This window comes from Quercus robur, chromosome 2 (assembly GCF_932294415.1).
Source record: "Quercus robur chromosome 2, dhQueRobu3.1, whole genome shotgun sequence".
In the NCBI taxonomy this organism is placed as follows: Eukaryota; Viridiplantae; Streptophyta; class Magnoliopsida; order Fagales; family Fagaceae; genus Quercus; species Quercus robur.
This window is the reverse complement of record NC_065535.1, coordinates 74,165,685-74,226,632: the sequence shown is the minus strand read 5'-3', so window position 1 is coordinate 74,226,632 and position 60,948 is coordinate 74,165,685. Positions and strand designations below refer to the sequence as shown.

Below are 60,948 nucleotides of genomic sequence, written 5' to 3'. Positions count from 1 at the left end.
ACCTAATAATAAAGAGCAATCATATATAAATATAAATCTTATCATATCTATGAAAAAAATAAATAATAAATAAAATGGAAAAAAAAAAAAAAAAAAATCTCAAGCTAAACGTTCCCTGCACACTTATTTATATTATTTGGATTGTTGGTAAAGTTCATTACCCCTTCGAAATACATTGTCCATGAATGTATAAACTTATTTGAAAAGTCGATCTAAGGCTTGCAACATGATTAGATTGTTGAATAAGTTCTTGTTCCCAGATGTTGAAATTTTTGAGTAAGGGCTGCGTTTGACCATGGAATTCCAAGATTGAGAAAGTTATGGGATTTGCAGTAAGATCTTTGAATTATTTACTAGTTAAACACCTTTTCTGAGACAAAGTATAGCTGCTACTTGCTAGTCCTTTAACTAGAAAATGATATCCCATGTGATTCTTAGCCCTTCTATTGATTCCTACAGCTCTGAAAACTTGGTATAATTACCAATCCAACTAAGTTGTTATAACTAAAAGTCATTCACTTCCCTATTAACAATGCGGAATGGCTGATGTGTATAAATCTATAAATTGGAGCTGTATCATTTGCAAGAGATCTCTATAGGTACATGCATGTCTAAGTCTTATTTTGCAATTCTAGGAGCTGGATTATAAACAACCTTCCATAAGTGTGAAGGTTTTGCTACCAAACTCTTCATCTGGGGTCTCCTTGAAGGCCATTTTGTACCAAAAGGTGGAGGCTCTCACTGAACTTAAGAATAGAAGCAACGTAATTGGGCTCAATTCTCAAAGACATTCTTGCACTCTCCGGCCCTCGGCTATTAGGTAAGACCAACTTCATCAGGAATCAAGCTTGTAGCTTTATCAAATTCAAGCTCGAAGACAGAAAAATTTGAACTCTTAATCCTTAAAATACAGTCTAATAAGATACAAGATTGAATTCACCACACTATAATTGTCTGTGTTATAAGTGCACTTAGAATACCTTTTTACGCTTATTAGTATGTTTAAAAATTGTTGAAAAATCATGAAATTGGATTGGCTATGAATGGATCAGGAAATGTAGTTTTTTATTTATAAATTGCATAAAAATCAGAACTCAAAACTAGTTTAATTGAACTTTCGATTATAAAATAAAGTAATTAAAATTAAAATTGATATAATTTTATCCTAAAAAATTCAGAAGAAGATTGTATTAGATATACAGCTCGTCAAATAAACTATAAAATATCTTGATGCGTGTAGATTGAGAACATGATTTTGATTATTTTAAGAATATCCCACATGCTTAGGATAATAAGATGCTTTTGGTAGGGTCCAAGTTTGATGTGATACATGGCAGTTCAAACCAAAAACAAATTAAATTCTATAATTTTAGTGTCTATTTGGCATAATTAATTTTACCAACTTATTTTACTATTCAGTTTATTTTTACTACTATTCATGGGTCTCATTACACTTTACTTTTTGGTACTATTCATAAGTCCCACTGTACTATTTCAGCTAATCTTTATCTTTATCTACAGTACTTTCAGTAAAAAGTTTTCAGTTTCAGTAAAATAAACGAATCCCAAACGGACCCTTAGGATGATAATTAGGATCTTTTTTTTTTTTTTTTTTTGATGTGAAATTAGGATCTTCTTATTTTACTGAAACTGAAAACTTTTTTGCTGAAAGTACTGTAAATAAAGATAAAAGTTAACTGAAATATTACAGTGGGGTTTATGAATAGTACCAAAAAGTACAGTGAGACCTATGAATAATAACAAAAATAAGCTGAATTGTAAAATAAGTTGGCAAAAATAATTTTTGCCAAACGAACACTTAGTATTAAAGTTCTATAATTTCATTAGTTTCAAATTCATCAATTATTTGAAATCCCTAATCAAATTCAAGAAGTTTAGTATTAAAATTGATACTTTTTCAAACATCTAGGTTAAATTCAAAACAAAGAAATTATAAAATTGATACTTTGGGTAAACTACGAATTTGGTCTTTATTGTTTACACCATATTTTAATTTAGTCTATGACCTTTCAATTATGTCAATTTAATGCCTAATCTTTTAGTGTCATGTCAATATAGTCTTTGTTGTTATTTCTTAGATGAAAATTTCTGATGTGACTAATAGCCAAAATAAAAAATTAGTTTCTTTTATGCAGTAATAAATTAATTTTATATTTTGGTCGTTAACCATGTTAGCAGTTTCCATTTAAAGAGTTAACGATAATGACTAAATTAACTCGACAATGTAAGGTTGAGACTAAATTGACAAAATTAAAAAATTATGAACCAAATAAAATATTGTGTAAAGGATAATGACTAAACAAGTATATATATATATATATATTGGGCTAAATGACTAAATACGTCATTTATCCAAAAAAAAAAAAACAAACTGAAGCTTGAGGCCCAAGGCCCAGAAAAGGTTGGTGACGCGGTCTCGGACCGAGTGGTTGATGTAATATCTAGACCGATATAACAATGAGTGGCTGTGGGTGTGGCGGGCACAGCTTAAAAAAAAAAAAAGAAACCATAAATAAAATTAAACAAATACTAATCCCCAAATCTAAATTAAAAGCAAAAGATTAAGAAATTAAAAATCCACCCAAAAATATAAATATAAATCACAAAGCGATCAGTTTTAATCTCTCTTATTTATTATTAAACTCACAGAAACAGGGAGAGCTGTGTTAGTCCAGTTATGGCGATGATGACTACTACTACTACTCTTCAAGTTCAAGCTCAAGCTTCTTCTTCCTTCGCCATTCGCATTCCTCCCTCCTCATTCACTTCTCCTCTCACTCGCTCCCCTCACCGCTTTGTCGTTCGAGCCGCAGGTAACCCAAAAACAATACAAAAAATCAACATTTTCTTTATTTTCTTCTTCGTTGTTTAACTTTTTAAGTAATTTTGTTTCAAACATTAGTTTCTGGAAGCTTCGACAGTGTGTGTGTGTGTGTCTGTGTGAGATATGCTGTAATTGAATTTAACTGTTGAAGTTATAGTTCTACCTGTAATCATATGAAAAAAAAAATAAAATAAAATAAAATAATAAATAATAAATAAATAAAACCTCAAATGGGAGAGTAGGGTCTAAATTCAGAATCTATGCAAAATATTAAGTAGGAAAACAATTGATTTGGGCAAAAAATGTTTTCCTTTGATTTGACAAATAAAATAAAATATCTTTTTTTTTTTAATTTTAATTTTAATTTTAAATTTGATTTGATTTGAATTGGTTGTTCTTTCAGTGGACCCTTCGGAGAAGTCTATTGAGATAATGAGGAAGTTCTCCGAGCAGTATGCTCGTAAATCGGGAACATACTTCTGTGTGGACAAGGGAGTGACTTCTGTTGTTATCAAGGTACATATTGGCAGTGGATTGTATTTGCCACAGTATTTTGATGATGAATATTGAATTCATGTATTTATTTTCCCTTTTGCATATTGGAATTCTTCGCTTAAATATAATATTTGACATTCCTCATCAGTATATAATACTCCCTCCGTCCCACTTTGTTTGTCCTGTTTGAAAAGTCAAACTTTTTAAAAAAACATCATTTATTATCTTGTCTACCTTTTAAAAATGTATAAGTTTCCAAAACTACCCTTAAATAAATTTGTCAAAAAATTGAATTAGTAAATTAATAGGGGTATAATAGGAACATTAGTATATTAATGAATTTTATTTTTAGAAACAGGACAATATTTTGGGACATCCCAAAATGGAATAGAGGACAAACAAAATGGGACGGAGGGAGTAACAATAATAATAATTTGTTTGAGAGTCTTGGGGTAATGAGATATATTAAGTGGGGAACTTGGGTAGGTATTTTAACCGGGAAGCACAAACACTTCATTTTAAAGTGTCGAACCCATGTCGTAATGGTAGTGTTTTGTTGGTTAGTAAACATTTGTTTATTTTCTAATTTGACACCCCATAAGCACAGTTGTATGGTCTTGATAACATACTGCTCTAGTGCTTATGAGTTTCTCCCCAATGCAGTTTGTGAGTTTCACCCCATTGCAGCTACATTCTTCCTTCATATTTATTTTTTTAAGCACCAGAAATGTTCCATGCTGGGGCAAAAATATTCTAAAATGAAACTGTGACAGCATCCTACAACACTATGATACTTATTTCAGCTTTGTAACTGCACCCCTGTGTTATATGACATGGCATGGTTTTGGGCATGGAATCATCTTGCGCCAGTGTGGGTTGAGTGTCAAATTCAGCCAATCAGAACATGATTTAAGGGCTTTGCAATTTTGAATTATAGTGCGAACTGCAATAAGATTTACTTTATACTTTAGATTAAAGCATATTACATCTGATGAATAGCATCAAAAATTTATGAGAGAAGGATTTTCCTTAGCTTTGTGAATTCTGATATCCTGTTGGTCATTAACATTTGTTTTCTAGTTACCTTACCACTGGCCATTGAGTGTCAAATCTGTTTTTTCTTTAATGTTCAATTTTGTCTTCTGAGCTTTAGAATAGAGGTTCTGTCTTTCTGTCCTACCTAATTAAATCTCAGGGCAGAGCCAAGACTAAGGTATAATATTCTCTCGTGTAAAATAAGCAAGATGATTACACCTGGATGTCTATCATGTCAAGTTGCTTTATTACTGTGCATATTTATTTTTATGAACGTAGTGCACTTATGCACATAACCGAGGTTCTTTATAGTAAGAACTGGTTATCAGGCTGAGTTGATCTTTAAGAAGTGAGGCACCAAATGTCTACCAAGGTCCAAAAATGGATAGCCTCTCATATACCCATTTGGTTTCAAACCTTTATCCAAGAATTCTTTTATATATTGTGTTCTGTCTTTTAGACTTATGCAAATGAGGGCATTGTATTCTATTTTCTCCTCCCTGGGCCAACTTACCTCCAATATCCCGTCAATTGGTAATAAGTCTTTTTGTTGTTCCAAACTTTTTATCGTAGCAAGGGAACAATTGTAACCAATTATATTAATTCTACTAACCTCTTAATATAAGTAAGAAATTTTATTAGAAGTATAGAAAAAGCATATCCAAGTACATAGGTTGTGTACTTGGAAGGCAACACAAATCGACTAAACTTACAAAAATCAAGAAACTTTAGTAAATTATAGATTGGATGACCACATAAAGCGGCCATCCTATCATAGAAGGCATGTAATAAGATCATATTAAGATCCATTGTGGCTCGTTCTATTCCTTCAAATGTATGGCTATTGCTTTCTATCCAAATGGTCCACATTAAGCACAAGCCACAAGTGGATCACATTCCAAACATTACCATTCCAATGTCTAGACTCTAGAAAGCCTCCCTTCCAACAATCCAACAAATCAATTACCCCACTAGGCATGATCCACTGCACCCCAAATAAACATAGCACTAGAGACCGTAATTCTCTTGCAATATCGCAATTTAGAAGCAATGTTCAAATGATTCTCCATCTTCTTGCACATACAGTATGATTCCACAAGTATGTTTCTTCTTTGATAGTTGTCTATCATTAGAATTTTCCCTAAGGCTGCTGTCCATGTAAGAAACAAGCTACTTAACCCTCCAAATACCTTTTTGTGGAAAAGACTGCACACCTCCAGCATATAGCACTCTATATATGGATTTTACCTTGAATAATCTGCTTCTTGATGGCATTCAAGAGATCCAGCCTTCAGTAACCTTTGTGGAATAAATGTATTTATCATTCTGCTACCCAGGTAAGAAAATGAATGAAATTCCTAAACCAAGGAGAAAAAGAGATAATGTTAACCAATTACTTTCAATCCTAGAAAGTAAATGATTAGGTCTTAGGCCCAACTGCTAGCAGGCTCCATCCATGAGGTCAATAGTGGGGCCGTCTTCTTCTTGCATTGTGGTCCATAAGCATGCGTGATTGTAACCTTGTATCTTGTGTCTGCACCACATTGGTAAGAGGGTTCTAAAACATAGCTTGTTCTAGTATTTTGCTTGGATGACTGGTTGCAACTTCTTATGGCCCATCCCTGAATATGTTCTCTAATTATTTGGTGTAACATATTCATGTTAGAGCACTGAATTATTTTTTGCTTGTCGGTAAGGGTGATCCTCCCATTCTTGGGAGTTTAGTGTGTTTGCCTTCTGTTTTAAATTGGTTTCCCTTATAATCTGAAGGCCCTTCACATTCCAACTTGTGAATTCTATCAAATAATTTTGAATGATAAGGTAGGCATGGTGACTTCTTAAACACACAAGCATAACATCATTGGTGAGATGGATTGGGGGGATATGGTCAGTTGTTCCTTTGTGTCTCATGTGGTGTCTATAGAGAGAATGGGATCCTGGTGCTTTGATTAAGGGTCAGGAAGTCAGCATGATGAAGTTGAAATACTTACTTCTAAAATCCTTATATGAGGGGACTATTTCCTTTTTTCCTTTCTATTGAGGGGCTTCTAGAATTTTCAGACTCCTTGAGCTTCTCTTAGCTGCTGCCGTTTGTTTTTCACTCTGTTTATTTGTTTTTATTTTTCGTTTCTTTTTGTGCTTCCTAATTTTGTATACAGTCTGAGTTTTGTAGCACTATCTAAGTTTTTGCAATGAAATTATTTACTTATCAACATCATATCTATCACTGAAATGATGTTCTATTTCAAATTTAGCTGTTTGTACCATTCAATGTAAATTTTGTGCAAAATCTAGAAATTGACTTTCTCTCAAAAGATCAGAAAGATACAAGTAATAGACATGGATGCACTGTTGCAAACTGTTCTCATGGATAGTGAAACCAGATCTTTCTTAAATTTAGGGATGCACTTGATAAGAATGCAGATGATTAAATATGAAAAATGTCATTTCCAATCTGATTTTTAAATGTTGAACTCATTTTGTTGTTGGTTACTTTTCTTTATTTCAGTCTTTCCATTGCATCTACCTTTATTTGTTGAAAACCATTTAGTAGTAACATATTTAAAAGAAACTTATCTTCAAATTTGAACAGGGATTGGCTGACCATAAAGATTCATTGGGTGCACCACTATGCCCTTGTCGGTAAATATTTTCTCTTTGACCCTTGTTTTTAACCAGATATTTTTCTGTATGTGCTATACTTCCAGTGGATCTCTAACTGGTTTTTAAGGTCAATATTAATTTATATTCATTCATTTCATAATCAAAGTATGCACCTATTCTGTTTCAGACATTATGATGACAAACCTGCCGAGGTTGGTCAGGGGTTTTGGAACTGTCCATGTGTTCCTATGAGAGAAAGGTAAATATATATTTATTATTTCAAGATGATATGCAACAAATTGACAGATGCATGCATTTGAATGTTGTAGTTGGATTTTATCATAGTTGTAATCCTTATAAGCTTAAGATTGTTGGTACTCAAGTTGATGAACTTAAAGGTAAATGTCCTGTGTTTTCAAGGATGATTGCTTGTTGTTGCTAAGCTTCTATCAAGGAAATCAAAATCATGCTTTGCAATGTCTTGACCATGCTTGTTATGAAATATAAGCACTTAATGGCTATGTAGGATTTATGTTGATATATTTTAGTCTTTTCATCATTGGAATTATGAAATTGAATTAGTTTCTTGGTTCAGTCATAAGTCAAACTTGAACTTTTAGTCAGTGATGGCAGAAAAATTTCTCCCTTTGTCTCTCAATAATAGTCTATACTTCCTGTTTTTTGGCTGTATCTAAGTAATAGTTCATTGTCAAAAAGGTGCAGAATAATTTTTTACACTCCCTATAAATAATTGCCTTTTTCAATTGTATTTATTACCAACAAAAAAAAAATGATAGCCTTTTCACTTTCAAAATAAATGTAAGGGATAATGTTGGAAAATTAAAATACTGGGGTAGGTAAGAGGGTTTTTTTATTACTTTTCCTTAAAAGTTATATATTTTTAAGTTGGAATATTATTTTGAGATAGAGGGACCATTTAGTTTTGGTAAATGATGATATACTTCCAAGAGAAGTAGAAATCTTTTTTGTGTTTTCTTTTTTAACTAATATAAAGCATATTATAGGATTTAAAATTTAAGAAAAGAGATTGATATTGTATGTGTATATAAATACGCACGCACTAACTTGATATAAAACCATTAGAGAGGGCATAAGATTTACAAGTACAGAAGATTCAACCTTTTTTTTTGTTTATAAGTTCAGATGATTCACCTTAGTTTGGCTCAAAGTCTCCCCTGCCTTATGGTGTGGAGTTTAGATTATTCTAGCTACAAGAATGGTTAGATTCTATAGAAATCCAATTGCATGGAGTTAGAGGTAGGTAGGTAATGCTATATAACAAAAAGTTGGCTAGGGTTGTTTCCTTTTGTGCCAAAAAAAGAAACCATTTGCACTGTTAAGAAACAGAATATGGATGCCAATTGAGCTAACAATGGAAGATAATGTCCTCCAATTATCTTACAGACCCTTAGATTAAATAGCAAGACAGTACATAGATAATATGAGTTTGGAGCAGATGTTAATTTCAGTTGAATCCTTTGCAAAAGTCCTACCAGTTTAAATTCTATTGGTATCTGTAACAGCTCATAGCCAGTGCAAGGTTGGGCACAGTAAATTAGTTGGAAGAGTTACGTGAGAGAAAGGGACAAAGTTTCAAGTAAAAAAAATTGTTGTTGTTGAAATTCTATCTAGAGGCCACAAGGATATCCATTGAGAGTATTAATTAGCTGTTCCAATTCAGGATATGGGTGGCAGCATGTATTGGGACTTTGTTAAATCTTATTGAAATGTAGATTTGCTTCAAGTAAAATTTAATACTGACTAATTTTAATGTCATTTTAATGTTATGCATGGGTGAGATATCAGTATTGCATTATGGAAGTCATACAATAATTTGTATCTTGGTTCTCTTTGTCAAAATGATAAAAGTATATTGATGGCATCAAGATTTGTTAATGTCAGAATATATATTTTGTCTAAGCCTTGGCTCATATGATGTTTATAAACATTTTGAACTCTATATTGATCTCTATAATATATTCTTCAAGAAATTGGATGATTGCTTGAAAATTTGCATTCTGTAATCTAAGGAATAGGTATTTGTTTAACTTATCCCCCCCAAAATATATATGTGTGTGTGTGTATTGTTAAAATATTATGCTATTAGAGGTAGAAGTTACTTTTTCTTGAACATGGCTTGAGAATTGTAAGCTTATCTACCCATCTAAATCTTTAAAATGTGAACTTGCAAGCAATTGCAGATCATCATTTTCTTCAATTACTAATTTTCATATTTGTAAATTTGGTCTTTCAAATTAATCATAAGATTGCCCTTGGCAGGAAGTCTAATATGTGAACTTGCAAGCAATTGCAGATCATCATTTTCTTCAATTACTTATTTAGTTATTTTTGTATGTGTAAATTTGGCCTTTCAAATTAATCTTAAGTTGCCCTTGGCAGGAAGGAATGCCACTGCATGCTCTTTCTTACTCCTGACAATGATTTTGCTGGCAAGGAACAGGTAATTGTTTACACGGTTTTTTTGTTTCACTAGATTTACTTTGATATGATACTCATTATATCAAAAGGTGGAGGATACTAAGCTCTTTTCATAGGTTGGACTTAACATGTTGAAGCTTGTTTATGATGCTGGATTGCCATCAAAATTTTCAAAAACAAGACTCCAATATTAGACAGTAGCCTCATTTTTTGACATGCATTCACTGGTGCACCTGCACTCACAGACAGACATTTTTTTTTTTTTTGCTTATTTCACCGCCATCATCATCATCATCTTGCAATAACTGCAACTAGTACTACTACTAAATTTCTTCTAATTATCATGGTTATAGTTATACATGTTCTAATTAGAATTGTTTTTCTTTGGTACAAATCCAACTTTGTTTTGCCATTGCAGACTATCGCCTTGGACGAGATCAGAGCAACAACAGCAAATATATAACATGGTTTAGTGTATCATAATTACTTGTTTAAGCAGTGAATTACCTGTATTAGGCAAAAAATAATCATCATTGTATGTATATTTGTATCCTAATCAGGATCCATATCTGGCTTTTCCTATTTCCTATTATGTACTTTTAATTTGCATAGTTCTCTATAGTTCTCAGTGCCACAAATGTGAGAGAGAACTTAAAATGGAATGCTGGGGGCCCCGAAGTGTAGACATTTAACGTCAACCCCACCAACAAGGCAATCGCTGGTTCTCTATCATGACCTCCGCAAGAAAAGAATAGTTGGGTTCATAACAAAAGATAAATGCTAATTTCTTTCTGCTCCTTGGGACACTTTCTTTACTATAGCTAGGACCTTGACTTGCATTAGGCATATCATATTCTTATCTTATTGGTATTACCACAGAAATAATGAATTATTTAGGGGGCCCTGGTGCCTGTCTGTTATACTCCACTAAAGACTTTTGTTCTATGTGAATGCAATGACAATCCTCAAAACGTATTTACGAACTTTTCTTAAATAAGAACATAGTATCAATCATTTTTGGCCATAATATATGCATGGGTATAGCACATCAATTGGATCTCTTCTCATTGGAGGGTTCTCAAAAGGAAAAGGCAACATATCATAATTGGCTAACAAAGTAGAAATTGAGCAATTAATCCAACAAATGAACAATTGACTTTGAACTATATTATGGGTAAACAGTAATGCAATGATCAAATTAGAACACAAATAACATTATGGTCTGTGGCTTAATTATTAGAGTCTTGGTGCAGAGGGGGTATGTGGTGCAATAAGCATATGTAACACCCTTGTCACATGGGGTTGGAGGCATTACAAATGTCTATTACACTATATCTTTTTTCTATGGCGTAGGTTGTAGGGTATGTCGCAAATTCGAACTCACCAAGAGCAATGACATAAATTCATTCAATTCAAGGATTATTGTATTCTAGTGCGTGCAACAACTAGATCCTTAGGTGCAGTTTAAATCAGGTTATTGTTTAATCCAAATGAGGCAGTGGCCATAAATCCTCTTTGACTCCTCAAAATTTACATTTCAAATCCACGTGTTTTGGTGTATGCAACCATTAGATCCTTAAGTGGGGCTGAAATCAAACTATGGTTTAACCCACATCAAGAGCTAGTTTAGGTTTATTTTATATTTGAAAGAAACAAAATTTAGTAACTAATTTGAGTGCCATATTTTGAATAAGGAAGTTGTACATTTTGAACCTAATGATTATTTTGAGTGCTATATATATATATACTCTTCACAATTTGACTTGGTTCTATAACAAATTTTCAATAATAATTTTGGAAAGTGCTGTAATTAAATTAATTCTATTTATATTTTAAAGAATGGTAATAAGTTTATATTGTATTATCAGTATAAGATCGTAAACACATTTGTTTAGTTTACAATGTAAATCTTATATTACAAATACAACATAAACAAATAATTTTCCTTAATAAAATATAAATAGTTCAATTCTTTTATTTTTTTTAGAAATTATTTATTAAAAAAAGATTTAAAAAAAAAAAAAAACCAAATCGGTAATTGAATACTATCAACGGGTTTTTTGGTGTAGGCGAGAATTGAACATCAGAAATCTTATTCAATCATCAGAGATTTTGCCATTTGAGTTAACTGAAACCCACAACTTAACCTTTTTGTTTTTTTGCTAATCAAAACCCACAACTTAACCTTATATTTACTAATGGAAAGAATTTTTTTTTAGCATACTAATGGAAAGAATTGAATACAACAATATGTTACATGTAAATGTTAACTAATTAACTATACCAATTTTGTTGATTTATTGATACATACATTGGAGATGCGAGAGACTCGCGACACATTACATTGACTTGTCTGATTGACCCACGTCACCATCTCGACTAACATTCTTTTTAGAACTTCTTCACAAAGAAAACTTCTTCCGTTCCCACCATTCTCTTTCGCATCTTCTTCTTCTTCTTTGCTTGGAAATATCACGGCAATTAGGGTTCCCCCAACCAAAAAAAAAATCATTGAAAATGTCAGTCACCTACTTACCTCTCTCTTAAATATCTTCAAAGCTTCCATCTTCCTCGCTCACTTCTCAGGTCTTCTACAATGTCCAAGCCACGTGTCACCATCACTCTCGGCCGCTCTGGTGGTCAGGTACACACATACATGTTCTTTTGTTTTTGGTTTTTTCTGAGTTAGTTTAATGATTTTCTGTCTGTTTGGTTGCTGGGAAAACAAGAAAGCTGACTTTTTTGCTTTTGGGGTTGGCAATTTAAGAATAATAAGTGGGTGATTTGATAAGCTAAAGCTGTGGGGTTGGTTATTTTGGTGATTATTTAACTTGGAGCTTGTTGGGTTTGTTTGAGTTGTTTGTTTTGTTGCGTGATCCTAATTCTGCATACCCACCCTTTTTTATGCCTGCTTGTGCTTGTATTTATTGACTAGTTTTCGGATTTGGGTTTTGGAGAAGGAACTGGGTTTTTATTTTTTGGTTAATTTGAGTTTAACTCATTGAATATGTGAGTTGATTTGGTGAATTTGGGACTCGGGTTAAGTAACTAATTTTGTTGGTTAAGTTGAGCTTAGCTTGTCGGACCATGTGAACTGATTGGTGAGTTTTCGGATACAGGTTTTGGGGAAGTAACTAATTTTGTTGGTTAAATGGAGATTAATTGTGTTGCTTGTGTGAATTGGTGGGCGAGTTATTGGATTTGGGTTTTAGAGAAGTAACTTGTTTTTATGATTAGATTGAGTTTAGTTCATTTGTATTTGCGTTGTGTGTGTTGTTTTGTTGATTCAATGTTTGTGTGCTTCAATTCTTTTGCAGGTAGTAAAGGGGGAAGGAAATAGATCAGGCTATGCCCACGCACATCCTAGAGCTAATGGAAGCAAATGGTCCAGGGAAGAAAGATATAGGAGTAACGCCAATGGTTTTTGGTCCCCGAACAAGCGGTGCGTGTTGTTTAGTTGCTTTGTGAATTTAAACTGATTGAGTATAATTTGCCAGTATTTTATGATGGTCTAGATTGATGGTTTTAGGGATTTCAGGTTACCATTATGCTAGGACCATATAGGCTGTTGAGACAATTAAATACCTTTCATGATTACTGAGGAAAAATAGGAGAAGCTTTATGCTTTATTCAGTTGCTGCAAAATTAGAGAGAAGAGACAGGAGTTTAAACCTTGGTTATGGCAGGGGGTGAGTTTAGTGGCTTTCTTCCCAGCTTCTTTTCCAAAAGCATCACCAGGGTCAAGGTGGTCTAGGGCAGTGTTTTCTTTGAAATTCTAATGAGTTTTAAAGTGATGAAAATTCTTTGAACATTTTGATTCCTGTCTTATTGTTCATGGAAACCTAATTTCATTTAAAACAGGGGCTCATGGATTTGTTTATGGTATTCAGAGAATTAGTTGTCCATGTTTCTGATTCAGTTGTTACAAAAAATGTTTTTAGTTTAATATTGATGGGTGTATGTCATTTACAGGCAGCAAAGTAATGGTATCAATCGGGGTCGTGGTGACATTGGAGTGCATGGTGACTACTTATCTTTTATTATATAAGCTTTTTATATCATTTCTAGTTCTTTATATGTTTCACTGCCCTAACTCTGATGCCCTGATTCATTTGAAGATTCCCGGATGAATCCAAATGATCTGCGTTTGAAACTGATAAACAAAAGAAATATGAAGCGAATTCCAAGGGTTTTTGAAGAGAGAAGAAAGATGGACCAAAGTCAAAAGTTGTCAAAAACTATTCAGCCTGCAAGGCATAACATGCAGCAGCAAAGGTCTGAATTAAAAGGACGTGCTTTTTTGTGGCGAACACCAGCCACAGAACGACCTAGATCCCCAAATAGAAATCTGAAACCTTCTAGGGGACTCTCACCACAAAGAAATTTCAATGAGCTGCACCAAGTACCATCGCTAAGGGCAGCTGATAATTCAAGAACTAGATGGTTTTTAAGCAATGATGGTGCTTCTAGGCCAACAGGACCTCTAACTGTCAAAGGTCCTGATACTTCAGAGCTAGTTATGCAGCTTACACCAATAGGTGGCATTGGGCAGAAAAGTTTTCATTCAGTATGATTTTTTCCCCCTGCTGCACTGTTTTAGCTAAATTTTAGAGGATTTGGTTTGTGTTTGTGAGGTTATCTAGATTAATGGTTGTGTATAATTGCTTTTGGTCATCTAATGTTATGTATTAATCATGCTCTGTTGAATGGAATTTTAAAAGGTGGAGGAATCTCACACTGTCCCTAGCCTGTTGCAGTCGCTTGGTTTGGGGAAATATAGCATTCATTTCCGGGCTGAAGAGGTAAGTAACCTGCATCTATCCAATCTTTTGAAAGAAAAATTTCCTGAGGATAAGTTTTTCTGTGGTGAATGTTTGACCTTTCCATATTTTGAATGGATACTATAAGCCAGTGATGTGATTTCTGAGAGAGCAAGATAGATTTTTTGTGATGGTTTATGTTTCGAGTAATAGCAATATCAGTCTGTAGCCTGTACAGAGTGGTGACTGGGATATGCATAAACAAAAATCATTTAATACTTGGTTCATCTGATCATAGGTGGACATGACTGCATTGAAGCAGATGGGTGATAAGGACCTCAAAGATATGGGGATACCAATGGTACCGTGCTTTCACTCTCTTGAAATTTGACAACTGTTTAATTTTGTTTTGCTGTGAAAAAGTTTCTTTATTGGTACCTCTCAATAATATCAAAGCATCAAATAAGCTACAGGCTTGAACCCCCTCTGTGTTGCTTATTTATGTTATCATGATTTTCTTATTCTACCTTGAGGGGCTTTTTTTTTCCCGGTTCATGTTGGATGTTCACAATTATTGCAGTCTACTTTGAGCCCGATGATACGTATGGAAATAAGTCCAGCTTGGTGTAAATACTGATTTCTGACTGCAGCTAAAAGAAACATTATCATGTAGGGGCTGATCAAAATTCTTTTAGTCTAATGTGAGCCCAATAAATTGTATGGAAATAAGTTCAGCTCAGTGTTAATACGGACTTCTGACTGCAGCTGAAAGGCCCCTTTACGGGCCAATCACCTTGAACTGACTTGTATATCATCTTCATTTCATGTATAGATGTCCAATGGAAAACAATTAATCTGTTCTCACAAAAGCTGTTTGACATGCAGGGACCGAGGAAGAAGATTCTTCTTGCTCTGTGGCCTCATTCCAGACGAGAACAACCATAGCTGCAAACTTTTATTGGCTGCACTTTGGAGTTTATTTGTTACATCTATTACTTATAGCTCGAGTAAATATAGACAAGCATGGGGAGTGTAAGTATTTTTTAGGTGGGGATATGAGTGTGTTGCTTTTCAAGAACCTGAAATCTGTCTTGGAGAAAAAAATGGAACGGTTTATATATGTAATGGGATATGGACGGTTGTGCTAGTGAAACATCTAACTATTTGTTTAATCAAGATAATTTTTATTCTCATTTTGCATATTGATTTGGAATGATTCGTTTGTGTTTGGATTATCTTTTTATTGAAACTTGGCAAAAGTATAATTGTACCTTTATGAGTGAGATTAAAAAAAAAAAGAAAACTGTACACAAGCAAATAGTTTAAAAGGCTGAAAGCTAAGAGCTAATCCAAACCAACCCGAAAGCATATTCAATCTATAGGATATTGCATAGGTGAGAAGGTCAATATGATAATATCTGCATGCTTGACTGGAAACATGGGTTCACTGGTGCAAATTTTGTTAAAATTTGTTGAGACTTTTTGGAGTATAAATTCACCCAATACAACTCCACTATGCTGTAAACATAGCAAAAAACATGAGTTCTATGCAATTGTGATATTGATTGGTGAATGTGATGCTTAATTAACTAGCTGGATTGGAGAGATGATTAAGATCATTGAAAGCACACAATCAATTACCAACATTCTGTCAGATAATCTTTATCGAAATAATTTTCCTACAATGAATTGTAAAACTAAATCTAAAACACATGTATACGATCTTTATCAATATGCTTTAACAGATGAAGGTGTACTGGGAGTAGACGCAGAACCATGTCCACTCTTGCTTCCACAATCTTTTCCATTCCTCGAAGCCATAGCAGCCAAAAACCTATCATTCCATCTTCCATTACCCTTCACCACAGTAGCCGCTGCTGCTGCCTTTTTGCACACATGGTCAGCCGGGAATCGATGCTTCAAGCACACGTTCAATTGGCAAGTCTTGCACGTACTTGTATTCGAAAAGGTCAATATTTCCTTGCACCGCCTAACAGGACACGTTGGTTTCTTCTTCTTCTTGGGGTCACAATTACCTGACTTCTCATGCTTCTCCAACATAGCCTTCTCGTCCTCACCATCTCGTCCTGTTGTCTCAATAGACATCGAACAAGTCTCACAAACAACAACCTTTCTGCTATTATGGTCGGATTTTGGACACTCGTGGGCCTTATAAGATCTATGTTCCACACAAAACACCTACATATTCACAAAAACATACACATCAACAACAACGATTCTATATATTATTTAAGACCAAACCCAAAAAAGGCCACAACTTTATAACGAAAAATCATGAAATAGAGGAAGCTATGGATGAAAAAGTGTATACCTTTTGACAACCGTCGCATTTGAAAGGTAAAAAATCGAGTTGATTGCAATCTGGGTTTTGGCAATGTTGACCCAAATCAGGAAAAGCTTCTGTTCCTCCTCCCATGCTTCCTGTGTTATTATTTGTTTCTCCTCTGAATTTTTCTTTCTGGCTGTGGAATTCTCCTTTGCTTTGTTTGTTTAAACTTTTTAAGGATGTTTGAACAAAATAAGGAGAGCGGGGCTGTTTTTATAGGTATGGAGTTGGCTTGGGTAGAAAGACAACTCCAACCTGACTTGGGATTCCAGTTGTTTACGGGATTTGAAAACCTTGGTCGGTTGGTCCAACGTGTCTACGCGGAATTAGCAGCAGCCTTAAATACGAGGGTATGCCGTGTCGTCACAGGGTGGTGTATATATATCGTAATTCGTATGGTATATATTTTTTAATCTGTATTTTTGTCTTTATATAATAGTAGAAAAATAATAGTTTAAAAAAATAAAAAAATAAAAGCTTATTTAGACCTCTAAACTTTGAGATTGTACTAAGACCCCTTTATTTTTTTAATTAACTAATTTAGTGTATCTCTAACAAATAGTTACTTTTAATTTTTACTTACTAATTTACATATTATTTCTTCATTCATTTTTTAAATTTCTTTTATTCTATCTTTTTTTCTCAAAAAATTCTCTTTTATTATTTTTCAATTTTCATTTATTCATTCCCAACAACTATATTTTTAAAATCTTCCAATGGTAATATTTTTAAAATTTTCAACTTTTTTTTTTTTATATATTAAATTCTAATCTTAATTTTAACATTTGCATTATTTATTTGTTGGTTTTTATTAAATCTATGTTAGTCTTGTACAAGTCATTTAAAAATTATATGTAATTTAAAATCGATCACATCTATGTAATTTGGAATGAATTTATTCATTAATTTTTCCTAAAAAATTCTTAATTGTTGTCTAGTTTTTATTTTTTTAATTATTAATATTCATTAACTTATTATTATCCTTTTCTATTTTTTCTTTTTTTTTTTAAAAAAAATCTAATCTTAATCTAAGAAATTATTAGTTGTAAATTATAATTAATTTTCCTTAAAAACATACTTGTCAGTTTCTTTAGTAAAAGCTTATCATTAAATTTTAATAAAATAAAAACTTAATTTAAAGGCCAAACCACGATTTAGAACTCCGTAATTTTACTTCCTCCACCATTCATTTTTCACATTCTCATCAGAGAGAGAAAATATCTCCTTCCCTTTGGCCTTTCTTCTCCAGCCGATTCTTCTTCTTCAGCCATGAGGGTATATTTTTGTGTTGATGGTAAAAACTCTTTAATCTTGCCAAAATCATTTCAGAGCATCAAGGACCATTCACGCAAAATCTTTTCAGAGAACCCATGTGGATGCTCCATGGATCATAAGTTATGAGCCGGGTCAAACTGGCCCAATCACAAAACATCGACCATTATTAAAAAAAAGAAAAAAGAAAAAAAAAAAAGATATAATTTGGAGGGCACTTTGAACACTTCAAGGCCCAATCTGTCCATATTTGTTTAGTTTAATGTGGCCCAATAAGTAACCAACACTGCTAGGAAAATAGGTGAGAGACACCTGACCTGACTCATGTCCAAAATGGCCCACAAGGCCCATATCAATATCTAGTGCCTTTAACAATATATAGCCTATCTAAAAAAAAAAAAAAAAAAAAAAATATATATATATATATATATAGCCAAAAATATTAAATTAATATTGTAGAAATAGATTGCTTCCAGGATCTTTCCAGATGCTATTTTTGGACACTTTTACTAAAGAATTAAAAAGCATAATTCAAGGTTCAGCCTAAAAAGAAAAAGAAGAAGAATAATTCCTGGTGTATGACTTGTTGTGAAGTGGGCCTCTATTGGGTTCCATGCCAGACTGCCAGCGACATACTAGATCTCAGTCTCATGCATATAAAAATTGGTAAGTCCCTTTTTATTGCTTTTACGGCCTAAAAGTGCTTAATCACACTGGCCCCTGTATTTGCTATGATTTTTTTTATATTATCACTAGCTGCACGTGAAATGTTCAGATAATTTTTATTTTTATAAGCCAAACCAAAGCAGAAAAATAATAATTTGTGTTAAAATATTATGGATTTCTTCCCAAGAATTGGAGAGAATTTGATAATTTTTTTTCAGTATTTATTTAAGAGGAATTGCCATTTTGAAGATTTTCTGAGCTTTGATTTTAGCTCTCTGTTACTGTGGACCTGGGGTACACTGGTACCGTGTTATATATATAAGGCTATAAATTGCATTTTAAGTGTGACTTTATCTTTTAGAAAAATCAATAAATCTTATGATGTGATTGATATATAATAAAAGTGGTATCGAAAATATGTCATATGAAAGAAATATTGCACTAAACACAATTTAGCAGTGAAAAATAGGATTAAAAAAAAAAACTATATCATTGCTCTTAGAAAATAAATGAAGGTTTTAGCAGAAACGATAGGTCGTTTTGAGTGCCAAAAGTGCTTATGGAATGGGACTCTCTCATGGTTCTAAAGGCTCACAGCAAAATTGAACAATTTTGTACAACACAATTTGGACTTCTCCCCAAATATAATAAGAGAATCTACCTATTTTGTCGTTTAATTTGAATGGGTGGGCCATCTGTGGAGAAACAAAATGGAATCAATCACTTTGGTAAAGAAAGGGAATTATTCTGAACCAAAAGAAAATTAGAAAACCAAAAAGAAAAAGAAAAGGAGATATAATCCAGCCTAGAACACTAGTACAATGCATATCAACTTCAAAAACTTAGTTATTAAGGATTCGATAATTAATTTAAAAAAAATGTAGTGGTATGGTATTCTTGGTGACTTACTAGTTGGAATATCTCCATGCAAAGTGGTCAGAACAAATATGAGAATAGCCCACAAAAACATAAATTATTGGACAGAAAAGTGTTCTGCGAAGTAAGAGCTCCTTTTCTGTAACTTTTGGATTAATAGTGAGCTAAAGCATAGAGGGTTGTCATCATATAATGGCACATTAAAAAGATCTTTATATCAAATGAAGGGTCGAGAGAATGACACATCAGGATTCACTCAAACCTCTGTTGAGTCACGGAGTAAACTCCTATCATGCAAGCATCTAGAAAATTTTAATCAATAAGTCTAGAGTCACAGTTATTGATTTCGCAAATATTGAAATGAAAAATTATAAATGGTAAATAATAAAGTGATATCAATTATAAATCTAAATAAAAATTAATAACAACTTAATAGCTCAAAATAGGCGTAAATAAGATTTAATAACAACTTTTTTTTTTTTTTTTTTTGAGAAGGAGAATTAATAACAACTTAGTAACTCAATTGTTATTAAATTTTTTTACAGTTGTGAAAAATATAATAGATATAATATTGCTTCTTTATATATACCTTTCTATTTTGTAGATCAGATTAGAAAAAACATGCTTGTTAATTTAGAAAGAGAAATAAAGTATTATTGGTGCAGATTAGAGTAACCTTGTTTAATTTATTTTAGCAAATAAGCCCCCCATATGAACATGAATAATGACCCTGATAAGTTCCCCAAGAGAAATCTTGAGATTCATATGAACCAAAATCGTTTATGATCCATCCAATCATCATTTTCCTGCTACTGTTTTCATAGCTTTCGATTTAGTTATAAAGACTATGATATTCCAAACTCTCCATATCGTGCTGTATCTGTTCAAAAAATTTACTCTCAATATGGTAATGAATACATTGAGGTTAGACGGTAGTTTATTTCGTTTTTTGTTTAATGTATTTTTGTTGAAAATAGAATAAAATATTCTTATATTTGAAAATTTGAGGTTTGACTAAACATAAATAAGTTAAAAGTTAGACCATGTGGTAAATGGACTAATTTACAATAGGATTTAAATTCTCTAGAGTCCCTAGTGTATTCTACAAATAAATTTCTTTAAATTTTAACCATTCTTTTATGACATGATAGAATTTAGATCTTTAAATCATAAAAGAATAATTAAGATTTAAAGAAATGTATTAATAGAGTACCTAAGAATTCTAGAAGATTTATATAGGATCAAAACAAATGGTTAAATCAAACTATGTAATTGGGTTTCAACGATAAAAACAGAAATACAGAAATGTATAATGAGTCAACATCACCTCAAATCCAAATCCAAATATATACATTAATCAAAGTGATAGTATCTCTATTCGATATTTGCCGTTAAACGTTTCTATCTTTCCGTATTATTAGCATTATTGCAGGTTTAAAGCCGGGGACTGAATTATAGCTTTGCAAGTTGAGTGAAACCTAATAACTTTGGCCTAAAAAGCAAACAGACACACATTGAGGTGGCATTCTCTTTTTTCACTTAACGTAAATACCTGAGAGACAAACCCAAGTGGATAAACAATACTATAGTACTAAAAAAAAGCAAGAATTAATCAACAATAACCCTATAGTTTCTCCAAAAAAAAAAAAAAAAAACCCCATCAAATTCTCTTTTAATTCTCTCTCTCTCTCTCTCTCTCTCTCTCTCTATATCCTAACAAACTCTCTGATCTCTCTCTCTCTTTCTATGTTTCTGTTTACTCTCAAAGAGACCTAGTCTAGTCAAAACAACCATATTCTTCAGCGTACCTTCTCTCATCTTTAGGAGATCAACACTTGGGCAAACTGCCACAATCTTAATTTGTTCTTCCAGCTCACCCTTCTCCCAAAAACCCAATGGACTTTCATTATCTGCAACATTTCTTGATATTCCGTACTACTGCTTCTTCATTTCTTCACGTAAAAAACTGAAACCTTTCGGTCTTTGTGGGATAGTAAAAAAATTAGACACAGAAAATGGAGTTTCAAGAGGGCATGATGAGGTATGTGGTTCACAAGCCCAAAGAGGTAAACTGGGGATTCGAAAAAGACACAGAGAAAGGCAGAATCAAAGAGACTCCTACTCCTACTATGTCTCCCAGGCGCAAATGGAAGTTGATGTATCTCTTCAACAGGTCCTCATCTTCACCACCTCGAAACCCAAAATCAAAAGAGCCTCCAAACGAGTTTCTCTGTCCCATCTCTGGGTCTCTCATGGCCGAACCAGTTATCGTCACCTCAGGCCACACATTGGAAAAGGCTTGCGTCTTAGCCTGTAAAGCCCTATCCTTCACTCCCACTCTCGAAGAAGACTCGTCCACGCCAGATTTCTCCTCTGTAATCCCCAACCTCGCTCTCAAAACCGCCATTCTCAACTGGTGCAAGACTCACTGTGTAGACCCACCAAAACCCATCGACCCCATCAACGCTAAAAACCTCGTCCGTGCATTAATGGAGATCGAGGTCAAAAACCCAGATACCCAGATCATAATCTCGGGGAAGAACCTGGTTCAAGGGGCTATAGAAAGCCCTACAGTGAATCTCAACGACCCCGAGTTAACTCACTCCTGCTCGAGCTCAGTCGACTCAGTTGAGACCGCCGAGTCGACCCCATCTCTCCAACTCGTGATTCACCCGAGTTACAACAACAACAACAACAACAACTCATCCTCGTCCTCCTCCTCTGATACCCTAAACCCTGGTTTCAACGAAGAAGAGGAGGAGTTGTTGGTGAAACTCAAAAGCCCACAGGTGTTTGACATCGAACGTGCCGTGATTTCGTTGAGACAGATCACACGGTCCACAGAGAGCAGTAGGGTCCGCTTATGTACCCCTCGGTTACTCTTAGCCCTCCGACCTTTGATCATGTCCAGGTACTCAACTATTCAAGTGAACACAATCGCGGCGCTGGTGAATCTGTCTTTGGAGGATATCAACAAGGTGAAGATCGTACGGTCAGGAATGGTCCCACTCTTGATTGATGTTTTGAAGGGGGGATTCCCTGAGGCGCAGGAACATGCTTCTGGTGCACTCTTCAGTTTGGCCCTTGATGATGACAACAAGACTGCAATTGGTGTGTTGGGTGCTTTAGAGCCGTTGATGCACTTGCTGAGGTCAGAGAATGAGCGGACTCAGCATGACTCGGTGATTGCGCTTTATCACCTCTCACTCATTAAGAGCAATAGGGTCAGGTTAGTGAAACTCGGGTTGGTCCCGGTTCTATTGGGTATGGTTAAGCCGGGTCATATGACGGGTCGAATAATGCTTGTGTTGGGTAACATGGCTTGGTGCCCGGATGGGCGGGCTGCAATGTTGGGTGCGGGTGCGGTTGAATGTTTGGTCAAGTTTTTGGGTGGGACCCAGTTGAACTCTGAGTCAACCAAAGAGAGTAGTTTGAGTGTATTGTATGGATTGAGTCAAGGTGGATTGAGATTTAGGGTTTTGGCAAAGGCGGTTAAGATGGAGGAGGTGTTGAGCAAGATGGTGAAAGAAGGGAGCAAGTGTGTGAGAGAGAAGGCAATGACAATATTGGAGATGATGAAAATGACAAGTAAGGAATATGAGGAGGAGGAAATGGGGGAGGAGGTGGTGAATTGGGAAGATTTGCTTGAGTTGAGTCACACTCAGTATCAATCTGAATGAGTTTTGAGTACAGTGTTTTGGTATTTTGATTTTATTAATTTTTTTTTAGTTGGGTTGTAATTATTTGGACCTTGTTACATGTTTTTATTTGTTTTTATGCTCATGCTCTCTGGTGAACAATTTTTTTTTTTTTTTTTTCACCTGAATCATAGATGGTGGTGATGGTGTAAATAAAAGTTTTCAGACATTGGTGTAAAGTTTGCTTTGGTGCTATTATTCACTTTATACCTTGATACTCATCGTTTATTGTTTTAAATCTGCACAATAAATTCTGTTAATCATTCATATTATACATCTAAATGATATTTGAAGTCTTCGTCTTGAGCGTGCTTAAAGAAAAACATTCAATTCCAGTATGATTTTGGATAAAATCTAACTATTCATTTTCTTTTCTTATCTCCAAAATTTTCTTTGGGGGGGGCATAGATGAAAGATGAAAGGCCCAAGAGGTGGCAGAGCCCATGACAACTGAAGAATGCTTTGGGCTTGAAACTTCAGGTAGCTTTCCCTACTTTCATGTTTTGCATGTGTTTTAAAATGATATTCACTCCATGATAGATATTAATTGTTTTTTTTTTTTAACACAAATGTGTGTGTTTTTTTCTCCCCCTCCTCCTCTATCTTCCCTTAAAAAAAGAAAAAAAGAAAAAAAAAGGAGGATTCCAAATTGTTTCTTGTTTGGTAATACATTGAAATCTATTTTATTAAATAAAAAAATTATTAAAAAAATAACACAATAAGTTTTTAATAGAATATGCAATAGTTTTAATTGTCGGAATGAAGATTCAAACTTTGACTCTTCTAATAAAAGAAAGCAAGACTACATTTTAGTTGACTATTAGCACTAAAAATACATTCTAATAAAAGGAAGCAAGACTACTAAAATTTTAGCAGACTATTATCACTAAAAATACAAAACTCTTCACTCAATCAATATCATTAATAAATGAGAAAAGGTCTACCCACCATAGAGTTGAGCAAACTAATGTTCATCCAAAGCAGAACATAGGTTAAAAAGTGTCGCATGATTGACGCGGCTAGGATATCCCTTAGGCTAGACCGACTTGTTATTTATTTATTTATTTTTTTGAGAAACAAACACACACACAGGAGAGAGGAAAATGAGTTCTAATACAAAAGCACACCACATTTAGACTGACTTCTTGTTAGATGCTCGATACCAAATGAAAACGCGTATGTAAAGAATGAAATAACTTAAAGTTACTCATGCCAATCACTACCTTTTTTGAATGGTTAATTTGGAGATAAAGCCATCTAATCTACTTCAACATTAATTACTGTATGACTGGACTAGACCTTTCCTTTTTTCACTTCAGCTTTGATTGAAAAGCCGAAAGGAAATGTTTCTGGCCAATTAGGTTTGGATGTTGAATGCAATGGACTCTTGGATCCGGGGTCATTTGGGAAGAGAAATTGATGGGATTGGCATCTGGGCCACTTAAGTGCTAGCTTTGCCTAACCTCAAATCATTCTTTTCTCTGTGGACTTAGAAAAAGAGCAAGGTTGGAGGCAACCTTTGTCACAAATGTAGATATGGTTTGCTGTGATTGAATCAAATATATATATATATATATATATATTTTTTTTTTTTTTGATAATTCAAATGATTTTTTACATCACAAATCAAATGATACAATAAGGATCTTCTAGTCCCAAAATCAGGGCAACAGGCATGAAACAAAGTACAACGCAAGTTCTAAACAGAACAAGATGAAACATATACACCCAAACCAATAGAACAAACAAAACTCCCTTGATACAAATCATCTACAATTTCGCATGGTTAAAACCAAAGACAGTTTTAGAGCTACTGAACCAGCTTCGAGCCTACTAAACCAGTAGCATCATAGCTACTGAGTCATCTTTTGAAGATACTTCCAACCCTATCCTCAATTAGAATCCGGGCTGTCCTAACTCCTAAGTATTCCTCACGTAGTGCATAGCACATTAGCACTTAACTAAGAACGAAAGTAACAACACTTTCACTTAAGTTTATTACTAACATTATTTTTATTATGTACTACTAATAATTAGTCATATCAACAGTTCTATAAAAAAAAAATATATATATATATATATATTTATATATATATATATGAAGAAAATAATTGGTCTCCTAGATTTATTGATAATAAGTGCTTAAACTTGCATGCCTGCCTGTTGCTTCGGATAGTTGGCCATAAAGCATGGTGATAGACTTTTCTAATGTTAGCGGTTTTTGAGGCCTAATTTGATGAATCCATTAGCCTTGAAATCCATAGCATATTTGTTTAGATGCTTTTATTGCAATCAAAGGTAAGACAAGATGCTGGAAGATTTATGTACACGTTTATAAAACTTTAAATCAAATTCTCGGTCATGATCAATTCTAGGTATCAAAAATTGTCTATCGTTTCTTTTAGTTCTTGTGTCAACTTATTGTATTTGATCAAAAAGGAGTTTCATCTTCATTTGAGAAATAACTGAGTTCCAAGTCCAATATAACCAGAAATTGCGTTTCCATTCTAGACTTATTTTATAAAGAACCAATAAAAGAAATAGTTAAAACTTAGAAGGCTTCATTTTCAGTCTTGTGTTTCACTTTTTAGTACACGCAGATTAGAGTAGAACAACTTCACTATAAAAATGGGAGGAGAAAAACATTTTCAGTGTGTTATCTTATGATGGGGACGTTTTCAACACATAAAGCAGACGGGCTCTTTAAGGTCTTCGGCTTTAAGGTAATGAGGGACCCTTGATAAGCCGACGGCACTTACCAGGTGACCAACGACGAGGCTTGACTGTCTCATACAAAGGAGAGGAAATAAAGTGACGACGGGCCGCAAGACTGACGGGTTGGGTAGGCCGACGGTCCCAGCATGGCAATGCATGGTCTCCACGGGTGCTCATATATGGAAATGTCTTGCGCATCATGTACCAAGGCTTCATTGCATATCTTTCTCATATGAAAAGACACCCTATGATCACGGAAACCATAATGCCAAATACCCTCCGCAAGGAAAGGTCCCTACTTTCGAGGGATCTCAATTCACTACTCACCACTATATAAGCACTAGACCTCCTCTTTCTGCAGATACGCAGAAAATCCCTAACTCTCTCACTATAGAGTTCTTAGAGATTTCTCATTCACTAACTTGACATTCGGAGAGTTTTTAGCCGGTACCACACCAGTGCCTTCTATTTGGTCCATCTGTTCTTGTTCCACAAGTACCTACTAGAGCGTCTTGGAGCCTACAACTCACTAACGATTTCAACACATCATCAGCTTAATCTTCCAACGTTGACAAAGAAGGCAAATATGTGTCTTTGCCTGATTGCCTGTTTTTCAAAAATTGGAGATAATGTGATGCAGGGCATTTAAGTAGTTGTTTTACATTTGTAGCTGAAAAGAGAACTAGTAGAAATTATTGCTTGTGTCCAAACAGCGGGTTAGAGCTTGTTATTGTAATAGCAGTCACTTAGATCCATTTGTACTCAGTTAGTTAATACATTAGTTGATTAGATTGCCAATTACCAGTCAGATTAAGTCTTTAATCGAGCCAATCCAGTGGCTGCCAGTGTAGTGTAGCTTCTATAAATAGCTGATTAGGCTCTTATTTGTATTCAGTTTGTATATGCGATTGAAAGAAGCCTTGGGAGCTTTTATTTGAGAACTTTGTGTTCTTTGCAAATGTGTCTAACCACCTATCAATGTGTTCTAAGAAACTCACTTTCCATCTAATTCTAAATCATATTACAACACATCATTTTTCCCTGCATCATGATGACTTCCAGAAAACTTAAGTAAAAAAGAAACAGACATTTAGATTGTCTGCTTTTGATGTAATTTCATTTTAAAAAAAACCACATAAGGTTCTTGTTGAAGTCTAATGTAGGAGAAAGAGTCACTTTCTCTATAATAATTTCAATTAGAAGAACATTGTCAAGTAGTATCTCACAAATTCGCCAAAGTTCTAGAGATTTGAGCCTGTGACAAATATTTGAAGGCCAACAAAATTGCGAAGAAGAGAATTTGAAAAATGGAGTTGTTTCACTCTGATAAGGAATAGCATTATGTGATACATGTTGGATGCGATATTTTCTTATCCCAAAAGCTTAAGCTCATGGATTTGGACCTAATGATACTACATCAACCACACTCTTATCACTTCCAGCGAGATGTGAATATTTTGACTAATTAATGAGTATACCTAGCATTGGCTGATTCCAGCCAATATTTTACCTGGTATGCACAGAAAATGAGGTTTTCTTATACTAGGTTTTTTGTAGTTCAGAAATACCTCTAAACCTTTACGTTTTAACAGGGAAAAAATTTGAGGACAATCCGATAAAAATATATTTTCAACTCCACTTAAAATGCCTACAAAGTTAGTGTAGTAATATATTTTGATTCTAAAAAGTTAGTGTAGTAATAAAACATAGTTATTAGAGTTTGAAACCCAACTCAAGCGAACTCATACAAGCAACAAAGTTGATTATACTATTATAAGCACTGTAAAAGGGAAGAGATGCTTTGTCTCTTCTTTGTGTCTTCTCAAGAGTCAAGGTGACTGCTTGGAAACGCGACGGATTAAACTAGTTTAGTAATTACACATTTACACTTATCGATTGAATGAAATCAGGATTATAATAATGAAGCATAGTAAAAGGGGAAGATGCTTTTTGATTTTCTGAATGGAAGATAATGATAAATTGTTACTGACTGAGTTGAATTTTGTCTCTTTGACTCTGTCTTCTCAAGATTTTGGCGTTTCTGCAGATACTTCAAATCATTAGTTAATATGCTGTATTACAGCTTCTCCACCCCTCAGAACTCAGAAGCCTATATTCATAATCAATTATCTACCAGTCATGTGGATCAATTATTGAAATGAAGCTTGACCAATTGATGAGTTTGGGACAGAGTATTAAAATCCCTGACCCCCCTCATTTTCCTTCTCACCTGAGATACTACTAAGGTCCTTATCATTGCAAGCAGTCTCAACGTGCAACTTACCAATATACAGCACATCTTCTATGCCTCGGACCTAATCCTGACTTTTGACTCAAACCAAAAGAAAAAGAAAAGGAAAAAAAAATCCAATCTTTTGGCCCTTCAACACATTTGAATTCCTTGGTATGTTTGAGACTTTGAATATAATGACACTGTTAATTTTTTGTTTTCAAGGGCAAAAGGTTCTACCAACTCCACCAATTTAACTAATTAGTCCTTTTATCATATTTATCTTAGGTTTCTGTGTTTACAAAATATAGACTATATTCACTACCAGTTTCAATTTCATCAATAAAAAAAGTCTGTAATTAATGAGTACAATAAAATATATTAAAACTTCTAAAACTAATGCATCAAAAGTTACAAACATAGAAACCGAAATAAGATCCATGAGACAGACAAGGAAAAGAGATCCTATGTTCTTAAATTTCAAATTATTATTTTATTACAATTTGTTTAGGAAATAGTAAAAAAAACAAAACCTCTGCCCAGATCACCACTTGTATTGTAGGCCTAAAAAATGACAAAAGAAGCTGTAACCGAGAAAAGAAAATACTAACAAATAAGTATGTATATTTAATTTAAACTTAAAATTATGACAATAGGACATTGATACAAAAACATGTATACATATTACCAGATCCTCAGCGAAATCCTCATCACCCTGTTTATGATCCTCAATCAATTCACCACAGATCACAGTCACAACAACAACAACAATAATTAAAAAAAAAAAAAAAAAACCCAAACCCCCCACCAAAAGAAAGTTTCAATTTTCCAAAATGTTCCACCTCAGTTAAACGCATCACACCTGTGCCTAATCTCTCCTTGCCTCTCAGTCTGGACCTTATACACACTCAGCTTCTCCATAACCTTAGCAAAAGCCTGAAAGAACTTGTTCTGATCTGCCGCATACATTTCAACAAACTGCTTGGTATTTGGGTCATTGTACAACCCATGATCTGACCTCAACAATCCTAACCCTTTTGGCAGATTCTGAAAGTACATGTTGTCGAACTTGTTTGGAGTCATAATGTCATTGAACACTGACAAAGTTGGATTCTTTGTAAAATCCTTACACGCTTGTTGCAACCCTTGAGCGAATCTCGGATTATATTCCCTATCGTACTGTGAAAGCTTACTAAAATTGTAAATCCCAGAACTGAATTCCTTACAATGAGAGAACCCAATTGTGTGTGCGCCACTCAAAGCCACCATTTCTTGGATCGAAAAGCCATTAGATTTGAAAATGTTGATAATCTGAGACATGGGCATCGTGGGTCTTGGGAGTTTACCTTCGACATAGTTAGATTTCGAGACCAACCCATCTCTTCGACCCAAGAGAACGTTGTAGTAGGGACCGCCGACCATAGTTACGAGGTCACGAGTGGCTACAGCCAAGATGTCGGCGCAAGAGACGGTGTTCGGACAGGCTAGCTCCAACGCGGTCTTGGCGCGTACGATCACGTCGAAGGCGTCTCCGGGGAGAGAGAGGTTGATATCGGCGTCGCGCTCGGCGGAGTTGAAGGGCGTGGAGGAGATGAGAATGGAGGCATCGCAGCCGTTTGTTAAGCAGTCGTGGAAGAAGAGGCGGAGCGTGGCGGCGGCGGTGCTGGGGCTTGTGATTTGCTTGTTGGTTATGGTGTCTCGGATGGTTTGCTCGAATGCTGGGCATTTTTGCTTGTAGTAGTCTAAAGAGAGTTGGGAATGCGAGGGTGTGAAGAAGAGTGAGAGAGATGTTAGAAAGAGAATCTGAAGAAATGCCATTTTGTGATTGTGTTTTTGACACCCCTTTTGGTTTTTCTATCTAAAAAAGAAGCTAATAAATCAGCTATTGCTAGAGTGGAAAGTGAGCTGTGTGTGGACTGGAGTAGTGAACTAGGGGAGTGGGGTAGATGGGAGGGTTTTACTAATGAGTAATGACTAGGTGTCTAGATTTTTTCTTACAGAAAAAAGTTTATGGAATACAACCCTTCTTACACCCAAATCTAAACTAATCTTAAATCTTAATTGATAAATAAGTTGACACAACATGATCGTTCACTCATATGAATGTGCTGAAGTCTAATCACTAGCTGACACTTAAATATTATGTGAATTTATGTGTAAGAAGTGGTGTGTTAGCTCAACTGATAAAGAGATTTGAGTTCATTTATATTTATGTCTTAACTTGCTAATAAAAAGAAATCATTATAAAATAAATTTACTAAGTTTAAACTTTATTATATAGGTTTTGCTAATATATGTTCTTAGAGTATATATTAATAAATTATTTTAAAAATTTATTTATGAAAAAATAAAATATTTTATAACTTTTTTTCAATTTTTCATAAAATATTTTAAAAAATAAATGATCTTAAGAATATACTTTAATTGGATTCTTATAATAATAAAAAAAATAAGTAAATAAATAAAAAGAGTGCACGCGTTGGTCTGCGTAGCACAAATCACGGGATGCGTGCTGTAAGGGTAGAGGTGGTCCACGAATCCACGGTGATTTAATTGTTTGAGATGAGATTTGGTGGATTTTGAGTTGGAAATGCAGGGACTCGGAGCAAGACACGCATAAGTTGATTCTTGCTTGGTTACTTTCAAAAGACTAAAATGGTGTTAGTGAGGGTAAGAAATGACCGTAATGCTGAGAGAGATGATGTGGTATTGGTGGATCTTGGAGGGTATATGAATTTGGAGCCGTAGGGGATTTAAATGAAAAGCATTGGGGGCCCACTGCTTCATTAAATATAGCTGGCTGTGCCACTATTTCGTCCCTATGAGACGCGCAAATTATACAAACAAAAGCGCTTTCGTTCCCATGTTTTGCTTTACATTTTAATTATTTTTATCCCTTTATTACGCGGCTGCTTTAGATGGAGGGGGGATTTACGATTTAGGGAACTATGCCTAGGGGAACTCAAGTTACTCAACTTCTTGGCCGGTTACCCTGTTTTATATTAATATTCAATGCATAAAAAGATATTAACTTAATGCTGGATATTGCTTATTTTACTGAAAACTGAAAATAATAAAAAAAATAATTTTAAATTACTGTTCACACAAAGGTTACGGTAGATAAGCCTGAATGCACCGTTCATGTCCCATGAACAGTGCAAGAGGCGCTAGACTTAAAAAAAAAAAAAAAAAAACAAAACAAAAAAACAAAAACGCAAAAGAGTGAAAACACAAACGCAAACGTGAACAAACCAAATGGACACTTAATAAATGAAATTCATGTGATGTTATAAGTTTCACTTCATCAAAGTGATCTTAGTTTCATCCATTTTGTCTATGAGAAGTGCTGGGTTAATAAAATTGTCACGAAAAATTTTAGGTAGGAAGTTGTTACAAGTTTTTAATTTGAATTCACTATTTAAATTACTTTATTACCCACAAGTAACAGCTCTCATAATAATCTGTCATTTATGATTTGTTGTGAAAGTGTTTTAAAAATATTGTGGACTTAACTTTTTTTTTTGTGTATTGAATTAACATTTTACGTCTACAACAAAACTTATATTTTTGAAACAAATGTAAGAAGTTATTAACCAAATATGCAATTTAACCAAAACTTAATATAATAGTATTGCTCTCTCTCTCTCAATAAATGAATGATCTGCTCTTACCTTATTTAAGATATTGTCATTTGACCACTGCACACCTTTGGTGCGATGGTCATTCCATAGATATAAGTGTTTGTGAGGTGTAGGGGCAAGGGCTGGGGTTCAAGTATTCAGGAGGGAGTTTCACACATATACACTTAGATTATGCTATAGTAGAATTTCTATCTTGTAAAAAGAAGAAGAAGATATGCACTTATATACACACAGATACGCTTAGAGTTCAAATCTCTAAAATGAAGTATTACACATATACACTTAAATTATATTAAAATAGAATTTATATCTTGTATTGATTAAAAAAAAAAAAAAAATCATTTGTAGGCCGAATACAATTATATCCTTTTAGGTGATACAACTTATGTTTTTGGTATTAATTGTCTTGAAAGTCGCCATCATTTGTTTTTCAGTTGCTCTTTAATTAGAAGAATTTGGGGTTCTGATTATGAGGTTTATGCTTGATGTAAACCTGTAACCAATTGGGATGAGATAGTTGATTTGGGTTTAAATAACTGCCTCGGTAAGAGTTATGAGGGGAGTTCTATGTATAGTGGCTTGGGAAACCGCTCTTTATCATCTTTGCTCCAAAGGAACAATCATATTCATGGAGGTCGGCTTAAAACATAGGAAAGCTTAATACAACTCAATAAATGAGAAGTTAATTAGAACTCGTGATGGTGACATAGTTCGTTTTAAGAATTAATTCTATCTTAGACATGGCCCATTGTTGTTCAAGGGGAATCCTTGAATCTAGTTTTGTTAAAACTCAATGTATCATTGGTATTTAGTTGGTGCATTACCTAGTTTTTTTTTTTTTTTTGATAGGTGAATTAGTGAATTACCTAGTTGCATTGTGGTTTCAGGTCTTGATCTTTATGCATTTCTTCCAAGTTCCAACTGTATTAATTGTGACCTCTTTGCTCTTGCGGGATCTAGATAATTAACGCTAGCTGTTTTTTTTTTTTTCTGCAGTATGTTGTTGTAATCTAGTTTTGTTGTATTTCTTGTATCTATTCTTTATATCAATGGAACTTAGTTCATTGCTATATGGACAATAATTGTTAATATACTTTTCTTTTCTTTTTTTCACATATATGTCTTTTTATTTTATAATATTGATATAGCATGATAGAGATATAATATTCATCACTTTTACTATTTGTAGATATATGGTAGATTCCCTTTGCATAGTAGTAAATAGGGAAAAAAAATATTTTAAATTAAATTAGAACAAATGGTTGATTGATCATTGATGTACGAATACAGAATATGGCACATGAACCAAAATCATATTCCAACCTGAAATAAATAAAATTATTACCTTTTCTCATCTCTATGAATTTTTAGCTTAATGAATGGTAGCGGTGACTTTGGCGCATAATTCGTATAAGTCACATGATACATCATGCTGATTGCTGAAGGGTGCCAGCTTTAGGACATTATTGTTTAATTGGGTCTCATTCGATTCTGTTTACATGGAATAACGGTGATCTTGCTGTGGTGATGAATGCATCTCCCTGCATATGTTCATTTTAAAAAATAAAATAAAATAAAATAAAACAGAAGATGTAGAAGAATAAGAAGCTTCTGGCTGCGAATTATCTGCCAGGCTTGTTCATCGGTAGAAATGGTTATGAACAACTGGTTTAGAAAAAAAAAATTCTCCAATTTTATTATGTTCCTAATTTATAAAATTATTGGTATTTATTTTTAGTTTTGCAACCTATGTAATGAACTATATGATTTATTTAAATAATTTAATAAGTCATGTGATTATATATTCATAAATGACTTCATGAATCGTGACATAATAAGTTAGAGAAATTTTTTTTCAAATAAGTTTAGAGGTAAATTTTATTGGAACTTAAATAAAATGTATTATAGACTTCTCGAAAGATCATGACATAATGTGTTAGAGATTTTTTTTTTTTTTTTTTCAAATCAGTTTAGAGATAATTTTTATCGGAACTTAAATAAAATGTATTATAGACTCTTCCAAAGTCCAAACTAGTTTGAAGGTGACAACCTTTGTTTTTTTTTTTTTATAATAAAGGATAGCAGACTATACCAATGAGCTTTAAGGCTCTCTATAGACATTATATATATATTGTAGGGGGAAAGGACCCAAGAGTGTATATTGGACCGTGGGTCTTGTCCGAGGACATTTGGCAATCCGAGGACAGGTAGGCTTTAACGGAAAGGTACCAATCGGTGAGTTGTGGAAGGATTCTGGCCATAAAGGTTCGGTAAGGTTGTTCGAGGAGAAATGCCTCCTCAGTTAAGCAGAGCAGGGGTCAGAAGGTTTGGTCTGCCATCAGGAGCTACGCTTCGAATGATTCTACTAGTAAGGATTGACATCAGGAGGGAATAGGACAAAGGGAAGCTAAGAAATATATAAGAGAAAGCTGCTACCATCGCATTAAAAGCTCTGTAGCTAACTCTCTGGCCGCATTAATGTAGAGGTGATACCTGAACAGTGATATTCAGTCTTATAGTTATTTCCAAAAACTTTAAAAAGGTGTTGATGGGATAAGGATAAAAGCCAGCAGCTTGATCTACACGTGGAGGGTTGAGATGAAGCAAACAAGGTAATATAGAGAAGAAAGACCCTGACTACAAAAGGGGGCGAAGAATCTGTAGAAAGACAAAAGACAGTAGCATCAAGAACTGTAATTATAATCAAGTCCAAGAGAAATATATTCAAGAACTACTCTTCTCGGACTTTGTTGAGGAAGGATTCTTCGCATAAAACATATTTTCTTTGTTTTACTTCAACCTTTAATCCATTGTGAGCGTTGTCCAACTCGTTAAAACCTAGTTTTTAGTCCACTCTCTACAAATTCTTTGAATTGGGCTCTTTGGGCTGTAATCCTTTTACCTTTTGGGTCTAGGATCCAAAAACTGCCCTTACACACACACACACACACACACATATATATATATATATATATTCAAGTGTAATTTTAATCATATGACCTATCTAATAGTCATGAAATACTTTTTTTTCTTTTAATAAGAAGGAAAGAAATTATACGAACCATATCGGAGGATAAAAGAAGGGCAATCTCTTACTTTGCTTGAACCCATTATATATAGCAATAAAGCTTCATGTACAAAAGAAAGGCAGTGAATGTATTCTCATATTTTATCTATTTCATCCTTACCCCTTTTAGCCAAAAGATCTACACACTCATTTGCCTCATGGTAAATGTGCTACAATTAAATTTATACATGTAGATGATTTAATAAGTCATATAATTTAATATACGTGGATGGTCTTATAGTTTTCTTTTCTTTTTGCAAATTATAATTTAATCCTTAAACTTTAACAATGATTTTAATATTTTATTGAGAGAACATGATTGAAATTGATGGGGTTCATTCCATAATAATTATTCTTTATTATTAAACTAATATATCAATTGGTTTATTTTTTGTGTAGACATGATTTGTACATAAATTTCTTATTCAAGAATATAAAACTTTATCAACTGAACTAACTGGAACTCATTCGATAATTTCAAATTTAATCCTATAAATTACTAATATAATTTGTTACAAACTTACAATGTTCGCTTCCTAGTGGCATTCACAACAGTACCATCATGGTGAGAATATGCCACTTCATACATCTCACCTCTCTCTAGTTGCATGCCTTTCTTTTTTGCCTACAACATGGTTAGTACATTTGACATATTAAAGCGAGGGTGTCGATTCAATGGCGTCAAATCACATTTATTCCTACTTTAGAATGCAAAATAATATAAGCTTTGTTATTTTAAGCATGTTATTAATATATATATATATATATATATATATAATATTGTTCTTACAATGCTATCCGTCGTTTGGGCCATGCTTCTGGATCCCAGCGTATGCAGCTCCATCTGCTTCCGACGTCGCTCTTTGTTATCTTTCGACAACTCCTACAAACATTTCAAGAAAGTCACTACCAATTGCATAATTATTTTTTTTTTAATTTGTATTTGAAAATATTCATAAAATTCTCAAACAGAAATTCATTTTGAGTATAATTTTGATTGACTGCCTACCTTCAAATCTCCCTTAAGAACTCCCAAGTGACGATTGTCTTGGAGTTATAACTTTGATTATTGCCATACATCCACTTAGGAATTAGTTTCCTAATAGCAAAATAAGACAATTGGGTTTATTTGAATTTGAGAAAGAAGTAGAAGAGAGGGGAAGGAAGGATGGAGAGACATAAAATATTATGATTTGTAAGGCATAGTAATTGATTGATACTAGGGAAGTTTGCTTTTATGTACTAGTTGAAGAGTGGTGTCACTTTTACTAAGTAGTTTTTTGGTTGTTAATTATGAGTGACTTTATGAGTGAATTGAATAAGTTGGATAGGGCAACATGAGAGTGCCCACTTGAAGGAAATAAGTTTGAAAGATGTAGCTTATTTAATTGAACTTATTTAAGGGTTCTGCTAATATAGAATGTGATATCTAAAACATGTTTCTCATATAACTTAATGTATTGCTTGGGTCTTTTTAGGAGAGTTAGAGTTAAGGTTTGAACATTTTCTCCACACTTTTTACCATACTAGTCTAAGTACCTTACTGTAATTCAAGGCTGTTTTTGGTGCCAGACCTACACATTATTTGGTCTGGACTGTGTGGTAAAAAGACTTATTTTACTTTGTGGGGAGCTACTCTGGCTTGCCTTTTATGGACCATTTGGAGGGAAATAAATTTGAGAGTTTTTGAAGGAACAGAATGTTCGAATGCTTAACTAAAATCTCAAATTTTGAGTGTGTTTTAATTGCTAATGTGGCACTTGGTAGTAATACTAGTGATATTGTGTCATTTAGCTACCAACTCTGTTGTTTAGTACATTAATCCATTTTGTGTTTCTTAATTTGTAGGATGGTGATGGTGATTTTGCAGTGGATATCTAGTCTCCCGATGCTCAACGCTTATCATTTGATTATACACAGTAGGCGATACTTTGGGCACCTATTTTGGAGTAGTTACTGTGACATTTTGATATTTATAATAAAGTTTCAAATTTTGATATATATATATGGCGAAAACCACATTTTCGTCCCTACATTTTCACGCAATTCCACTTTGGTCCCTAACTTTTTTTTCCACCGCTTTTAGTCTCTATCCTGGAAAACGCGTTTCGTTTTTGTCCCTGTCGTTACATCAGAGACAGAAATTGCATTGATGGCAAACGGAGTGCACCGTTGGTACACTTAAAGCTGATGCGGCCATTAAAAAAAAAAATTTATTTGGCATTAAAAAATGCCACATTAGCACCTAAATTTAAAAAACTAAAATTAAAAACATAATTAAAAATCAAAAACTACGTGAATCAAGATCTAAGATCTAAGTGTACCAAGTTTTGTACAAGTGCTAAGTTCACGAGCAAGGTAGGAATTAACTATGGTCAATTGGGAAACAATCTACCATCACCATCAAAGTCAGTGGAGCTTATCAAATCTCTCAAAGCCAAGCTTGTGAAAATCTACGACACAAACCCAAAAATCCTTAACTCCCTTAAACACACAAACATCAAAGTCTCAATCATGTTACCCAATGAACTCATCTCCAACATCTCCTCCAACCAAACCTTGTCCAATCTTTGGGTCCGATTCAATGTCCAACCCTTTTACCCACACACCAAGATCCAATACCTCCTCATCAGCAACGAAATCATCAGCTCCACCGTCCCTAGAACCCAGATGTTTCTCAAAAAAAAAAAAAAAAAAAAACCCAGATTTAAATATAAGAACAATATTTTCCTTTTCAGTCTTTCATCCTCTCTTTTTCATTAAAACCCCATGGTTGAAGATCCATGGCCAAAACCCAACTTGACTGAGATATGATCTTCTCTCTCTCTAAACCTAGATGGTCATTGTGGTTTGATCTTACTAGCTCATGATTGTGTTTTGGTGTATTTTATTGATGAGGATTGGCTTTGAGTTTTGGTATTTTTGGTATTTTGTTTTTGATCTGACCGTGTTTTGGGTTTTGTTAGTTGATTGTGTTAGAGTATCTGAGTTTGATCATGGTTTTGTATATGTTTTTACTTGTTTGGATGCTAAGAAAATGCAAGAAAAGAGACGAAAATCTTGAATTTCTTATTTTCTGGGCAACTATGTTCTTGGGGGAAGAACATGAAGAACAATTATTATTTAAATAATTAAATAATAACTACTGATGTAACGATAGGGACAAAAATGAGACGCTTTTTCCAAAATAGGGACTAGAAGCGGTGGAAAAAAAGTTAGATACCAAAGTGGGAATCGCGTGAAAATATAGGGACGAAAATGTGGTTTTCGCCTATTTATATATACACATCATAGTTGGAAACTTTATTATAACATTCTAGACAATTAGAATGTATTCTTTTGTCCAGGACATTCTATATAGTTAGAATGTATTCTTTTGTATAGGACATTCTACATAATTGTGTAGAATGTATTATTTTGTTCATAACATTCTAGACACTTGGAATGTATTATTTTGTGTATAACATTCTAGACATTTGGGATGTAATTGTTGATATGATGTAATTAAATATATTTAGTTTCTTTATTTAATGTGGTATTGTATTTGCTATTGGAAAATATGAATTGTGGTTTATTATAGTTACTATAAAATAGGTATTGGAAAATATGTATTGTAGATATATTACAGGTGCTAAAGAAATTTAAAAAATAAAAATAAAAAAAAGACCTATTCCGGCGCTTTGAAAACCGTTGGAATAGGGTATGAGCATATGCCCTATACCAGCGCTTTGGGCATATGCCCTATACCAGTGCTTTTGAAAGCGCTGGCATAGGCAGAACCTATTCTGGTGGTTTAAAAGCGGTGGTATAGGTATTTTAAATTATATTCATTCAAGACCTATATCAGCACTTTTGAGAACGCTAGTATAGGTATTGCCTATGCCAGCACTTTCAAAAGTGCTGGTATAGGCATTTTTAATTATATTCATTGCAGACCTATACCAACGCTTTTGAGAACGCTGGAATAGATACTGCCTGTGTCAATGCTTTCAAAAGCGTTGGTATAGGTTATATTCATATTTCCGTTAGGACTGTCCCAACACAAATAAAAACACTAGAATAGGGTTTGAAAGTGCCGAGACCTATCCCGGTGCTTTTGAAAAGCGCTGGTATAGGTTTGACAACGCTATACCGATTGTCATTGCGCGGCGGTTTGAAGTGCCGGGAAAAAAAATGCCGGGATAGGAATTTTGACCCTATTCTAGCACTTTCTGGGGCTATCCCAGCAGTTTTGCAAATGCTGGGATAGCCCCAAATGCTGGGATAGCCCCATTTTTTTGTAGTGTGTCTTGGGCAACTAGTTTAAGATATTTATTTATTTTTTATTAAAAAATAAACTATTTTGCCCATTTTTAAATTTTAATTGGTCTTGCAATTATTTGTTTAAATACTTTTTTTGGTCCTTACTTTGTATTTTTGGGAAATTAATCTGAACTAAACAGTCAGGTTAGTTTTAAAAATATTGTAATGTGAGTCTTCATGTGATAACTCAGTATAGTCTAGCAATAATGACATCATTTTGTGGTGCACTATGTTTATATTTGATTTGAATCTCTCCTCCTCCTCCCTTACTATCTATCTATCTATCTATCTATCTATCTATATATTTATCTCTTTTGGAAAACTCTATCTATCTATTTATTTATCAAAAGGAAAAAAAATAAGTAATAGTTTTTTCTGAGAATAAAAATAAGTAATAGTTGGCCTAGTAATAATGACATTCTTTGCAATGCATCATGTTTATGGTTTAAATATATCATTCCCTCTTCAACTACCTACCTATCATATATATATATATATATATATATACACACACACAATAATTTTTATTATTATTTATATATAGATATCAATAATTATCACTTAATTAAATACCTTAATCTTTTATTTAATTAAGCTTCAGCAGAAAATACTACAATATATTCCAATGGCAGATGTTGGAAAGAACTGAACCCAAGTTCATTATCATTTAATATGCTAATTACAAAACTTACAGGATTTAGTGCTCACCGCTCATTGAGTACCGTTTAACCAATATATTAATGTTTCCCTAAAGTCAATACATTTGACCTAAAATTTCTCTACTATTGTACATGTAATATCAATTCATTCAACTATTCTTCTACGCTGCTTGTTATAAGAAAAACTATCTTCAATATATTAAATTTTAAATTCTAATATGTACCAATTTTTTTTTAATTCTAATAAAAAAACTAAATATATAATCTTTCCCCTTGCTAAATTGCACCTCCATACAGCTACAAAGATGGAGAATGTATTATATTTTTGTTCTTACAATAAATGAGAGAAAGAAAATTTACAATTGAAACTACTTTATCACTATTAGGCTATGTGAAGTTTAGTTGTGTTTGATTTTGAATATGACCTAACTTGATATAAAAATGCTACAATTTTTAATGTGACTTTTTTTGAGGTTTAGTCCATAAAGTGGAGGCTTGGGACATTAGGCCCAAGCTAGAGCACTCAAATTTTTTGCCAGTGTGTTAGCCCATTGTGAATTCTCTATGCAGGAGTGAAATACCATGGTTTTTAGATTAGGGTTTGGAGGGGTTGTTTTGAGAGGGAAAAATTGTAATGCCGCATCTTATATTTTTTCCCTGTGAATAGTAAAATTACTGTAACTCTGCGGACATAGATAAATTGTTGAACCACGTAAATATTATTTTGTATGATTATTTTCTTTGGCACATATTTTTCTCTATTTTTACATCTCACATATCTACTAATTTCGTGTATATTTGACACTTATTTTCTTTAAAGTTTCTCCTAAACTACAACCACATATTGTGCCAATTGTTACGTGGAATATTGTTGTTGAACATTCCATTTGGTTTCTTTACAAGTGTGCATATTCAGTCAAAAAAGTGTCGGTGAGAGCTTTACATAGAGTTCCAAACATAAAAAGATTAAACCCAAAAAGAAAAAAGAAAAAGGGGGATTTTTTCTATAGAGAACAAAAGAGAAGAGGCCTTTAGCCATGTTGTGAACGACAACAGCAAGATGCCAATAATGCAATGGAAGAGAGAAACAAGCATAAACCCCAAAATGCATGTGCTAGCCGGTCCCGCATTGAATAACGCCGTGTGGTTCCTAGTCCTACGTACACCATCCTACCAGTTTAGTTTAAAGTCTCCATTTATAGTTCACTCCTGTTAGTTCGCACACAACTAAGACCTGGCAATCAATGGACCACCATACCTAAAAATTAAACTCCCTTGGCCCAATATAACACAGCAATAATCCTTTTTGATTTCTTTGTTGTTATTGTTATTATGACATTTTTTCCTTCAAGAAATCTTGGCTAAGATGGCATTCTAAGTTGTTATGATCTTAAACTAAGGACGGAATCAAAATTTTTTGTTTGGGGCAGACATAAAACTATCGTATTAATTTGCAAGTTAAGAGAAAAATCCAAGTAAGCATATGTGGATTATATATGGGCTTCAACTTCATGTGGGCTGGACCATGGTGCATGGTGCACCCAACATACACATCCAACCCAAAGGCAAAAGAAAAGTTATGGAAAACTGAAAAATAATCAAAAAAGAAAAAGATGATGACATCTCTACAATTTATTGGGAAATGATTTCAGAATACCATACAAGTTTGAAGGCAAGTGCACACATTATACATAGATTTGAAATGTTTGATACGTATACAAATTCAGGGAATCTCTAGGCCGCCAGTAGCATAGTTTTGGTAACTGCGACTCTTCATTACGTCAGTGAGAGGTGAATAATAAGCAGCTCCCATAATTCCTTTTCTAATGATTTCCTCATACTCTTTCCACCACAGCATGAAGCTACTCCGCGGCAAGAAAATCTCAGGTGATACTGCATAGTTTTTCATCAAACTCAAAACATAGTTTTCAAACTCAACCAGGTTGTGCTTTGATGATTCTTTCTCCTCAATACTTGATTCTCTGCTACTCAACAATTCGCATGAAATTCGAGCCTCCTCAACATGTGCCCAAAAGCAAGAATCCTCTGTTAGACTAGAAGCCACATTTTGCTTCTTCAACTGACTTGGATTGCTTGCAGGTTTCTCTATTTCTTTAAGCCATTGCTCCAATTGTTTGTAATGTTTCGGCCTTCCTTGGTTTATGTAGTCTTTTAGACCCTTATTGTAGTATTCCGCTATGTCCAATGGTTCACACATCCTTCGGTAATTTGTTCCCGCAAAGAGCCATCCGGTACGAAAGGAGGCACCTTCCTTCTGGGGCTTTTTCTCTGCTTCATCAACCATTTCTTCCCAGTAACAAGTGAGGATTTTCTTATACCTTACCACATTAAGATCACTTAAATTGCCTGAATTCTTGTAGCTATCATAGTATCCAATTCCCTTATCCTTAAAATGTTTCTTGTACCATTCCAAGTAGGCCATATTTATTTTTATGTCATTCAACTTCTTGGAAGGATCAAAAACGTGCCTCTTCAGGATTACCAACTTCTTTTCCTGTCTTTCTGTCCTTGTAATCAGATTGTCGATGCCATTGTTCCTCTGTTGTTGCTGCAATGACTTATAAAAATGAGTTGGCCGGGCTATTTTACAAGGTAGAAATTTTAGCCATGTAAGAGATATGAGAGGTTTTGGTTAGTTGTTAATAGTTGAGCTCTTCATTCTTTACATTGTTTTATTCAATGTCTTGAACCATAGCATGACAAATGGGTCAAATAAGCATTGTAACCATATGCAATTTATAAAAAAGGTTTGTAAGTAAACTACCTGGGCCCGCACCAGTCCAATTGCTTCTAGTTGTGTAATGATGCCTGCCTCAAATGATTTTGTATTCCTTTTAACCAATTGTGTAGTATCCTTACAAATTACCTTATGGTTGAGATGTTGGACAAGTGCTTCATAGAACTCCAAAACTTGATTAGGATTTTGATTTTCTGGACCCTCTAGGTAGGTTGCTGTCAACAAGTCCAAAATGGATTGAGAATCCTCAAAACAAGCACAGCCCAATTCCGAATGCAAGAGAAATGTACCAAAAGGCTTGTAAATTGAGTCAATGGGATTGTGGGGTGAAATTAAGACTCTGGGAATTGGATCCTGATCAGAAACTACATGCAAAAAGCAAGAGTTCCATGTTGGATATTTTGATATGGCTTCTTGCAGCCCATCATCACCTACAAGGGGTGAACCAAAAGTGATGCAAAGTGGGCGTGTTTTGGTGCTTGATAAATTGATTTTATCTAGTAGCCATAAGGTGAATAGAGAGGCAACAGATCCTCCCAGAGAGTTTCCAGTAATAATTACTGGTTTGGAATCAATCTGCATTAAGATATAAATCTTACATTAATGTTGATAATAGGATGAGTGACATTCTTAAAGACTAAAGTTCTTTTGATTAATTAAAAAAGGGTCTATAATATCTTCTCCAAAATGTTAAATATAATCCTAGTTAATAAAATACACAGATGGCAGCATATGTCACACGTAAGATGATTGACATGTTTCTCAACCAAAAAAAAAAAAAAAAAAAAAAAAGGAGTAAATATTTTTCTCAAAAGAACTCTCATTTGCCATACGAAACAAAAATCCTATTAAAAATATGTCTTTTATAATTAAAAGCATAAAATACGCTAATAATACATATCTTATTTTTACTAAGCTTTATACAACAGAAGATTATCAAAATTAATACCTTTTACTTTAATGTTTTATTATTCATATTAAACATCAATGTTTTCTTATTTTAATTTATAGTCTTGAATTTTTTATCTATTAAAAATTTTCTGCAATTTGATTTTTTATGCCGTAGTATGACTAATATATACAATTATTTAAAATTAGAGCTTCCTTCTCTTTTTTAAAATAAAAATGGGGTCAAAAAATTGAAAAAATGTATTAAATATACTAAATGCTCAATTAGTTATTTTTTTAACAATATCTTGTGAAATTATATGAGGTAGCATAAGTATCCTAATAAAAAATATTCAATCAAGTTTGTAATATGTAATTCTATATATATATATATATGTAAGGACTCAATTTGTAACGACCACAAAATGATATTGGGTTCGCGCGTAAAAAAGCTCAAACAATATGATTTGTAGAGCGTGTGTTTGAAAGGCTAGGCCTTGGTCACCAGACGATGGTTAGTCGTGGTGTTCATACAGAATTAAACCATGTTCGTTCGAGGAGTCTTTCTTCTCGATACGGTTTGGGAGGCTCTGGTTCTTGGCCTTTTTCCCCAGCCCCTTTTTCTGGACTGCTTACTTCTCCTTTTATACTAACCTTTACCCCTCCCTCCAACGTCCACGTGTAAGTTCGACTTTCCAGGATTGATACTTGTCCCATCAGCCCATACCCAAAGTGGTTGAGGGTGGTTGTAAAAGCTGAAGAGCATGGTTCTGTCAGGTGCAGAGTATTCAATGGTAGTAATGGTAGCTTTCCCTTTGCCCTTTGTCGCCATACTGTCTAGGGATCCTTTTTCTATCAACGTAGATATTTTAGGTTTTTCCCAAAACTGTTCCTATACCTTCCTTGCCCTTTCTTTCAGGTGGGCCTCGGGGATGCCGAGGACAAAGTCGTCCTCGGTTATGTCTCAAGGTTACTTGGACTTTTATTATATGTCCTCGGCTATATCCCTCCTCGGCTCGGGCCTTGGATCCCAATGCAAAAGTGGGCCAAGGCCACAAATTATTGCGTCCAGGCCACAAATTATTGGGCCCCATAATAGCCCCTCAAAATCCTGCTGCCCGACCTCTTGGTCGGGAAGGAGGGTTTTAATGGTGTCGGGCCGGTATCATGGCTTGCCCAGCTTTGTCCTTCATTAATGTCGGTGTCTCTTCATTTGCCTAGAAAATGCGCCGGGTTACGAGACATTCTTTTAGATTTACTCACAATGCGCTCCTACCGTTTCCGTGTACGAGGTGCGTCTTTAATAACTTCCCTTTACGAGGCCAATCAGATCTGACGGTTATAGATGGCGTTGGGGAGTTGAATGGACACTATCTCGTTTACAGCTCTTCTTGGAAATCTGTATGGATTAAATGCCACTGAACTTACCTTCCATATAAGAAGCAAGGCAAGAGGGTACTTCCTTTACATAGAGACACTTTAACCTTTCTAAAGCCTTAAACCTCAAGCTACACTCAAGGTTTTCCTTATTAGAACAATCAAACCTTAGAGTGTGATATGTCTGAGGTGAAAGCGGGGGTGAAGGAACCACACCCTCTCCAGAAGCACCATGTCCCTCCGAAACTTAAGATGGCTTGGTCAGGACAGGGTAGGCAGAGACTCAAGATATTTTTCACCTTCCTTCAGCCAAAATTCGAAGCAGGTGTTAACCGCATCAAATTTTTGGTGCAACTGAGCTGGGGTTGCTTATCATCAGTATCATCCGCTCTCTTTCGAGCATAGCTAATATGGTACCAGCGTGTTAGTAGTCAGGGCTGACGTAGGGATTAAGTATCCCTGCTTCTTCCTCTCTTCCTTCACTGGTGCCTCCTTTTGCCTCCCCTTCTTCTTCTTTCCCATCACCGGATCCATCTTGGTGCTTTTACTTCTTCCTCTTCTTCTCCTCATCCATCAAAGGGGATCACCCTCTCATACACGATTGCTACTGAAGCAGAGTTTAGAAAGATTCGTCGTTTCATTGTGTACTTTCTTTTCATTTTCGCTTTTGTAATTAACTTCCTGTATAGGCTTGTTTAAACTCCTCATTGTACGCTGTACTACTTTTTTATATTAATAAAAGTTGATGTTATTTTATTCTATGTATTCTTTCTTTTCTACAATAGTTATGCTGTGAATGGATGTGCTATTATATGATTTTTTTTTATTTTTTAAAATTTTTTTTTTTTTTTTTTTTTTTTTGCATTCTGAACTATACTTAGGGCTGAAACCCTTGTTAAGAAAAGGATATCTTTATGAGCTTATTGAAACTATTCGGCACAATAATGTCGACCTAAAAAAAAATGATATCTAGGGCCGAGGCCCTTATTTAAGAAAAAGATATTATTTCGAGCTTATTGAAATTGTTCGGCACAATAATGCCGACCTGAAAAAGGTTACATACCCAAGACTAACCAAGATGACAACTGAATTCTCGGTACTGTGTAGGAGGTAATCATCCGAGGAGGGGTAACCCAAAATGAGCTACCCATGCGGGTCGCCAAGTATGAGGGTGCTTTGCCACCTTCTTAATATCCTTCCTAACCTTAGCTATTTTTGGCATCCGGTCCGAGGATTGAAGTACGATCGTACTGAACTTAAACGCTCGTTTGCATCAGTTCCCTTAAAACTGAGGATCTGAGGACAGGTCGGGATCTTCACTCCGTCTAGGACTTAATTCGACTTTTAGCATATAATCAACCCGTAGGTCTGAGCAATCTAGAATTCTCCTTAAGTGGTTAATTTCTCCGTAGGTTTGAGTCCGAAGACCATGCAATACCTTAGTTCTGTCCAAAACTTAGTTTTTAAGTAATTAGTTTCCCCATAGGTTTGAGTCCGAGGACCATGTAATACCTTGGTTTTGTCAAAAACTTAGTTTTTAAGTAGTTGGTTTCCCTATAGGTTTGAGTCCGAGGACCATGTAATACCTTGGTTCTGTCCAAAACTTAGTTTTTAAGTAGTTGGTTTCCCCATAGGTTTAAGTCTGAGGACCATGCAATACCTTGGTTCTGTCCAAAACTTAGTTTTTAAGTAGTTGGTTTCCCCATAGGTTTGAGTCCGAGGACCATGCAATACCTTGGTTCTGTCAAAAACTTAGTTTTTAAGTAATTGGGGAGATTAGCCCCTCAACCAAGGTGTGGGACATTGGTTTGGGGGGATTAGCCCCTCGGCCAAGCCCCTAGAACCATCCGCGCTACTGACGCTTCGAAGCGTAGCCCCTAATGGAAAAACGTAGCCCCTAATGGAACTTTATGTTAGAATATTACAATGGGCTGTTGGAAGTGATGGGGGGACTTTCTTGACCCACCGTCTGTGCCAACACACAAGCCTTTCCTACAGACGGCGCCAATTGTAAGGACTCAATTTGTAATGACCACAAAATGATATTGGGTTTGCGCGTAAAAAGGCCCAAACAATATGATTTGTAGAGCGTGGGTTTGAAAGGGTAGGCCTTGGTCACCGGACGATGGTTAGTCGTGGTGTTCATATAGAATTAAACCATGTTCGTTCGAGGAGTCTTTCTCCCCGATACGGTCTGGGAGGCTCTGGTTCTTGGCCTTTTTTCCCAGCCCCTTTTTCTGGACTGCTTACTTCTCCTTTTATACTAACCTTTACCCCTCTCTCCAACGTCCACGTGTAGGTTCGACTTTCCAGGACTGATACTTGTCACATCAGCCCATACCCAAAGTGGTTGGGGGTGGTTGTAAAAACTGAAGAGTATGATCCTGTCAGGTGCAGAGTATTCAATGGCAGTAATGGTAGCTTTCCCTTCGCCCTTTGTCGCCATACTGTCCAGGGATCCTTTTTCTATCAACGCAGATATTTTAGATTTTTCCCAAAACTGTTCCTATATCGTCCTTGCCCTTTCTTTCAGGTGGGCCTCGGGGATGCCGAGGACAAAGTCGTTCTCGGCTATGTCTCAAGGTTACTTGGACTTTTATTATATGTCTTCGGTTATATCCCTCCTCGGCTCGGGCCTTGGATCCCAATGCAAAAGTGGGCCAGGGCCACAAATTATTGGGCCCCACAATATATATATATATATATATATATTTATATATTTTTTTTTTCATTTGTTTATTCAGGATTTTAAGTATATTTTCTTATAACTATGATTATAAAATAAAAAGAACATAGTAATGTGATATCATGATTTTCAGTCTTGGACTATTCAAAAAATAGATTAAAAAAAAGGTTCAAAATCTTTAAAGTCTGACCGTGATAAAGTCATTATTTTAAATAATTAAATAATATAAAATAAATAAATAAATACATAAAATTAGTAGTATAGACTAAAGTAGTATTAAAACTGGTCAATTTTTTATATGAATTAAAGATAAAAAGATATTTTTCATAATTTATTAGGAAAGTTATATAAATATTATCCTACTATTATTTTAAATATAAAAAGATATTTTTCATAATTTATTAGGAAAGTTATATAAATATTATCCTACTATTATTTTAAATATATATTTCACATCCATACCATATAGCAATATTTCAAAAAGATTAATTTGCTAATAGCCTAATATATTCAAATGACATAGGAATACTCAAAATGATTACCTGTACGAAAAGAAAAGAAAAGGAAAAAAAAGGGTACAGTGCACTCATGAGATATTGACGGGATGAGAGGGCCAAAAATAATAGAAATGATATTTTTTAAATTTAAACCTTCATGTTAATAATGATGATGATACCAATAATACATTGACAAGTACTAACGACCACATTTCTGCTCAAGCAGACACAATAGAAAATGGGAAAACGTAGCAAAAAATAAAAGTAGCTGGTTAACTACGACCTGGTTATCAATTATATTGAAAGTTTAAGAAAATTAGACTTTGTTCTAGAAGTTTGTCAATTGACTCAGTTGCAGTTCATACTTTAAGCTTTTGTCAAAAAAGAAAAAAAGAAAAGAAAAAAAGGAAAGAATTTTCAGGGCATAGAGGTACCTGAGATTTCAAGGAGGGGAGACTATCACGGATGGAGGCAAAAAGCTCAAGTGCAGCTTTGTTAATGGAGAATTGTGGGTTGGTTTTGGTGCACAGGAATTCAAAGAGAGGAAAAGACTCCTTTAGAGTTGATGATGAAACCAAATCCTCTCCTCCTCCACCCTGAATAATATAGTCTTTGGAACAAGCAGGCCAAGTAAAGAAAGCTATGGTGGTACTGTTTGGTTGCTGAGAAACTTTGTATCTTACTGACAAAGATTGCTGTTCATTTTGATTGATTTCACTGTACAGGTCCCGAACTGCAGCCCAAGAATGGTACAGGACACCAGAGCTGACCACCAAATTTGCCAACTCTAACCCGCTGCTAAATCTGTCATCAAGAAACAAAAAAGCTAAGAAATCATGATGCATCAAGGAAGGAAAACAAGCTGAACAAAAGAAATGAAAATGGTTTTTACTTACAAGTGAATTTGGCTCATCCTCTGTTACTTTGTTCGATCTACTTAGAAAATCAGCAACGTATAATATAGAATATATTGTGTCTTGTTAGTTATAACATCGATGAGAATCAATACCAAAATTAGCTGAGTAATCTAAATTTCGTAGAACAAAAGCATAGATTGAAGTCAACGACAATATGCTAAAGATTCCTAATAAAAAATTTAAGAAAAAGACCATTTATATGCTAAAGAATTATGTTGTTTAGCATTTTAGCCTATCAATTTTCCGTCTTTCATTTCTTGGGCTCCACAACTAAAATATGTGAACCCAAGCCCTTTTTAGGGACTGGTGGCCTTATGCGGGACCATGATGGTTGTTGGATTAAAGGCTTGTTTATTCGTTTAGGACAGAACTCCAATCTTATGGGTGATTGTGGATGGTTAAATAGGGTCTTCAAATGGAATGAGGTCTTTTTTTATATACTAAAAATTTGTTTTATTTATTTATTTATTTTTTCCTTCTCTCTCTTTCCATAGCATTACCTAAGGACACAACTTTTTTTTTAATTTTTTTTTATACAATTATTTTTATAAGAAGTTAAGACTGTAAGTTATGATTTAAGTGATATCACTCTCGCATAATCCACAATTGACACTATTTTTATTAGGGAAAAGTTAACGAATATCATAAGAGTATTGATTTATGATATATTTAAAAAAAAAAAAATTATGAGAAAAAAATTAAAATTTTGACAACTTTTTAACAATTATCCCTTTTTATTATGCATAAAAATACAATTATTGTTAAAGTTATTTGGATAAAATACGTATTTGGTCAGTTGATGTGGCAATAAACTAAATTTTTATTTTGATCGTTTGTCATGCCAACAATTTTCATCGAAAAGATAACGGTAGTGACTAAATTGACATGACACTAAAATGTTAGAGACCAAATTGACACAATTGAAATGTTAGAAATTAAATTGAAATATAACGTAAAAGATAGATACTAAATACATAAATTATCCTAAAGTTTTTTTATTATGCACAAAAATATTTGCATTTATTTTTTGGGTTGGTTTAAAGCGAGCAAAAGTGTAAATGATAGTGAACCTATGATTTTTATATGTTGACTACCGGTAACAATTTGGACTTATTTCTAAACAAGAGGCAACCTACTCCCTATATGAATTGCTCCTTTCACTCTCAAAATCCTATTTTTGACTTTTGTTGATTAATTTCCAATATTTTCCCAACTACCCAATTATGAATATTAAATGAAAAATGTAGAAGTATTAGCAAATCATGAATGATCTTGTTGAGGAGAATTATGCTAGGCTATTTCAATGGTATAGAAAATAGAGTGGCCTTTCCTTGCTGTGAGAGACGAATATTAAACAATGCCAAAAAAAAAAAAAAAAAAAAATCCTTTGATAATGATGACTAAAAGTGTTTTCATCTAAATACATCCAAGTATCCAACTCAATTTATTGGGAAAAAGATGATGATGTCTCTACAATTTATTGGGAAATGATTTCAGAATACCATACAAGTTTGAAGGCAAGTGCACACATTACACATAGATTTGAAATGTTTGATACGTATACAAATTCAGGGAATCTCTAGGTCGCCAGTAGCATAGTTTTGATAACTGCGATTCTTCATTAAGTCAGTGAGAGGTGAATAATAAGAAGCTCCCATAATTCCTTTTCTTATGATTTCCTCATACTCTTTCCACCACAGCATGAAGCTGCTCTGCGGCAAGAAAATCTCAGGCGATACTTCATAGTTTTTCATCAAACTCAAAACATAGTTTTCAAACTCAGTACTCAAAACATACTTCATACTTTTTCATCAAACTCAAAACAATGTTCTCCCCAGTACTTGATTCTTTGCTGCTCAACAATTTGCATGAAATTCGAGCCTCCTCAACATGTGCCCAAAAACAAGAATCCTCCGTTAGACTAGAAGCCACGTTTTGCTTCTTCAACTGACTTAGATTGCTTGCAGGTTTCTCTGTTTCTTTAAGCCATTGCTCCAATTGTTTGTAACGTTTAGGCCTTCCTTGGTTTATGTAGTCTTTTAGACCCTTATTGTAGTATTCAGCTATATCCAGCGGTTCAATCATACGTCGAAAATTTGTTCCTGCACCGAGCCATCCGGTACGAAAGGGTGCACCTTCTTTCTGGGGCTTTTTCTCTGCTTCATCGACCTCTCCTTCCCAGTAAGGAGTGAGGATTGTCTTAAACTTTACCACCTCGATATCAGTTTGGGAGCTTCCATTATTGAAGCTATCATAGTATCCAATTCCCTTTTCCTTAAAACACTTCTTGTACCATTCAAAGAAGGCCATATTTATTTTTATTTCATTCAACGTTTTGGAAGGATTAAAACCCAGCCCCTTGGACATTACCAATTCCATTTCTTGTTTCTCTATCTTTGTGATCAGATTGTCGAGGCCATTGTTCTGCCCTTGTGGCTGCAATGACTTTCAAAAATAAGTTGGACTACAAGTGGAATTATAAAAGGTTTCAATGGCAAAGATTTTACAAGGTAGTAATTTTAGCTTTGTATGAGATATTAGAGATTTTGATTACTTTGTTGATCGATGTGTTATAAAATTTATCATATCCTATTAGTTTAAACTTCTAGAACAATTGTTAATTTAACATGGTATCAAAACAGTAGATCCTGAGCATTTCATTCTTTACATTGCAACATCTAGGTGTATCTTATATCATATGGGAACCATAAAATGAGATATAGCACAAATAAGCATTGTAATTTTATTTGATCCAAAAAAAAAGTTGTGATTGAGCTACCTGTGGTCGCATTAGTCCAATTGCTACTAATCAATATATTACTAAAAGCTGAAGCGTAGCGTTTAATGCTGCTGCGCTCACGTTAAACCACGTCAACGTCCACATCATCATTTTTTTTTTTTTTTTTTTTTTTTTTTTTTTTTTTTCCATTTTCTTATAATTATTTATAATTTTTTTTATTTCATATTTACACTTCTCTAACCTTTCTTCCTCCCTTACCTTTTCATCTCCCCACTACTTCTCTAACCTTTCTCCTTCTCTCATTCTCTCACCTTCTCATCTCCCCACTACTCTCTACATTAATATCATTCTTTATCTTTCCCTTCATTTTCCTCTATTTTTGTCTCTTCTTATTCACACTTTCTTACTATAAATTTGTCACTATCTCATTCATTCCATGCATAGTTTTTCCTTACAAAAAAAAGGTTCTCTCTCTCTTTCTCTCTCTCTCTCTCTCTCTCTCGCTCTCACACACACACACACACACACACAATTTTTGAGTGGATTTTTATTTTTTATTTTTCTTGCATCTTCACTTTAGGTTGATAATTTTTTATATTCTTTAATCTACTTTAGGTTAATGCGATTCAGTTCTCTCTCTCTCTCTCTCTCTTTGATTGTTAAATGTTATCCTATTGCATTATAAAGGATTAAATATAAAAATATAATATTATTCTAATACATAGCATGATTTGGATAATTTAATTTGGTAGCTACTGTAATTTGATAGCATGATTTTTATAGTGCTCAATTTAGATGTTAAACTATGAGACTTTAATCATTTTTGTTTATTTTTTAATCCTTTGTGGTAGACAAAGTACTCTATAATGCAATTTATTTAGAGAAAAGCAAAGGTTGGCTAAACAAAAGTGATTGGATGAGAGCCAAATTTTATCTTTCATAATTTTACTTTAATTATTATTATTATTATTTTATAACAATGCATATATAAAAATTTAATTCTTAGATTTTGCTAATAATTGATTATTTGATAATATGTTTTGGGTGGACGAAATTACAATTTCCGCAAAGAAAATAACCTTAGTAGATTATAAATAACAATTTTTTTTCCTAATTGGTTCAATTAATCATAGTTAAGTTTTATTAATTTTTTTAGTTACTTTTTTCAGTGTTTTGGATTGTAGGCATAAAAAATAAGTTTGAGAAAGTTTGTTTAAAACTAAAAGAATAATTTCTAAATTTTATTTTCTTTTTAATGATTCACAAAATGTTATAAATAACTTTTATTAAAAAATAAATATTTTCGTTAAATTGCCTTTTGAATTTTTTTAGAAAAATTGTATTTTTTTTTTCATTTTAGTACGACAAAAATTATTAAATTTATGATTTATGATTGTTTCTATATTACATTTATGATTATTCTTATAATGAATAAAAATATAATTACAAAATACATTACTCTTTATTAAATTAGTTTAAATTGTATAAAAAAAAATTTAATAAAACTACCATAAAAATAATTATCATGCACAACGCGCAGGTTTGTGGCTAATCTATATATCAATATATTACTAAAAGCTGAAGCGTAGCGTTTAATGCTGCTGCGCTCACGTTGAGCCACGTCAACGTCCACGTCATCATTTTTTTTTTTTTTTTTTTTTTTTTTTTTTTTTTTCCATTTTCTTATAATTATTTATAATTTTTTTTATTTCATATTTACACTTCTCCAACCTTTCTTCCTCCCTTACCTTTTCATCTCCCCACTACTTCTCTAACCTTTCTCCTTCTCTCATTCTCTCACCTTCTCATCTCCCCACTACTCTCTACATTAATATCATTCTTCATCTTTCCCTTCATCTTTCTCTATTTTTGTCTCTTCTTATTCACACTTTTTTACTATAAATTTGTCACTATCTCATTCATTCCATGCATAGTTTTTCCTTACAAAAAAAAGGTTCTCTCTCTCTTTCTCTCTCTCTCTCTCTCTCTCTCTCTCTCTCTCACACACACACACAATTTTTGAGTGGATTTTTATTTTTTATTTTTCTTGCATCTTCGCTTTAGGTTGATAATTTTTTATATTCTTTAATCTACTTTATGTTAATGTGATTCAGTTCTCTCTCTCTCTCTCTCTGATTGTTAAATGTTATCCTATTGCATTATAAAGGATTAAATATAAAAATATAATATTATTCTAATACATAGCATGATTTGGATAATTTAATTTGGTAGCTACTGTAATTTGATAGCATGATTTTTATAGTGCTCAATTTAGATGTTAAACTATGAGACTTTAATCATTTTTGTTTATTTTTTAATCTTTTGTGGTAGACAAAGTACTCTATAATGCAATTTATTTAGAGAAAAGCAAAGGTTGGCTAAACAAAAGTTATTGGATGAGAGACAAATTTTATCTTTCGCAATTTTACTTTAATTATTATTATTATTATTTTATAACAATCAATCAATCAATATATTACTAAAAGCTGAAGCGTAGCGTTTAATGCTGCTGCGCTCACGTTGAGCCACTTCAACGTCCACGTCATCATCTTTCTTTTTTTTTTTTCTTTTTTTTTTTCCATTTTCTTATAATTATTTATAATTTTTTTTTTCATATTTACACTTCTCCAACCTTTCTTCCTCCCTTACCTTTTCATCTCCCCACTACTTCTCTAACCTTTCTCCTTCTCTCATTCTCTCACCTTCTCATCTCCCCACTACTCTCTACATTAATATCATTCTTCAACTTTCCCTTCATCTTCCTCTATTTTTGTCTCTTCTTATTCACACTTTCTTACTATAAATTTGTCACTATCTCATTCATTCCATGCATAGTTTTTCCTTACAAAAAAAAGGTTCTCTCTCTCTCTCTCTCTCTCGCTCTCACACACACACACACACACACACACAATTTTTGAGTGGATTTTTATTTTTTATTTTTCTTGCATCTTCACTTTAGGTTGATAATTTTTTATATTCTTTAATCTACTTTAGGTTAATGCGATTCAGTTCTCTCTCTCTCTCTCTCTCTCTCTCTCTCTCTCTCTCTCTCTCTCTCTTTGATTGTTAAATGTTATCCTATTGCATTATAAAGGATTAAATATAAAAATATAATATTATTCTAATACATAGCATGATTTGGATAATTTAATTTGGTAGCTACTGTAATTTGATAGCATGATTTTTATAGTGCTCAATTTAGATGTTAAACTATGAGACTTTAATCATTTTTGTTTATTTTTTAATCCTTTGTGGTAGACAAAGTACTCTATAATGCAATTTATTTAGAGAAAAGCAAAGGTTGGCTAAACAGAAGTTATTGGATGAGAGACAAATTTTATCTTTCACAATTTTACTTTAATTATTATTATTATTATTTTATAACAATGCATATATAAAAATTTAATTCTTAGATTTTGCTAATAATTGATTATTTGATAATATGTTTTGGGTGGACGAAATTACAATTTCCGCAAAGAAAATAACCTTAGTAGATTATAAATAACAATTTTTTTTCCTAATTGGTTCAATTAATCATAGTTAAGTTTTATTAATTTTTTTAGTTACTTTTTTCAGTGTTTTGGATTGTAGGCATAAAAAATAAGTTTGAGAAAGTTTGTTTAAAACTAAAAGAATAATTTCTAAATTTTATTTTCTTTTTAATGATTCACAAAATGTTATAAATAACTTTTATTAAAAAATAAATATTTTCGTTAAATTGCCTTTTGAATTTTTTTAGAAAAATTGTATTTTTTTTTTCATTTTAGTACGACAAAAATTATTAAATTTATGATTTATGATTGTTTCTATATTACATTTATGATTATTCTTATAATGAATAAAAATATAATTACAAAATACATTACTCTTTATTAAATTAGTTTAAATTGTATAAAAAAAAATTTAATAAAACTACCATAAAAATAATTATCATGCGTAACGCGCAAGTTTGTGGCTAATCTATATATATATATATATATATATAAAACCGAAACCTTTGGAGCTCCCACAATTTTCCACGTCATCACTATTTTCTTTTTCTTTTTATTTTAGATTCTTTTTATTTTTGGTTCAATTTTCCACGTCATTACTATTTTCTTTTTCTTTTTCTTTTTCTTTTTATTTTTATTTTGGATTCTTTTTATTTTTGGTTTTATATCTTATCAAGTATTACAATAGTTTAGTTTAAATAAAATTCTATTAGATATATGTTTCAAAAGCTTGAAAATAGCCTTTGGAGCTCCCACAATTTTCCACGTCATCACTATTTTCTTTTTCTTTTTCTTTTTATTTTAGATTCTTTTTATTTTTGGTTTTATATCTTATCAAGTATTACAATAGTTTAGTTTAAATAAAATTCTATTAGATATATGTATCAAAAGCTTGAAAATTCTATAACAAAAATTTTCACAAATATAAACTTCTGCCAAGGTCGAAACCCTTCATACTCACTCAAATTTTCACAAAGAAAACACACATATCAAATTGAAGCCATAGCAGGAAACAAGTTGATTCTTCAACGAGAACAAATCCTGTAGTACAAAGGCCACCTAATTGCTTTTAGTTTTGAACTCGATTGTCTTATTAACAACAAAGTCTATGAATTGCAGTGATGGACAGCCGTCCACAAATAACATCCACGCAAGGGCTTGATGTTCTTCTTAATTATCTCATATAATTCTAGGAATTATTTTATTTAATTTTTTTTGGAATTAATATATTTAGATGGTTGGCATAGCAGACAACGTAAAAACAATTTTCTGTCATTTATGTTGCCTTCTGCATAACCCTAAATCAATTTTGAAATGTTGTGTTTTACAACCATCTGATCTTGGTAACCAAACCCTGCACCTATGATTGTTTATGATTATTTTTGTTCATTGTTTGTAGTTTAAACCCATTAAAACTTATTGGCTGATGGTATTTCATGGTTTTTTTTTCCCTTTACTTTTACTTTCAAGGTTGCTAGGAACACAACCTAACATGTGATTTTTTTTCATTGTTTAAAGTTTAGACCCATTAAAATTTAAAACTAATTACTTTATAGGTTCATGTACTTTTTTCTTCTTCTTATTTTTCTCTTTTGAATAGTCATATATTTTGTGTTAGTTTTTGCAATATTTGAACATGTTTAGCAGATTTCAACAACTATACCATGTATTATTCTTTTGAAGGTAATCAATTTTTCTTTTATATTTCTCTATTATAAAATCATATATATATATATATATAGTTTTGTTTCAATAATTTATAGGATGTAAATCTTATGATTCCTTAATATTTTTTGGCATTTTGGAAGTTTTAACATCTGACTTTTTGAGTTATATTTTTGTAATATCCAAAACTATCTGGAAAATTTCAATAATTATAACCATGAATTATTATTTTGAGTGTAACAAATTTTTCTCTTATATTTCTCTGTTGTGTAGTCACACACACATATATTTTTATAATTTTTAAGCTCTTAATCTTTTGATTCTTTTCGATAGTTATAAGTTTATAGTCATGAACTATTCTTTAATATTTTTCGTAAGTCATTGCACGTTCAAACAATGACTTCTTTATCAAATTGTAACACAAATTGAAGTTATACAAGAGCAATTCATGCAATAATATAGTTTCTTAATCAATTTAAAATTTTATAAAATCAATTTAGTTTATCACATAAATAGGTAGGTTCCCGTGCATAGCACGGGTTGGCGACTAGTTGTATAATAATGCCTGCACATAGTGGAGGTGTAGTCCATTGAAGCAACCCTGTGGCATCCCCACAAATTACCTTATGATTGAGAAATTCCACAATCTTTATGTAGAGCTCCAAAACTTGATTAGGATTTTGATTTCCAAGACCCTTTGAGTAGGTAGCCATCAACAACTCCAAAATGGTTTGAGAGTCCTTAAAACAACCACATCCAGATTCTGAATACAAGAGAAAAGTCCCAAAAGGCTTGTAAACATTTGTTTGTGAAGCCGATTCAGTGGCAGGAGGATTGTGGGGTGAAATTAGGACTCTTGGGACTGGATCTTGGTCAGAAACTACATGCAGAAAACAAGAGTTCCATGCTGGGTATTTCAATATGGCATTTTGCAAGCCATTATCGCCAATAAGGGGTGAACCAAAAGTGATGCAAAGTGGGCATTTTGTGATTGAAAAATCGATTGTTTCTAGCAGCCATAAGGTAAAGAGAGTGGCAACAGATCCTCTCAATGAGTTTCCAGTGATAATTAATACTTTGGAATTGTCAATCTGCATTAACATAAGAATCTTACTATGTTATCAATAAGACAAATTATTATTTTTAAGCATCAAGTTTTACTATCATATGAAACATCAACATTTTTAATATTTTCGATTATAATCTAGAAATTTTTTTAGCAAGCTATAAATTAATTAAAAAGTATAATATTTTTTAACTATAGTAATATGATAATTAGTTTTCTACTTTGCTCGAAAACAAGCCGAAACTAGAGAAAATATTTAGTAAATACTCTTTTTCTTTTTATGTCAAAAACGGTAGATACCCAATACGTACTCAATTAGTTTTTATTTTTATTTTTATTTTTTTTATTTACAATATCTTGTAAAATTATACTAAGGTAACAAAAGCATATGCTATATATATATATATAAAAAAAAATAACAAAAAAAAAAGAATATAATAAAAAAGTAATTTAACACTTACAGTTTTTCATTTACTCAAAATTTTCATTCAAATCCGTAACATATCTGTATGTACTTTCATTTAGTATTTTTTTCCCATTTTTATGTTAAATTTTATATATTTAATTTTTTTTAATTGAATAAATTACATAAATAATCCATACCATATATCTGTAATATCCTATAAAAAAAGTATAATGTACTTGTAAATATGTAATAATGATTTTTAAAATCTTGTTGAGGTATCAGATATCGCATTATTTTGGTATCCATAAGAGTATCCGTAGCAGCTGGTGCAAAAATTATGCCATTTTGCTGCACTAAATGCCTACTTTATTATTTTACCACATCATTTTAGAACCTCTCATTTATCAAATGTTTTATAATTCAATTCTATATATTAAAATAATATTTACTACACATTAAAATAATATATTATCCCCTCCCCCATTATCATCAACAACAACAACAGCAACAACAACCCACACCGTAGATCAATCGCCACAACCCACAACCACTGGCCACTCCCACAGATCAACCACTGACTACCAATATTAGCCACTGCTTAAAAAAAAAAAAAAAAAAAAAAACTCAAACAAACACTACAACCAATATCAGCCCCTACACCAAAAAAAAACACCATCAACCAAAATCTCATACCCATCCCAAATCTCACACCCACAACTCGATCAACCTACCACCATCAACCAAAATCAGCCAACCACCAACAATCAAAACAACCAACCACCAAAAAAGAGAGAGAGAGAGATCGGCGAGATCGGAGCGGCAATGACGATGGTGATGATTGGAGTGGCCTTGCCCATGTCGCTTGCACCTTCGACGACGATGACGATGGCGATGATCCGATGGGAGTGGCAATGATTGGAGTGGCCTCGCCCATGCCGCTTGCACCTCCGACGATGATGATCCGATCGGAGTGGCGATGATCGGAGTGGCCTCGCCCATGCTGCTTGTGACTCCGACGACGATGACGATGGCGATGATCCGATTGGAGTGGCGATGATCGGAGTGGCCTCGCCCATGCCGCTTGCGCCTCCAACGGCGATGATCCGATCGGAGTGGCCTCGCCCATGAAGATGTGGAGTGTCATTTTGTTCTTTCTCTGTTAAGGGAAGAGCTGGGTCTGATGTGAGAAGAGAGAGAAAAAATCAAGACCAGAAGTGAGAGGAGAGAGAAAGCCAAATAAAAAACATTATTTTGGTTTACCACACCTGTCCATACTGTTACAAATTTGCAATGGTACGGACATAAATGGTATAATTTTGGCACATATGCAACATCTGATGGGAGCTATTTTTTGTGTTTGGTGTGGGATATGTGCCAAATATTTAGCATTTGACACATATCCCACATCTACTGTGGGTGCTCTAATAGAAAATTCGTTTTGAACTCATAAAAGAGTTTTCAATATCTTAAAATAGAATTAGGACATCAATTTCATATCAAACAGAAAACTATCATAAATTTACATTAAAAAAAAGATATATCTTAAAATAAGGTTCATAAATATGTATTTTGATATTTCATATTTATTAGAAAATACTTGCAAAAATATCATAAATATTTGAAACTAGATAGTGGATATCTAATATATGGGTTGAGTTCAAATTACACCACCCAATTACTTGTTTTTGAATTCATATTTTCAAAATCCAACTATTGAATTACATTTTTTATATATTCTTAACATATATGCCAATCTTTATGCTAATTGGATATAATTTACCATTCGAACCATATTTTATACATTATTTTAAACTATAAAAAATTGAATTTAAATAATTGATTAATGACATGATTACTAATTTTTTACTATATTTAAATTTTGTAAGAATAGAGAATATACAAAAATAATGTAATCCAACTGTGAATTTACCAAAATTCAAATCTAATTAAAAAATATTGGGTGATGTACTATTACTAAAAGGTATAGCAGGTATAACTTAAACTCCCAACTCCCTATATATATATATATAGTCTTTTTAAAATCTAAACATTTGTTTTAATAAAATAATTATATAAAAAATATTGGTTAACATCTCAAATACTAACAAGATATGGTTTTCATTAGAAATTTTTTTTTTTTTATATTAACGATATATTTTATATTCAAAACCATAATAATAATAATATTAAGAGTTTTACTAACATATGGCCTTAGAATATACATTAATAACTCATTTTAGAAAAAAAAATTATTAAAAAAATGTAAAAGTAATTTACTGTTTTGACAGTTTTTATATATATATATATATATATATATATACAAGATAAAAATTCTACTCTAACCTAATCTAAGTGTATATGTATATGAAGTTACTTTTTGAAGACTTAAACCTTGATTCTTACGTCTCACATCCCACAAGTATTTATACTTATGGAGTGACCATTGCACCAAAACTATATAGTGGTATAACTTTTTCAATTCCTCATAAAATTTTTTCTAAAATGAATAATTTATATATAAGAATATACATTTACAGACCCTAATATCAATGATAACAATAATAATGACTTGACAATTGAGTAGCAAGTAGGGTTGTCCACGGGTCAGGTCGGCTCGGGTTTGGGCCTGACCCGGACTCGACCCGACTGGATCGGGTCATAAAAAATTTGACCCGCAACCGACCTAATATATGGGTCAGACCCGACGGTTCGGGTCAACAGTTGAACGGGTTGGTTTGGTCGGTTAGGCGGGTTTGGGCCGAAATTGGGCTAAAATTGTGAATTT

General features: G+C 33.3%; 7 protein-coding genes across 9 annotated transcripts in view; 3 read left to right on the top strand and 4 right to left on the bottom strand.

Annotated features, from left to right (window-relative positions):
- The first annotated feature begins 623 nt into the window (after positions 1-623).
- LOC126714989 (ferredoxin-thioredoxin reductase catalytic chain, chloroplastic) lies at positions 624-10,021 on the top strand. Of its 2 annotated transcripts, XM_050415414.1 has the most exons (7): positions 624-820; positions 2,671-2,834; positions 3,249-3,361; positions 6,969-7,018; positions 7,167-7,238; positions 9,401-9,461; positions 9,858-10,021. In XM_050415414.1, the coding sequence occupies exons 2-7, from the start codon at positions 2,699-2,701 to the stop codon at positions 9,900-9,902; spliced, it is 477 nt and encodes a 158-aa protein (XP_050271371.1). In that variant the 5' UTR covers positions 624-820; positions 2,671-2,698; the 3' UTR covers positions 9,903-10,021. The 2 variants fall into 2 exon arrangements, with proteins under 2 accessions (XP_050271371.1, XP_050271370.1); XM_050415413.1 differs by lacking the exon at positions 624-820 and having other exon boundaries at positions 2,588-2,834.
- Positions 10,022-11,790: 1,769 nt separating this feature from the next.
- On the top strand, positions 11,791-15,392 carry LOC126714987 (uncharacterized). The gene is made up of 7 exons (XM_050415411.1): positions 11,791-12,083; positions 12,757-12,881; positions 13,412-13,461; positions 13,558-14,006; positions 14,161-14,241; positions 14,498-14,560; positions 15,085-15,392. Exons 1-7 carry the CDS (start codon positions 12,036-12,038, stop codon positions 15,142-15,144), a joined length of 876 nt encoding a protein of 291 aa, XP_050271368.1. The 5' UTR covers positions 11,791-12,035; the 3' UTR covers positions 15,145-15,392.
- Positions 15,393-15,836: 444 nt separating this feature from the next.
- LOC126714988 (zinc finger AN1 domain-containing stress-associated protein 12) lies at positions 15,837-16,821 on the bottom strand. The gene is made up of 2 exons (XM_050415412.1): positions 16,532-16,821; positions 15,837-16,398 (listed from the first exon to the last, which is right to left on the bottom strand). Exons 1-2 carry the CDS (start codon positions 16,634-16,636, stop codon positions 15,928-15,930), a joined length of 576 nt encoding a protein of 191 aa, XP_050271369.1. The 5' UTR covers positions 16,637-16,821; the 3' UTR covers positions 15,837-15,927.
- Positions 16,822-20,998: 4,177 nt separating this feature from the next.
- Positions 20,999-23,260, top strand: LOC126714986 (U-box domain-containing protein 40-like). Its single transcript, XM_050415409.1, has one exon. The coding sequence runs from the start codon at positions 21,376-21,378 to the stop codon at positions 23,038-23,040; it is 1,665 nt and encodes a 554-aa protein (XP_050271366.1). The 5' UTR covers positions 20,999-21,375; the 3' UTR covers positions 23,041-23,260.
- A 5,347-nt stretch (positions 23,261-28,607) lies between these two features.
- LOC126714985 (peroxidase 31-like) lies at positions 28,608-29,925 on the bottom strand. The gene has a single exon (XM_050415408.1). The coding sequence runs from the start codon at positions 29,819-29,821 to the stop codon at positions 28,847-28,849; it is 975 nt and encodes a 324-aa protein (XP_050271365.1). The 5' UTR covers positions 29,822-29,925; the 3' UTR covers positions 28,608-28,846.
- Positions 29,926-41,267: 11,342 nt separating this feature from the next.
- Positions 41,268-48,963, bottom strand: LOC126714983 (senescence-associated carboxylesterase 101-like). Of its 2 annotated transcripts, none has more exons than XM_050415406.1 (4): positions 48,775-48,963; positions 48,313-48,682; positions 42,458-43,006; positions 41,268-42,250 (listed from the first exon to the last, which is right to left on the bottom strand). In XM_050415406.1, exons 1-4 carry the CDS (start codon positions 48,789-48,791, stop codon positions 41,396-41,398), a joined length of 1,791 nt encoding a protein of 596 aa, XP_050271363.1. In that variant the 5' UTR covers positions 48,792-48,963; the 3' UTR covers positions 41,268-41,395. The 2 variants fall into 2 exon arrangements, with proteins under 2 accessions (XP_050271363.1, XP_050271364.1); XM_050415407.1 differs by having other exon boundaries at positions 41,268-42,241; positions 48,775-48,962.
- A 1,611-nt stretch (positions 48,964-50,574) lies between these two features.
- LOC126703163 (senescence-associated carboxylesterase 101-like) overlaps positions 50,575-60,948 on the bottom strand; it is a 24,525-nt gene continuing 14,151 nt past the window's right edge. The window contains exons 2-3 of the mRNA XM_050402098.1: positions 57,240-57,782; positions 50,575-51,231 (exon numbers count right to left, since the gene is read on the bottom strand). Coding sequence (XP_050258055.1) covers positions 50,575-51,231; positions 57,240-57,782 — 1,200 coding nt within the window. The remainder of the gene's footprint in view (positions 51,232-57,239; positions 57,783-60,948) is intronic.

Excerpts from the sequence above, each read along its gene's own strand:
- LOC126714989 (XM_050415414.1), top strand. The coding sequence starts at position 2,699 with ATGGCGATGATGACTACTACTACTACTCTTCAAGTTCAAGCTCAAGCT. Across the intron at positions 3,362-6,968 it reads TGACTTCTGTTGTTATCAAG|GGATTGGCTGACCATAAAGA; the intron begins GTACATATTGGC and ends AAATTTGAACAG. Across the intron at positions 9,462-9,857 it reads ATTTTGCTGGCAAGGAACAG|ACTATCGCCTTGGACGAGAT; the intron begins GTAATTGTTTAC and ends TTGCCATTGCAG.
- LOC126714987 (XM_050415411.1), top strand. The coding sequence starts at position 12,036 with ATGTCCAAGCCACGTGTCACCATCACTCTCGGCCGCTCTGGTGGTCAG. Across the intron at positions 13,462-13,557 it reads TGGTGACATTGGAGTGCATG|ATTCCCGGATGAATCCAAAT; the intron begins GTGACTACTTAT and ends ATTCATTTGAAG. Across the intron at positions 14,561-15,084 it reads AAGATATGGGGATACCAATG|GGACCGAGGAAGAAGATTCT; the intron begins GTACCGTGCTTT and ends TTTGACATGCAG.
- LOC126714988 (XM_050415412.1), bottom strand. The coding sequence starts at position 16,636 with ATGGGAGGAGGAACAGAAGCTTTTCCTGATTTGGGTCAACATTGCCAA. Across the intron at positions 16,399-16,531 it reads AATGCGACGGTTGTCAAAAG|GTGTTTTGTGTGGAACATAG; the intron begins GTATACACTTTT and ends GTGAATATGTAG.
- LOC126714986 (XM_050415409.1), top strand. The coding sequence starts at position 21,376 with ATGGAGTTTCAAGAGGGCATGATGAGGTATGTGGTTCACAAGCCCAAA.
- LOC126714985 (XM_050415408.1), bottom strand. The coding sequence starts at position 29,821 with ATGGCATTTCTTCAGATTCTCTTTCTAACATCTCTCTCACTCTTCTTC.
- LOC126714983 (XM_050415406.1), bottom strand. Across the intron at positions 43,007-48,312 it reads TCCCCTCCTTGAAATCTCAG|ATTGATTCCAAACCAGTAAT; the intron begins GTACCTCTATGC and ends ATCTTAATGCAG. Across the intron at positions 42,251-42,457 it reads TTGGACTGGTGCGGGCCCAG|TCATTGCAGCAACAACAGAG; the intron begins GTAGTTTACTTA and ends CATTTTTATAAG.